Genomic DNA, 72,089 nt, shown 5'->3' with positions numbered 1-72,089 from the left:
ATCATGCTCAGTATGATACATGTACCTGACCTCAACTCTCAAATGCAATATGGTATCATTCATATTGTCAAAAATAAGCTTTGGCCATTTTTGTCATTTCGAGGGTCAAATTGGGCTTGGAAGTCACAATCTCTGCACTTGAATAATTGGGCTACGAATTTGGGCTTTGCTTTATGTAATTAGTTAAATTAGGTAGATTAGATGACCCTGATCAAAGCACATCCATTCCTTTTGAGTAGTAATTGTATATATTAGTGGAAGTTATATTTCATTCTGTACCAAAAACAAATTTAGTTACTTGGTGTGCGAGCTTTAGGAAAAACTTTTTTTCTCTCAACTGTTCTTCATTTTTCTCCCTCTTTTCACTTCTGTTCTTCCTTTTTCTTGTATAAATTTCATGGCTTTTCCACTGGTGATGATCATGGAAGGCTAAACACTTAATCAATCCAAGGATCCACTCTAAGATAGGATGAATTTGAGTTCTAGTTTAGTATATCTAATCTGTGTGAATGCTCATCTTTTTCTTCAATCCTATTTTTGATTTTCATTATTATGAATATGCTTAGGATTGAAAACCAATTAGTTTAGGGATTTCTTCCCTAATTTCAACTTTAATCACAGATTGCTTGGATGATATTCTAACCTAATTTTGAAACAACTCTAATGACATTGATTGAACTCTCACAAAATGATTATTCTCTGCAGAACTGTGATAATTCGTTTGCATAGGTTTGGTGAATTAGATTGATGATTTCAAATTTATTTTACAACCTGTTTGTGCAATTCTGTTTGTGTTCTGCAACTAAACTCTATTTCAATTTAGATTTCGCATTTATGTTCTGTGTTTTCGCATTTCTTTCCAATGTCTACCAACTATTCATTGAAATTCCCCTTGTTGTTTATAAGTGAATTAAAGTAGGAATCAAATTGAATTGTATCTCTGAGTCAACCTAGGTTAATTCTGTACTGCATAATTTCTTAGTTTTATTTGTTTTGAATCAATTCGACATCTGTTATCACATGTCACTCAGTTTCGAACTCCCTTGTGACTCAGGCTGATCACCATGAGGGGAGGGAGTTGCATGTGCACGATAAGGTGACATCGACATTTTCTGTCTAGTTTTCCTAAGTAAGAGTGTCGTGTGGACACGCTTAGGCTATTTTTTTATGAATGGTACCATATTACATTTGAGAGTTGAGGTCTAGTACATGCATCATACTAAGCATGATTGATTTGAATTGTGTTAAAGTTGATGACTAGTTGTTAAGTGTATGTTGAATTGATGGATTATTGAGTACGATTATGATTATTGACATAGTTTCCTTGCTAATTATTGTCATCTTATGCTTGTTGATTTGTTTTATAATAAACTCATCCTTGCAATTTTGTACCGTGTGGTTGGTACCTGTGATGATCACGAACCTTTGTTCTTGGGAGCAAATGAACAACAGTAAGTGATGTAAAGGGAGATTTCTTTGTGGGAGCTGCCAAGCCGACGTGATGACGTTGGGATTATTTTGGGAGGGAGTTGTGTTTTGTTATCAGCTCCTCAGTAGTTGGTTCCTTGATTCTATTTTAAATTGGACATGTAAATAACAAGCTTAGATCCATGTATAAATTAAATTACTTTTTGTTATCTGGATGATGTATGATGGTTATTATATACATACACACACACACACACACAGAAACACACAGGCACACACAGACACAGACACACACACAGAAACAAACACACACACACACACACATAGAAACAAACACACACACACACACAAAAACACACACACAGACACACACACACTCACACACAGAAACACACACACACGCAGCTACACACACAAAAACACACACACACATAGCCACACACACACACACACACACACACACACACATGTATGTATGTATGTATGTACTTATTTAAGTATTTTGTACGTTGTTTGGTGAATGTATATCGTGAAAAATTTACTCTCATTTTCATAATCAAATTAATGGACTTTTCATTTATAATTGAAATTACGTATTTTAGAGTAGTGATATCATAGCGATGAAGCGGGTCATTACACAAGTTGTGAGACACATATAGAAAATAGTGTCACACACTAATTTTTATATTTATAAATGTCATGTATTTTTATTTACCAATGTTAGTTTCATGGTTAAAGTTGTGCTTCATAAACCATGTTGATTACTTGCGAAACACATTTAATGCAATTTATAATTTGTTTGACCCATTCATCAGTGCACATAATGTAAGACAAGTGTATTATGTGTCATATCCAACAACAAGAAAGGACAAGCGTGGTTGGTGTGTTGCAATTACAACGAAGCCAAAGGGTTACATAGAATCCGATAATGGACAAGATTATGTGCCTTACCAAGTAGAGGAAATGTCACATGTCAACGAAGTCGTTGAAGTTTAAAGTATTTATGGATTGTAAGATTTAAGAGGTGGTGTTGAAGAAGTAGACCATGCTAATTTGTTGACAAACAAAGAACAATCAAATAATTTGAATGGAGAATCAAATAATATTGAATAAGACAATGAAAGGGAATTAGAAGATGACTTTGAAGTTTACAATTCTGAAGAGGATTAGACATTGATGTTTGTTAGTTAGTTATAATGTTTGTTATTAGTGGCATCTTTGTTTTGTTGTAATACTTGAACACTTTATTAGAGTATTTTATATTTGGTGTGAAATGGAATTTTGTTAGTTATATAATTTTAATTCATCCCAATATTTTATAATTTATTATTTGTAATATTATTATTTTATATATAGATATGTCATCAAGTGGTGTTGACCCTCCTCAACCCCCGTCACATGACTCTAGTGGAAAAGGGACAAGTGGGAAGAAAAAATGATGTGGTTAAACTACTGCCACCTAAAGATAGTCTACCATCATCTACCCCATCCCCGTCTACTGTATATGTGCCAGTCAAATCTTCCGATATTGCACCTACACCATCTCCGCCTCCGACTGAAGTTAGACCATCTCCATCTCCGATTAATGCACGTGGATCATCCTTGATACCTACATCTATACTATCCTCATCCTCGATTGATGCGCGTGGACTGTCCCCGATACCTACATCGACACGATCCTCATCCCCAATTGTAGCAAACATGCCTACTGATGAAGACATTCCAAATTTGGCCATGGAAGACTCCCCCCCCCCCCCCCCAATGATCGTCCTATGATTACACTTATTAATGGAGCGTAAGTATTACAAAATTTATATAGTTATCATTATATATGATACATCATTTGATCTTTTACTTTTTCACAAATTATTTTTTCTATTTAGGTTTCATCCATCTAAGGTTGCGGCAAAGGCCATCACATTGTCCATTAGGCAACAATTTGCTCACCCATGGCCTACATGGGGAGCAATTCCAAAAGATCATCAGGAACTTTTTTTTCCAGTGTTTTAAGGTAACTTATTCATGTCTTAATGAATTAGTTCAATGGTTGAAATGGATAGTAATGTTGATTTTGTTTTATTTGATATGAAATTGTAAAATTGGTATTTTGCTAATTGTGTAACATTTCATAACTTTGTCATACTTTAGAGAAAATTGGTCTAGAGACCTGAGGAGGAGAATGAAATTAAGAAAGCTTTTAACTCGAAAGCCTCTCATAGACTTTCTAAGATGTTTAGGGATGCCCGAAATGAAAATAAAAGGTCATATTGGATTGGAGATCATGTATGGAACATTCTATTATTACATTGGAATGCACCTGGGTATCGTTCTAAGTGTGCATAGACAAAAAAAAAAAAAAAGCATCTAAAAAGGGTGGGTATGCACACGGGTGGTTCTATTAGTTTGCAAGAGCACACCATTCACTTGGTATGTACAAAAGTTGTGGATCCAAAAAAAATTATTGTGAGGAAAAAATAGTTCATAATATTTTTATAATGTTAATTTATTATTTTCCCTTTTATCTCTTGTAACTTTTTGTATTTAATTATTGACAATCTTTCAGTTGTCAATTTAATAAAAAATTATGATTAATATAACTTTTAAAATAATTATTGACAATTTATTTATTATCAATCAATTAAAGATTATTATTGATTAGTTTTTAAAATAGTTATTAATAATATATAATTAGATGATAATATAAAAAAATTATACTATGAATACATTCTAATTAACTCTTTTTTTTTATCAAAGTGCACAAAATGTCTAAAACTTTTTTACCCAAATCCTAAAACTTTTTACATAGTTAAACAATAAGATAACGCCCTTACTATCACTTTTAAAATAATTGTCACTAAATAATTTTTAATGATATGATAAATTAAGATTAATTAAGTATTTAAAAAAACTTTTGCACCATCTAACTTTTTCTAATTAAATTTTAAATTTAATTTTTTTGTATTGAGCCATCCTCCGGATACATCGACATGAAGTCACTAGAGGATTCAAGTCGATAGATGGCCAAAACAAAGAGACACGCAAAAGGTAACCAAATAAAAATTGAACAAACCATCAATTTGATCCATGAAATATTATCATCTTTCCTAAATAGTCCTTAAACTAATGAAATCATAATTTTTTTTTATATTAAAAATCATGCTACATACTCCTAAGTATTGAATTTTTCTTTTCAAATTTATCCCTCAATTTATCTCTAGAGGCTAAATTAATAGATATTTAAAAATTTATGAACTATATATATAATTTTATTAGTTTAAAGACTATTAGGAGAAAGGGTGCTACAGCATGGGTTTATCCAATAAAACAAAGCATTAGCCAATCGAGTATGAATTAGCAAGAGAGTCTAACTCAATTGGTTGAACCGTATGTATTGTAAACCCACTGATACGTGTTGTAAATTCCCTGGTATGTGTTCAATTCTTACGGATAAAAAAAAACATGAATTGATATGATAGCCACAACACAGCCTGAACATTCAACAGATTTTCAAACGAGCATATCATCTTTATGAAGCACTGAGATAAACTATACAAGAATAAAAAAATTGGAAATTGAACTAGAACAAAACGAATAAAACATAATTGCAAACTCCTGCTTTTTCCTAAAACTGTTCTCTCAACTAAGTCATTCATAATTATCATTTTGGAGACCTCACATTACCAAATTATAGACACTAGAAACTCTCATCCTCACCATTAAAGTGTTTCTATGACAGAAACAAAATTTAAAACCTCATGGTTCTCATGTTTATCTCCCTTCAAAAGCTGTAACAGCATCAAAGTAACAAAGTGAGTATACAATGTGATGCATAGCATAAACAGTTAAACCTATTCAGCTAAGCTTTTGGACAGGTGAATGAAAATAACGCCCACATGTACACAAAGAACTTGCAGCTACATGCTATGGCAACATTCATCCCATCGACACACATTACACGGTACTAAGATACTTCAATGAGATATAAAGAAAATAAGGGGGAGAAGGGGGCAGTTTATAATGCTTAAGGAAACAGTTAGTACAGGAAAAACAACGGGTCTGAGAACCAGACCCATGTTAGCATGAAAATGATCCATGGTTCAACCATATAATGCACGCCATGGTTCCTTGCTTTCCCCTGATGCCTTTTTTGGATTCCAGACCACTCTGTCTTCTGAAAACTGCAGATCTGTAGTGCTAGCCAAAATCTCACCTATTGCATGAAGTATCTGGCACAATCCATAATAAATTAGCTCTTAAAGACGCACTCATTTATAGAAGGGAAAAAAAGGAAGCCAAGGAAATCTCTTTAGGTTGTTGAACAACGAAAATAGTAGAATTAAGCCAACAGTCCCCTGACACCAACCATTCTCAAAATAATAGACATTTTTTTATAGAAATCAAATTAGATCATATTCTTTAAAAGTGATAAGGAAAATTAATACCTCCTGCTGCTTGGTGGATTTATTGTCCAAATATTGACTAGCTTGTCCAATTAGAAAAAAGGTTGGTAACTGCATTACACGAACAAAGTGAAGAAAACATGCAAAAGTTTCATGTTGAATCCGCAAAGAAGATGGTGGCTCCTGGATTTTGTTAAGTAATGCCTGCATTATGTCTGTATTTTGACCAATCTTTATACCAAATATTAAAGGTTTGATTTCATCTGATCTTAGGGATTTACTGTGCCCTTTAACCTTGGATGATTCCACCAAAAATGGTACCAAAAGTGTAGGTACAAAGGAAGATTTATCTGCAGTTATTTTATTAAGAACCTCATTAAGAGCACAAGATAGTACCGGTGGCTCATAATGCTCCATAGCCACAATTGTCACCTGGATATGAAGAGTTTATCAAAATCAGATGTATTTCTAGAAGGAAGAATAAAGCACTTGAAAAACAAATTAGCACAGAAGATAATTTGTAAGGTTTAAGTTTACCATTAATATATTTAAATCTAATTGCTCAGAGTATGAACTCCAATTTTACAGAATCAATGATCAGCTGGTAAATATTTGCAGAAAGCTAACCCCAGTAAAGAAATTTATCCAATTAAAAGAAAATACTAGAGTTCATAGTTGTCTAAGTTGAAGCATCAAATGTAATCATAGAAACACCTTGAACAAAGATCTAAAAAATCATATGCTCAAGTAAGAGTGTGAGATATAACCCCAAGATTTTAGACAGGTGAATAAATCAGTTATAAGTGATAAATTCTATCTCCAGAAAGGAAAAAAACAAAGCTGCTGCTCAAGAGAATCCGCTCAATATCCCATTTATAAGCATTGGAATCTATTCGGAATCAGAGCGATCTACTCCAGCCATCATATAACTATTATAACAGCCAACGACCTCTATTTATACCCAAATTTCAGATGCAATCCAACATTTGAAGATGAATCAAACGGTGTTCGGAGCCCCATCTGATTGAAAAGTGATTATACATGGTAGACTAATGCAATTTCTCACAGTGCATATCAAATAAAAACCTACCCTTTTTGTAAGAAGCACAAATTTTTAATAGCCAGAAGAATACTCACCAGGACTCAATACTCAAATGGAAGTTTCATTCAATCTCTTTAATCCTAATACTGACATAGTGAGATTCTACAATTGAAGAAAAATTGAATGTGTATCTCGCAACCACTCGTTATCATTTCACTATTTCAGCCAAAAGGGTATCGTATTTTTGTGCTCATATGAACTAATCACTATCATATAACAATAATATGAGAAAATTAGGGAAAAAGGGTGGTTGAGGAGGTTGACCTTGTAAGCGCCGTGATCATCAACGAAGTGAGAAACGCTCCCAGATGCTTTGAGGTGTTTGATTCCATAAGCCTCCAAGGAGAGCTCAAAGGAGTCCTCTCTGCAACGCAAAAAGGCATCAATGAATAATGAAGAAGAACGTTAAGTTGAGTGAAAGAAAAGAAAAAAAAAGAGAGATTGAGAAGAAAACGTTACTGGCGCGTGAAGGAGGAGGAAGGCTTGGGGCGAAAAGCTTGTGAGATGGTGGAGGCGAAACCCTCTGTATCTCTGAACAAGAACACCACGATGGGAGCTACCTTCATTTCAACCTCTATTCTTTCTCTTACTACTAAGGTGGAAAATAGACTTGTGTTAATATAAGGCGTGTCATTTCGATTATTTAAGTTGTGATTGAAATGATAAATAATTAAATACATTTTATTTCATCTCACTTTATTATCTAAAAATATACTTTTGTTTTGTTTTCAATTACGGAATTCTAATGTATATTATTTTTATTTTTTCCCGTTATAATTTTATTATTTTGATTTCAATTCTCTTACACATTTACCGGCATGTTCATTCAAGTAGAGTTAGTCTCATATCCCTTAAATAATGTCTCATATTTGATCCGTAAGACATCTTGAATGAAAATTTTTTAAGCAACTCATGTTAAATTTCTTAAACACATAAAAAGTGGTTTTTGGTGATCTCAGGTCATTCCTAAAAAATTCATACATGTACCGTTTTGCTCCAATAATAAGAAACTTTAAGAAATTTTAAGAAACTTACACTTTCATATTTTTATTATTTTGACTTAATTACGGTTCAAATAAAATTATTAATTCAATTTTTGAATTATTATGTATAATGTTGTTAAATATTAAAAAATGATGTAAATTCTTTTATTCAATTTTTTATATAATAAGTTAAAAATAATGAGAAATTCATAATACATAACAATATTTAATTAAAAACAATGACAATTGTATTACATTGAAAGAAATACATAAGGATGTAATACATAATAATATATAATTAAAAACAATGACATTGAAAAGAAATACATAAGATGGAAAATACATAATATTACATAAAATTAATTTTCATTATTTTATTTTTTGAAACATTCCCAAATATGTCCAATTAGATCTGCCTGAAATTGGTAGGGCTTTCGATTGTCATGAACATCTACTCTTCTTTGGAGGTATTTTGATATGAAACTAGGGTGAGCACATGAAGATACTTCAAATGTCGACATGTCATTACCTACATTATCGTAATCAATATTATTTTGATATGTGTGTCGTTTGTCCTCAACAATTATATTATGTAATATAATACATGCATAAATTATATTCTTCATTGTATGAGCATCCCAAAAATGTGTTGGATCACGTATAATTTGTGAATGTATATGTATGAAGGTTTTTGATGATGCCAAAGACAGCAGCAACACAAGTTTACTTCAAGTCCAAATCAAGATCAAGTAAACAAAAGATCAAGAGAAAAGATACGTCTTAGTCTATTTTTGTTAAAATAAATCTCTTAATAATTGAAAAGGTTTGGCCTCAAAACATAATTTTTAAATTAATTATAAAAAGCTTTAAAATATTTTAACATTTCTGAAAAAGGCATTTTTCCTGTGGTAATCGATTACCAGGAGCTGTAATTGATTACTAGAAGCAAAATTGTTTTAAAAGGCTTTTCAGGAAGTTTGAAATTTGAATTTTGAAAATTGTAATGGATTACCATTTGTATGTAATCGATTACCAGTAACGGAACTCTTGAAATTCAAATGAAAAGTCATGACCCCTTATTATATAACTATGTAATCGATTACCAAAGATTTGTAATCGATTACCGGTGAGAAAATTTTGAAAATTGCTTTGAAAAATCACATCCCTTCATGAGTTTTTAAAAAGCCACCAAGGGCCTATAAATATGTAACTTGTCTATGAAAATCTTTAGAGTTTTTCAGAACCTCATTGTCTTATTCTCTCAAAAACAAACCTTTGGCAAAACACTTGCAAATCAATTAAGGATTCTTCTAAGATCTTCAACCTGTATCATTCTTCTCTAAAAGAGAGAAAAACTTCTATACTTCTAAAAGAAAATTGTTGTGATCAAGAGGCTGTGTGTCTCTTGATTTGTGAGTATCCTGAACACAAGGGAAAGGGATCCCTAGGTGGTTTAGAAGTTGTAAAAGAATTTTACAAGGATAGTGGAAATCTCAAGTGGGTTGCTTGAGGACTAAACATAAGTACGGGAAGTGACCGAACCAGTATAAATCGAGTTTGCAATTCTCTCTTCCCTTATCTCATTTATATTATTACAATTAATTTTGTTTTGCATATTTAAAGAACACCGATTAAATTGTTTATTGTTCCTTCTTCTGCATATTAAATCTGTCATATATCATTTAAAGAGGGGATTAAAGTTTGTTAGTGAAAAAATTTTACAACTTAATTCACCCCCCCTCTTAAGTTATTGAGGTCACTTGGAAAACATAATTGTGAATTGAGATTGGAGCACTTTGAATGCATTATCAACATCCTTTCTTGATGATTCTTGTCGTTATGCAAATATTTTTCTCTTTTCTCCTTATGACATTGAGATGGTCTTCACAAGTGTAGCAAAGTTTGGATAAATGTCATCCACTATATAATACCTCATTATATTAGGTTTTATTCACTATGTATTGCACCACGGAAGTGCATCTTGACAAAACCTCATTCGACACATTAGAAACATTTAGCACAGTAATGTCATTATTTGAACCTGTAATGCCAAAACATGCATGTCAAATCCACACGTCTTGTGATGTCATGGCTTTAAGAATGATTATTGGGTTGTGATGTTCACCTCAACGAAATTTTCCTTTTCATGCAATTTGACAATTTTTTCATTCTCAGTGCATACAATCAATGAAACCTAACATACCTGTAAAGCCACATGGCACTCTCATTTGTAGTAGTCGTTCAATATCTTCATTATTAGGGCTCCTTAGGTACTCATCCCCAAATATTTTGCAGACGGCTAATACAAATATTTGTAAGCATTTAATTATAGTGCTTTCGACAATCCAAATATACTCGTCCACACTGTCAGCGAATGACCCAGAAGTGAATATATGAGGAGCAATAGTGCATTTTTGCAACAAGGGTAGGCCCTTTCTACGTGTTGCATCTACCTTCATTTGGAAGTACTCATAATGATTGATGAGGGCTTCTACAACTTGAAGGAACACATTCCTTCACATTCATAATTGAGTCTTTGTGTATACAACATTTTCAGAGAAAATATTCATCCAACAATTAATCATGTCCTTTCTTCAAAATTGAGTCTTTGTGTATACAACATTTTTAGAGAAATAGTCATTGAATAATCGATCATGTCCTTCCTTATGATCTCGAGTTACCACTCCTCTTCTTTGTCTACATCTAGTGGTGTTGTCAATGTAGCACCCTGAAAATTAAAACTCAAATTATAGAAATTTTGTGTTCATGTGATTTTTTAAAATATAATTGATGTTAAAATTAATTATAATGAAAATTTATTTCAAGTAGTTAATTAAAATATCAATTATAGGCATGTTATTTTATGTGATAAGTTTAGTAGATATTTGGATTTCATTAGAACATTATATCTACATTGTGAAAGATTAGACAATGTAAATTCACATTGTGCAAGATTAGACAATGTAAATTCACATTGTGTAAATTTACTCTAAGTTTGATTAATTTGAATTACACAATGATCTAGGTAATTAACACCATTACTTATGTTAATTAGCTCAAATTTATTTCATTTGGTAAAAACAAAATTTCCATTTATGCTTAAGCATACTTTAGCCAATTATAGGCATTATTTTTAAAAGCAAATTAACCATTAAAAAGGCCTTTACTTGGACGTCCAACTAAAGCTAGTATTTGCCAACAATTTCAATCAAATTTTACCGTTTAATATCCTATCAATTAAAAAGGAACCTTGGACTAATGGGATGACTCCACTCAACATGCATGTGGCTTTTGGCTGTCAATAAATTCAAATGAAAAAAAAAGTGAGAAGCTTCATTCTCCTTGTCTGGCCATGAGACTTTTAGAGAGAGGAAGGAGGAAAAAAATTGTTTCTCCAAGCCTTGTTCTTGGTATTGAACCCTTAGATAAATGAACTCCAATCCCATTTTCATCTATATATTCCTCTCTAGAATTTCAAAAATCTGCCTTCCTATGGTTTAAAATTTTTATTTTGATGGCTAGGAAAAAATTTAGACACCACAAGTGTCTAGTTCATGACTTACTTGGAAGTTTGGTGCTCAAATCTTGAGGCATGGGGAGTTTCTATCACAACCTCATGAATCATTGTGTTTGGGGGCTGTCCATGGGTTGTGTGGGTGTTCAGGAAGAATAAATAGTCATTGGAATGAATGTTTTGATGCATAAATTGTAAAATTGCTTGCTATTGATTTTTTAGGTTATGTGCACAAATTTGAATTAATTTTTGGGACATGATTCCTATGATGTAAGACATGTTCTATGGTTTTTTATGTCTATGGAGTTTGGGATAATTTTTGTCTTTCGTTTTGAGCACTACTATTTAATTTTTAGTTTCATTTGAAATTGCTCAAATCTGTTAGGTTTCATTTTTTATTTTTAATTATTTTTGTATATTTTTTTTTGGTGAAACTATTTTAAACTAAGTTTCATATGGACTCAATTTCCTTAAGCAAGGTCTTGGTTTATAGTCTTCAGGATGGAAAAAATGTGATTGAGAGGAGAGAATCTTACTAAAGGTGATTGAGAGGAGAGAATCTTACTAAAGGTGATTGGTGAGTCAGGTGGATACTCCATGCAAATAATATGATTACAAAAAAATGAAGTGTCGCATGACCATGAAAAATGTATAAAATAATCGGCTAAGCTAACAAAAATAAGAAATTATTTGTTTGAAATCGAAAGTCCAAAATAAGTCATTGCTGGAAAAGGTTCCTAAATATAGATAATTATATTTTGGTGGGATTATCAAGTGGTGAATTTTTATGTTGTTTCCTAGACCATTTAGAGTGTGTAGTATTTTTATAGATTTTTAGAAAAATCATTTATTATTTTCTACATTTAAACAACAAAATTTGTATTTTTGGATAGTTGTGAAACATATTTGTTGGGGAAAAAGAAATGCATGTTTTTTAGCTTTGTGAAAAATATATGTGATGTCCAACATATTGAGGATGATATCTGCAAATTTTGAATAAAAACTAAGTTGATATTCTATTTAAAATAAATAGAAAACAATGACTTTTTGTGTATTGGCAGAGATAAAAATTAAAAAATTAAATAGTGGAAATATGGTGTGCTGAATATTTTATGTTGCAACATGTCATATGTGGAGTTTTATTGCCAAGTTTCGTAAAATTTGGAGTTGATTTAAAAAATTGGAAACTGTTATTTTCGCATACTTGAAATTGAGTTGTTAATTGAAATAATTGTGCTAGTTATGTAATATGATGCTTTTGAGCTTGAAAAATGATATTCAGCCTCTAAAGGTGAATATTCATTAATGTATTATGTGTAGATTAATTATCTATGTTTGGATTCATTCTGCATGCTATTGTTTGACCCTCGGACAATGATTAATGGGGATGGTGATACTTGTGGGTGCAAATGGACTCCGTGAGGAAGACATTGGTGTGATTTGATAATGACTAAGTGATAAAATTCATTATGGAAACCACTAATAAAAAGAGTTTGAGCAATTAATTAAGAATTTGGATTTATAATGGAGTTTTTTATGGATGATACATGGACTTAGAGATTAATTAGTACCAATGTAAGGATTTGGCGAACCTTTACATAATTAAGCATAAAATGTTGAGTGTGGTAAAGGAAATCATAAAACTTAATAAAATGGAAAATATCATGAATATGGATTTGTGATGAGATATGTGCATGAGGCATGTGTGTTGTAGTGTGTGATTCATTGGGTGATTCCCTTGGAGAGAATAGGGGGAACGGGAAACCTTTCTGTTTAGGGTCAAGTATGACATGTGCAAAGTATGTGAATGCTTAGTGGATGGCATGTCGATCGAGGATTGTGACATGTGGTCACTTTAGAGAATGTTGGGGATCGTGAGGAGGTTCCAGCCGTGAGAGACATTATGTTGTAATGAAGACCATGTGGGGCTATTGTGCCCGTGATGTGGGGCCATTAGGCTTGTGAGGGAGAAGAAGTATCCATTATGAACTCATAAAGATTGTGAATTGCCTTCTAGTACCAATTGTCAAAGGAACTCATACTGATCCATAGAAACAATCCCAATGGGGGAGCATCATTGGGGAGTTAGTCCTCAGAGATTGGATGACCACACGAGTTGTACCTGGGAAATGATTGCATGGCATGACCATCCTTGAGGGTATGGCGTTAGGTTGTGGCTTTGGGTCACATACCGACTTGGCGACCCTAATTGAATGTGAGACATTGTATTGTTGGTGAGAGCTCACCATTGTATCATGGTGAGGGTGTACTCCCAGCAGTCATCAAACTTAAAATAATGTAAGTCCACTAAGTTTCAAGAGTTCCAACGACAATGAACTCATAAATGAAAAAGAGTTAAGTGTTGACTAGAGATTTTGGGTGATGAGTGAGACCATGAAAGTGTCTTGATATATGTGTAGTCATGTGCGATTGTTTGGACCTTTAGGTCATTTGCTTGTTGGTTTATGCGAAGGATAGAGACTCACCCATATGCCTAACATTTTAGATATGGACTCGAAGATGGATTCGATTATTGAGGATGGGACGAATTGGCTACGTCAAGCATTATCAGTGTAGATGGACTTGTTTGTGGAAAAAAGACCATCTAAGGATACCTCATAAGCTCAAGTAGGTATTTGAGGGGTTATGTTTTGTGGGTCACTGCTCTAAGCCTTAGTCTTTTCTTATATACGAAGGAAGGTAAACTAGGCTTTCATTTTGTGGTGAGTCAATCTCTGGTATGTGACCCAAACATATTGTGTAATTGAATTTTAGATATGTAAACCAATATTTGTTTTGGGAATAAAATTGTTTAATCATATAATTGAGGATGTTCAACTGAGAATTGTCATAACTATAATGGTTTTGGAAATTATGCATTTTACAAACATCATCGAGTAAATTAAGGAGGATTTTAAGGACATGTGTGTGTGTGTTGCTAACATTCTCTCACCTTTTTCTTAGTTAGAGTATGTTAGCAACTAAAGGTGGAAGTAGGTCGGGTCGTCTGTCAGGAGCCCATGGCTCGACTTATTTAAGGCCTGACTTGGCCCAACTCATTTAGGAAAAATGTTAAGTTAAAGTTTTTGAAAGCCTGTTTAGTTAAATAAGCTAGACCATAGGTCTTAAGAAAAACCTATTAACAATTAAAATGTGTTTTCGTTTTTGATTTTGTATGCGAAAAAACATTTTTGTTGAATATTTTGTACGCACCCCCTGTACTAAAACAAAAGCATGATTTCGTTGTTATATCTAGGGCAAAAAAAAAAAAAAATACACAACGAAATCATGATTTTGTTGTAATAAAAGGGGTACAAAAACCGTATAGCAACGATTTTATGATTTTGTTGTGCATTATATTGAATGGAATCATGATTCTGTGGGAATGGTAATTTTGGAATAAAAAAATTCTTAGTCCCTTAGTAGGGGCCAAGAGTAATTTGCATGGAGTCAATAGTAACTCCCTAGTGTTAAACATAGGTCTTTTTTGGCCTTTATCAGTCATACACTCATAGTGTTATACTTGGGCCTTAATGAGATTTATTGGGCCTTATTTGACCTTTGTCAATTATTAGTGTTATACTTAAGCCTTATTAGGCCTTATTTGACATTGGTTGGTCATTAGTGTTATACTTAGGCCTTATTTGGCCTTGATCAATCATTGGTGTTATACTGATTAGTCATTAGTGGTATATTTGAGCCTTGGTCAACCATTAGTGGTATGCTTGGGCCTTAATGGTCCATTGCCAATCTTTGGGATTACACTTGGACCTTGATCAATCATAAGTGCTACACTTAGGCCTTGGGCCTTGATTAGTCACGGGGTTACATTTTAGCCTTAATGAGCCTTGGTCAATCATTAGTGTTATACTTAGGCCTTAGCCTTATTGGACCTTGGTTAGTCATCAATGTTATACTTGGGTCTTGACCAATTATCAAGGGTTACACTTGGGCCTTGATCAATCATCAATGCTACACTTGAGTTTTTATTCGTCATTAGTGATATACTTGGGCCTTAATGGGCCTTGGTCAGTCATTAGTGTTAGACTTGAGTTTTATTGGGCCTTAGTTAGTCATTAGTATTATACTTGGGCCTTTTAGAGTCTTGGTTAGTCATTAATGTTATATTTGGATCTTAATGGGCCTTGATCAATTATTAATGTTACACTTGGGCCTTATTGGTCGCTAAGTAACAAAAATGTTTTGTTAACCAATGACCGAAACAAATTTAGTCGTTATTCCTAAGTATTAGCAACTGAAATCAAGTTACTCATTAAGCCAATTAATGAAACGGTTGCCAAACCAATTGCCAATTTTTCCAAATTACATTTTAAAAAAGTTTAAACCATATTGTGATCAAATTAGCGACTACCTGGATTGTTACTGAAACTTTTGTCTCCAAAACAATAATTGATATGAGTAAATGACACATGATATTTTTAGTCGCTACTGTCATCAACTTTTGTTGGTTGTTGATTTTGGTCATTATTCAACATTTTTCTAGTAGTGATAACACAACTGGCAGTGTTCAAACTTTGCAACCAACCAACAATGTGTCCCTCACCAACGACTAGTTGTTGAAAATCTTCTTTAAGAAGCCTAAAGCTGTATTTTTTTTAAAAGCAACCTGATTGAATCAAGAACATATCATCAAAACCTCCTTTATGAGAGAAATCTGCTTCTTCCTTTCTCATCAAGAGAAACCCACTTCCAACTATATTTTATTGTATATCTATGAGAAGTGTGAGAGTGGAATCCCCCTAGTTTAGGAAGAATCTATTTTTGTGTAGTAACTTCACAAAAAACCCACTTTAATAAATATGAGAAAAGTCTCCAATCCAAGACCAAGTATTGGTGTTGTGTAGAGGGAGCAACTTTGTGTATCTTAAGTCAGTGGGATTGTCACTGATTAAAGCTTGAGCTGCTGTTTTCAAAATTTGTGTGAAGTTATGGGTTGTTGATACCTTGAGTTAAGGTGTTGTGGTGTTGTAACTGAAGTTGTGTTAGTGAAATCTCACTAGTTTGAGTGAGGATTGAATGTGGCCTTGTGATTTTGGGTGAACTGACATAATTCTATTGTTTTTTCCTCTTTATACTCATTACGTCTTACTTTACAGTGATTTAAGGAGAAATGATTTGAAAAAAGAAAACACTACAAAAGATTTTAGAAAGGTTTTGTGTTTAAAACCAAAAGCTTTGAAGTGTCTCTCTAAGCACATTATTTTCAGAAATTGATAAAGTTCCCTTCTGACCTTAGAAAGGATTTTCATTCTGAACAAATAAATCACCAAGGTTTTAAAACTTTTAAACTACACAATCCAGTCTCCCTTCTTGTGTTATTTTGTTTACTTCAATACCAGTTATGGTAAGGCAAAATTTAATATACTATGCTTGATTATATAAATTTCTTTTATTTTGATATTAATTTATGAAAAGATTTGAGAGTGGAAACAATAAAAATAAGAAGGAAAAAAGGAAAATTGGTTTTAAAACTGGTTGGGATTAAAAAACTTATTCAAAACCGCTTTGTCTAACCAGTTCAATTCAGAATCGATTTGATAAAGTGGATCAACTATATGGATTAAAATTTGAACCATTTAAACTGATTCGGTTAAATTTTAAAATATTGATCCATGCACATACCTATATACAACATGTACTGTCCAGGGTCCATAAAATACACGTGTCAAGCTACATGGCACTCTGAGACACATGTCAACCCTCCTTGTCAGCCATGGCACAAGAGCACAAATGTTACGCCCTTAACAGTCAAGCTCTTAACTGACAAGTTATCTCTAATAGTTATATTATTTGAATATATTGCATTCTCTTTATCTCATGGCAGGTACTCAATTATCTATAAGGTAAATATTATCTATAAGCCATATATTATCTACTAGCTATTTTCTATAAGCTAGCCATTACTTGCAAGGGCTTTTACACCACTGTAACAGCCCCTACAAACAAGGATTCACATTAACAAATGGTGAATGTGCACCGACTACTCTGATCTAAATAGAGCGTGTCTTAAGATGCATACCCTTTGCCCAGAATTGACAGGCTAGTCAATAGAGCGACCAGGTTCCAAGTACTAAGCTTCTTGGATGCTTATTGAAGATACAATCAGATACGAATACACGCTCTAGACGAAGAGAAAACAACATTCATTACTGAAGATGTCAACTTCTGTTATAGGGTTATGCCCTTTGGCATGAAAAATACAGGCGCTACATATCAGAGATTGATGGACCAGATTTTCAAATAGCAGATTGGACGAAATGTCAAGGTCCACATCGACAACATGGTCATCAAATTCCATAGCATAGCCCAACACATGGCATACCTTGAAGAAGTGTTTGAAGAAATCTACAAACACGATGTGCTCCTTAACCTGGAAAAATGTACTTTCAGGGTCGGCAAAGGCAAGTTCTTGGGCTTTATGATCACACATCGGGGAATAGAAGCCAACCCCAAAAAAGGCATACCCATACTGGAGATGGATAGTCCTACCAGCATCCAAAAAGTCCAAAAGTTGAATGGTAAACTAGCATCCTTGTCCAGGTTCCTCCCAAAGCTCGTTGAAAAAGCGAAGCCATTCTACAAGCTGCTCAAGAAATTTGAGCCATTCCTATGGGACGAGGCCTGTGAACAAGCCTTTTTGGCCTTCAAGAAGACCATTGTCACACCACTAGTCCTGAGTCGAATCAGGCTAGGAGTACCCCTACTCCTATATCTCTCGGTAATTGACGAAGTTGTTAGCTTAGCCCTTGTATAAGAGGAAGGGAAGCACCAACTTCTCATCTACTTCACCAGTCGCATACTCCATGACGCTGATAAACGCTACCAAATGATAGAGAAGGTGGCACTAGCACTCATTATCTTAGCCCGATGTCTCAGGCATACTTTCAGAGTCACCAAGTGGTAGTCAAAACGAACTATCCCATCAAACAAGTTTTGTGAAAGCCTAAACTAACAGGGAGGATGGTGGCATGGCTCGTAGAACTTTTAGAGTTCGATATCCAGTATGAACCCTATGGCCCCACGAAGACACAGTTGATGACAGACTTTTTGGCAAAATTTGTGGGAAATGACCAAACCACCTTATACTGGTGGAGCCTTCACATTGACGGTGCATCCAACATAAAGGGAACTTGAGTCGAAATCATCCTTGAAGGTCCTGACAATGTCACTCTAGAGCAAGCCCTCAAGCTCAAGTTCAAAGCCTCAAACAATCAAGCTGAGTATGAGACATTTATTGCAGGTCCAAAACTAGCAAAAGAAGTTAGAGCCAATAAGTTATGATGCTACACTGACTCGCAGCTTGTCTAGGGGCAAGTTGCCAACAGATACCAGACTAAGGAAACAATGCTACTTAAGAACTACCACATTGCCAAAACTTTCATTGACAACTTCAAATGCTTTGAGATTTACTACATACCCAGGGAGAGCAACACCAGAGCAGACTTTCTCTCTAAGCAGGCCAACACCTAAAAGACTAGGCACCTTAAGACTATCATGCAGAAGACGCTTCAAACTCCAACCATAGACACTGAGGAAGTTATGGCTGGAGAAAAGGAGGAACCAGACTAGATGACCCTCTACAAGAATTTCCTAATTTAGGGGGTGTTTCCACTAACGAAAACGAAGTCAGACGCCTGAAATGGAAGGTTAGCTACTATTCCATCCTCAATGGTGAGCTATTCAGAAGAGGGTTGATAGAACCTTTGCTTAAACTTTTGAAAAATCAACAAACAGACTATGTCATGAGAGAACTTCATAAAGGGATCTATAGTCTCCATACTGGGGGACGCTCCTTTGCAACCAAAGTGGTGCATGCTAGCTACTACTAACCGACACTAAGGGCATACACCCTCGACTTCACAAAGAGGTGCAAAGAATGCCAGTAAATCGCTGACATTTTGCACACCCCTCCTAACAATCTCCACAGCCTGAGCTCCCATTGGCACTTTGCCATGTGGAGAATGGATATACTGGGACAATTGCCAAAGGCCCTAGGAGTAGTGAAATATTTACTAGTCGTTATCGACTACTTCACCAAGTGGATTGAGGAAAAACCATTGCGAGAAATCACAACTAGCGAGGTGGAGAAATTCATCTAGAAACACCTCATATGCATGTATGGCCTCTCTTATGCCATTGTCACCAACAAAGACACCCAATTCAAAGCTCAAGTTTACGAAGACTTCTTGACGAGGCTAGGTGTCAAGCACCTCATAACCTTTGCCAAACATCCCCAGACTAATGGTTAGGCAGAGGCAGCCAATAGAGTTATCCTCAAGGCCCTGCGCACTAGACTCGGCAAGTCTAAGGGTATATGGAAGGAGGAACTCTCCAGTATAGTCTGGGCCTATCATTGTTCACCCCAAACAACGACCAATGAAACTCCTTTCCAACTCACATATGGCACAAACACCATGATCCCCATCGAAGTCGGGGAACCGTTGACAAGGAGAATGCTATTCTAGCAACAACAAAATGAAGAAAACATAAGGGTAGAACTCAAGACAACGGATGAAGTCCAAGAGATGGCCAGAATCAAAGAAGAAGCTACCGAGCTCCGAGCATCAAGAAGTTCTAATACAAAAGTTCAACCACGAGCCTTTTAACCCGATGACCTTGTATGGCGAGTCTGAGACGAAGCTAGAAAAGATCCCCGAGCAGGAAAGCTTGGACCTAACTGTGAAGGACCATTTAGGGTCATATCAAGCGTAGACAACAAAGCATATAGACTACATGAACTTGATGGTAAAACAATTCTAAGAACATGGAACGTTACCCATCTAAAGTCTTACTTCAGTTGAACCATTGCAAGACCGAGTGTTGTACTCTTTTTCCTACTCAAGTCTTTTGTCCCAAAAGAGAAAAATCAGGGTTTTGGCTTTACAGGCTTTAACGAGGCACATCCGTGGTAATGAAAGGAATTTGTATTTAGTTCACTACATTGAATAAAATTCTACCTCCATTCACCTTTACAATTTTCTTGTGTCAACTCAGTAGAGGCTTGTTAAATCCAAGTTCTATCCTTGGTAAGTCTTGACAAAATCCAGGATAGGGGCATCCTTAATCGCAGTTCCCAAGGCTCGTGATAACGGCTAATTATAAGTATATTTTGGGGTTAAATTATATAAGAATTTGTATTTTTTTCTCTCCTATTTCTTCCTTTTTTTTATTCAAATAATTTTTATTTTATCATTTAAGTTTTTGTGCAGAAAATATTAAAAGTTGATGAATTTATGATGCTTAGTGAGTAAAACAAAGCCCAAAAGAGCAAATTAGAAATTTGAAGAAGCGTGCTTAGCGTGTCCCAGGCGCTCAATGCGAGGCATAGGCTTAGTAGGAACAACACGCTTAGCACCAGTAGGATAATTCAGGAAAGAAGGCTAATTCAAGAAAGAGTCCCGCTTAGCTCAAGTTATGTGCTAAGCGCGAGGCGTACTGCCATACTTGCTAAGCACAACAAGCGTGCTCAGCGCAAAGGTTGCGTGAAAACTAAGCTGATCTGCACCTATAAAAGAGGGAGAGAGATGAAGGAAAAAACACAAAAAATTCAAGAGAGTACAATTCCTTATAGAAGGCAAAGGCTAGAAGAAGGAGAAACAATCATTAAGATCCATTCCTTCCCTTCATTCCCTTTCTTATCTATTCCCCCTTTACTAAATATTCTCTTCTTGTAATTGTAAAGCTTCCTATGACAATGAGAGGCTAAACCCCCTTTGTTGGGAACTTGGCAACCAACTACTTTTGATGTAATTTCTCTTCCTATCTATTTAATAATATTACTTTTGCATTATCCTTTCTTGTGCTTAATATTATTGCTTATGGCTTCATCACCCATTTGCATGGTAAGTTTTAGGGGTAGCATTGGAAAACGTTAATTTCTAATAGAACTGGGAAATGATATTTAAATAAAGTCATCACTAGGGATATGTTGGTTTTGTTTAGCATGTTATACATCTCTACTCTTAATGTCATTTAACTATTGGCTCTCTGCAAAGGGATTTGGGAGAAAAGATAAATAAATTAGGCTCTTTCACTTGAGGGATCTTGGTTAGAGTATATTAGTATATGCAGGTGTAAATTAGAATAATTATAAATAGAAAAAAAATCATCATTAACATTACATCAAGAGTAGCTCTGGTAGGCTAAGTTCCCAACATTCTCATCTTCTGAATTTAACTTATATAATATTGGCTTTTTTCTCTTTTCTATTTTTAATTAATTAATTTAAATTCTTGTTTAATTCCTTTCCTTGTTTGTTTTAATTTAAATTCCTACCACTTTAATTTAACATTTTTCTACAATCTTTTCCAAATCTTTTTCTTAATTAAATAGTCATATACCTAAGTACAAACAAAGTTCCTGTGGATTTGACATTCGGACTTCTATTTTAACTTTACTACTTAGGACTAATTGGTGCACTTGTCAACCATTTAACAACTCGTCAAACCCAAGGTTTTTCCTTAGTGAGTCTCGCTTCTCTAAAGGCTCGAATAACCCAATGTCTGCCCTTGGTGAGTCTCGCTTCTCCAAAGGCTCGTCAAATCCAAGTTCTTTCCTTGGTGAGTCTCGCATCTCCAAAGGCTCGCAAAACCTAAGGTCCATCCTTGGTGAGTCTCGCATCTCCAAAGACTTATCAAACCCAAGGTTTGTCCTTGGTGAGACTAACTTCTCCAAAGGCTCGTCAAACCCAAGGTCGGCCCTTGGTGAGCCCTTCTGCCGCCAAACTCCATCTCCATAGGAACTCAAGGTACGTAAGGTCTACCCTTGAATCCTTGATAATCTTTTCTATTCCTAACTTTTATCTGTATAGGAATACAAGTTTGTAGGGACCTCAAAAACCCAAGGTCCGCCCTTGGTACAAAAACCCAAGGTCTACCCTTGGTACACACTCCTACTAAAACCTTGGGCTCACCCTTGGTAAGCTCATTCTTTTGGAACTACGACGAGCATAGCCAATGGTCTAAGTTCCACAACTCAAAACAAGCTACCACCCGACTGGTCAGCAAGACATTCAACAGGTGCAAATCAAACTAAGTCCTCACAAGCATCAGGGAAGAAGCTATGGAAAGCAAAATGAAGCATTACTAGATGAGTGACAAGACCTTTAACCAGGTTGAAATTAAACTTGAGATGATCTCATGACATCTACTTCTCTATTTCACACAAGGCCACCAAGATCTTGCGCCCTACACCACCAGGGTCTTCCTTCCTACACCGCCAAAATATCTCACTTATCAAGACACCTTATTCATACTACCACAAGTAACGAAGCTTTGCATAGACAAATGGCAACATACAAGACATACATATTGGACAAAAATTCGTCAACAAAGGAAAGCTAATTCATTGTCAAAATAAGAATTGTCATAATTACATAGCCATTATGGCCAAAATCCAAGTAAAGGAAAAAAATAAAAATAAAAGGCAGCCTAAACATTGGCATAATCATCTTGCTCCTCAACATCCTACTCCTCGTTGATCTCCTCCTCAGCAATTATCTCTTCCTCATCAAGCAGAACACTGTCCTTCACGTACTTGAATGGGTCAAAAAGACCCAAGTCAAGGTCCTTGGCGAAGAACTCGGCCTTCCTTACGGCCTAATGAAAGCCCTTTTCATGTTGCTCCACGGCCTCCTTCTTGTACATCAGTAGCTCCTCTTCAAGTTTTTTGTTGGCCTTCCTCTCCTTGGACGCCCACAACTCGGACTCCTATGACCTAGAATCCGATACATTCAGCCAGGCCTCAAGGTCCACCACCATCTTGGTAAGGTCATCCTTCTCTGTCACAATGTTTTTCACCTTTTTCAGCCAATTCATTTTTCTCCTTCTATAAGCCCTTGTAGTGCTCAAATAGCTCATCACCATCTAACCTGATGCACAACAACTTGGCAAAAATACCCCCAATCTTGAAGGACAGTTGATGATTTGACTTCACGACCTCAACGAAGGTGACAGTGGCATTGGCCACCTTAGGGAACTCCACTCTCCAAACTATACGAGTAGTGACCCTCCATTTGGCAACCTCAGCCTCTAAGGATGCCACCTTACTTAGGGCCTCTTGGTGCCTTTGGCCATTCTCTTCCATGATCACCAAACTTCGCTAGAGGAAAACCTTGGCAGAATCAATAACCTTCTGGACCCCAACTGACTGGATAAGATTTTTTTATCAAAGGTTGACACAAAGCCAACTGGAGTCTTCTGCTTAGGCTTGTAACCTACACCCCATAGCAAATCAACATCTCAAGAGGTGTAGATGTGATCTAAAGAAACATGGGGGGTGAGAGGAGGTGGAAGGCGATGGCGATGCCAACACAGCTGAAAGGGGAACTGGCAGAGCTAAAGAAGGAGGAGGTGAAATCTTGGGAGCACTTGCGGTCATCACACTGGCACTCAGCAAGGATGCAACGACAGTGGATGAAGGAGCCACAACAGGACCAACCAAAGCGATTGGTGCACTAACTTCAGCAGTAGGAGCGACCTCCTGAACAAACACAACAGAAGGAGGTGGAGAAGTAGAAGCAACAACAATAGTAGCAGCATTAGGAGTAGAAGCCTGGATGGCCGATGAAGTTGGAGGTAGATCTTGCAAACTTGAGGGGTGACCTGAACCAGTTGTCAACCATACAGCCTACCTCAGTGCACGAAGGCTAAAAGGGGCTCTCAATTTCTTATAGCTTGACACCCCAATGTTGTCATCTTGCTTCCTCTTAGCCATAACAGAGGAAGGAACGCTAGGGGAGACCTCAACAACTTCAGTAGTAGGGCCAACCTCAACAGCAAGTTAACTCCCTTCTCTAGTAGTAGGAACGACAACAGGCAATGGTGTAGTCCCACTAGCAAGTCCAACCTTCTTCACTAAGGGCCTCCAAGAGAAGTCACCCATAATACTTGCAAAACAAACAACAATAACACAACAAGTGTTAGGCTAGGTCGACACCTACCTTAGACACAAAAGAAGACAAGGTAAGGCACGTTACCATCCAAGGAAGCGAAATGATCATTCGTTCACCGAAGGAAGAGACAAAATTGCCCACGCATCCAGTGAGACCGACAATTGCTCCAATATAGCCTTGTCAACCTTCTTTACAAGGGTTAACAAATCCTTGTTAAATGACTTAAACCTGGTGGGATTAGACTGCCAGTAGAACGGGAAGCGGGGCTCCCCATCCTCGTTGAACATTAATGGTAAGCCATCAGCCATGATGTCAGTAGCCTGGACCTTGAAGAAATTTTCCTTGAAACAGTGAAACACGTTCGAGTCACACTCGAATAGCTTCTTGGACATATTGTTCAAGGAGACCCAACCAATCTTGCTTGTCAACTTCATCTGGAAAAAGTAAAAAAACACTGGTACATTGGGCCAAATGTTGAAGAAGGGACACAAAATCTCAAAGGTCCTCACCGTTCAAGTGCTCAAGCAGAGCACACTAGAATATGGTGAAAGGAAGAACCAGACCTAAGACCTCGAAGATACAATGGTGACGATAAGAAATCAAACATCCACTCCATTTAAAGTGGAGGCAGACTTTTCGGTAATTGGCAAAAGGTAAAATGGTGCCATAAAATTTCACACCACGACACAACTCCACTCACCCACAATCCGCGTCTCTAGTTCGTGCCCACTCCACGAGTGACATATATGCAAGAGCAACACGCGTGCATTGCATTCGCCTACAGCAAAAGGATAAGTGAAACGTTTGTCTTCAATGCATTCCCTAATGGTCAAAAAAGAGAAAATTTGTCAAATACAGAGACCTCACTCACCTAACATGTCAGACCTCACCTGCAAAAGTATATCCACCCTAGGCAAACTTGACAGAAGTAGCCTGGACAACACTTGTCTAGGCTGGGGGCTTGACAAACCTCACATACCTACAACTCTTGCACTTGTCAAGGTTACCACTCTCGACACCAGACGAATCTTGTCCATGCTTAAGGGCTTGACAAACTCGTAACCCTTCTACTTGTCAAGGCTACTATGCCAAATAATCTCCCTTGACACAAGACAATCTCCTTTGACATTGGGTAACCTCGTTCGCCCGTAAGCCGACTCAGAGCTTGGGGGGCTTATGTACTATCTAGGGGCCACAAAATACACATGTCAAGTTACATAGCACTCTGAAACACACATCAACCCTCCATGTTAGTCCTGGCAAAGGAGCACGAATGTTACGCTCTTAGCAGTTGGGCTCTCAACTGACATGTTATCTTTAACCGTTATATTATTTTAATATATTGCAATCTCTTTATCTCGTGATAGGTACTTATCTATAAGGTAAATATTATCTATAAGCCATAAATCATCTATTAGCTATTATCTATAAGCTGACCATTATTTGCGAGGGCTGTTAGACCACCGTAACAGCCCTTACAAACAAGGACCCGTAGCTTCCACTCCATTCTATAAGTATCAAGTTTCATCTCACTATTTTCATACTCTCCTAACTCATGTACTTACTTGAGCGTTAAAGCCCTTTGTTTTGTAGATCTCCTCTCTTGTCCTCTTAACAAAGGAACTATCAGTCTGATGTGCGAGATCTAGGAGTTCACCTTGTCCATATCGACCTTGACATAGGACAACTTTTGAATTTTGATAAGTGCACAACACATAAAAGATCTTAATGGGGGAGGCCCCTGCTTAGGGATTCAATTCTAGTGACAATAAGTCAAAAGGAGGCCAAACTTTATCTATAAAAATCTCAACGTTTTTGGCCTTTCAAATGAGCTAGCATATCACTGCAATGATATCTTGATTAAAGAAGCTATGCATGTAAATAATGAAGAAGCTATGCATGTAATGCAATGACATCTTGATTAAAGAAATCCTACATATTATAAGTCATCAAACAACATTAATCAGATTCTTCTCGCCTTTATACAGTCATGAACAACATGAAGGGACATCTCTTGAGTGATTCCAAACCTATTACAAGAAAAAATTGAAGAAAAATGACGGTTAAAGTCTTAAAGAAGAGAATGTTGATTGGGATACTCCCACGTGACAAAATCTTTATTTACTAATTTTAAAATGAAATTTACTTTCATCTTAGACTTGCCTTTTTATTTACAAATAAAAAAAGTCAATTTTAAAACTGCTTCTTAATTGTAGGCAATTGTGTAATATAAATAATCAGTTGGAGATTTAATTAATTATTATATTTTAAAAGATATATGTAAATAATAAAAATAAAAATTAAATTTATATTTACTTAATATTTATATACTTATCTTAATATGAATACATTGTAATTTTGAATCAAAATATATTAATGTTATTAGTTAATCCAAATTAAAATATGCATTACTTCAAAATATGCAAGGTTAAAATTTAAAATATTTTTTACTTACTGAATTATCATTACTTGGGATTTACGATCCAGGAAGATGAGTTAAGGAAGACAAGGTTTGGGCCTAGGGGTTCGATTTAGGTGAGTTTAAAGAAACTTTTTAATTTTAATTAAAATCTTATTAAATTAAATGGTTAAAATTCTTTATTTAATACTTAACACCTCATATTTAACAGCTAAACCAAAGTCCTCAATTTTAAGAAATAAGAGACCAAATCACTACTACAAAAGCAGAATTCAACGTCGGTTAAAATGGGTATACTACGTTGGTTGAAGACCGTCGTTGTCTGCGACGACGTAATAAATTCGATGGCTTTCAAAGACGGTTATAGAAAAACGTCGTAGATATTACAGAATTCTAAGACGAGCTGTCGGTCAGCCCTATCTTTAGAACTTACTAGAGACTACGACGGCCATAAGGACAGCACCGTCGTAGACATAATCTTGTTCTACGACGGTTGTTTCCAAAGGACCGTCGTAGAAAGGTCCACAATTCAAACACGGCTGTCAACAGCCTCGTCGTAGAAGTAACAACAGACTACGACGGGCATGGGGACACCACCGTCGTAGAAGTAACAACAAACTACGACGGTTGTCTACCCAGAACCGTCGTAGAAGGGTCCTATCACTACAACGGTGTTTTGTTGTGGATGACCGTCGTAAGAGACGGTGTTAATACTACTACGGTCACGTAACAACACCGTCGTTGAGATAAACGTGTTCTATGACGGTTGTACGGCATGGACCGTCGTAGACTTGTATTCATACTACTACGGTCTTCTGTTGCCGACGACCGTCGTAAAATAGGGAATTAATACTACTATGGTTTGCTTTGTAGGTCCGTCTTAGAAACATCACGTTTCTACGATGGTCGTTTCCTTAGAACCGTCGTGGAATGTTTTTTTTTTAACAGCAAATTGTGCAGTAATAATGTGCTGGTTCCACGGTTTTATTTTTAACCCAAGCCTTGTGGATGGCTGTTCAGGTTATAGTACGTGCACAATTGTCCTATAATTTGAACCTGATCATAATAATCGGGAGAAATATACATTTAATTAGTCAAATTTAATCATAAGAGCACATAATTAAGGAATAAAAAGATGATATAAGCACTTTGAAAATCCTAAAAGCAGATGAAAATGCTTCTTAGAAGGATACATGCATGATATATAATATCTGTTGATTTTAAAGTCATTAAATTAAGACACAGAGCTTAATTAAGGATCCCTAGTGGCTCAACCATTTGTTCATTGAAGTGATTACCTTGTAATAAGATCTGTTGAAGGTCACAGCTTGGTTGATGTGTCCCCCTGTAGCAACAACAAGAACAAACAAACCCAATAGATCATAGACTTAAATATGGTAATTTAGAGGAACAACAAAGTGACCACCACCCTGATAGTAATTTCAGGTCACCTATAGGTTTAAACAAAGGAGGTGGGGGTACCTCCTTGTAGTCCTTGTTAGCACCACCCTGAGCATAAGTTACCTAGCTGGGTTTAAAGTCAGCAATTGTAGCAGTAAAAGTTAATGACACGACAACATTATGATAGACAATTAAGTACAAGCAAAAAAGTTAGTTATCAAATGTTAAGTGAAACAAAAAGCAGAGAGAAAATTAAATTCAGTATACAACTCAAGCATTAACTAAAACAATATACTGTTCAAGCACACGGCCACATTGAAGGGCTGGATAGGAAATTGTTCAAGCTGAGAGAAAATTAAATTCAATATACAACTCAAGTTATCTAAACAATGTACTGTTCTCAGCAGACAAATAAAATTCTGGCCTACACGAAAACTGTTCCTAAGTTATCAAATTTTATCTTGGTTCGCATTTCTTCATTTGGATAAAATAGGCCGCCCATTTATGCCGGAGTGTGGTCATGGTCTCTTCTGTTAGTGGTGATCGATCAGAAAACCACTGCACATGTATATATGAATTTATTAGTAAATCACATAGCATCAGGTAAAAAGTAATGACGTCTAATTACATTAACAAGTAAATCAATAATCAGAAACATACGTGAATCCAGTCATCCTTCAATCCACCACTTACGATGCACCATATCCATTGCATAACATAGTATCCACACTTGTAATTTCCTGTTTGAACATGACTCCACACGACATACGCACACACATTACGTTGTGAATTCAGTCAACGCAAACAGAAATGACATCCATATGGCATTTGGAATTTAAATAAACATGTACCTTTGCTTCAATCCACTGAGGCCCATGCTGAGGTGGCTTTCCCTCTGCAGTTTTGGTGACTGATTTCATTGCACTATTTTCAAAATAGAAACAAAGCATTACGATCATTGGTGGTTTGCTGTAGGAGTATTGAGGCACGGTAGAGGCAGCACTAACCTGTTTACTGCACCCTTGATGGCAGCATCCGGCTTCTTCTTCAAAGAACAAAACCAAACCACTACATTGTCGCCTGGGCACAATACAACGAGCTGCCAATGGGCCTTGAACAGGTAAAGATACTTCATTAAGTCAATATGTTAAACATTACCGTACTCGACCAACATTATTTGCTCAACTTACTGGTTTAAATAAGGTGCTATGTAAATTTGTTTTCCTGCTTCCTTCAACCACCTTCCAATGTAATTTTCACACTCTTGACGTCTACTGCTTGCATTGTGGATACACTGAGGTTCAAGGAACCCATACAATGGTCCATAACCAATGCTCGCACTCCAATCATGAATAAACCTATGTAAAATTCATGGTGTCATAAAATACAGTTAATAGGTTATTTAAGGTAGCTAACTCAATTCTACAGTGTACAAATGTTTGAGCTAATATGGGTATACACTTACATAAGCCATAGCTGTAGAATGGAGATGTTTAAACACTTGTCTCCTAATATTATCTCGATCACATCAGCGTGTGTGATGAAGAAGCCATCTTTGACATTATTGATCCCAAATTTAGCACCATCCCATGACACCTCAACAGGCCTTTGGTAAATATCGAACAAGTTCTTCACCAACACTCCCAATGGATCAATAACCTCAGCTGCCTTTTCCTCCTCAACAGTCTTCAATGGTGAGCTCACATCCTTCTCTGCTTCCTACAGGAGTACAAAACATTTAAAAAAGACTTACGTAAGTAACCATTTTAAATTATAGGAATTAATGTTATTACGTACCTCAGGCAAGATGGGTTTGACCAAATGTGTTGGCCATGGAACAAAACTACCTAAAGCTTCTTTGACAAACTTTATTTCTGATGTAGGGATTGGAACCTCCGCATCACCGAAAATAACTTCCACCACACTCACGCGAACAACATCATCAGCATAGGGCACGTTGTGGATGGTGCCAAAACTGTCTGAATTTTTTAATGGAACAAAATTACGGATTAAGTGAAATAGGAGGATTAAAATTACAGTTTAGTAAAAAAAATTGGCATTGAATAAATGAGAGGAGAAACTGAATACAAAATTAAAACCAAAAGAAATGAAATAAAAAAATAAAAATAAATATCCAGATTGGATTATCTTGGAAGATGCATTCCTTTTCCTTTGTCATTTTTTCTTTTCTTGACCATTTTTGCCTTCATCTTCAATGTCAAGATTTTGAACATCCATTCTTGACTCCACTAAGAAAAAAACTACATAAACAAACAAACGAAAAGGGAACATTAAACATAAAAGTGAAAAAAGTAGAAGCCTCTCAGAAAAGTAAATTTGTCGATCGATCCCACCATAGACTTGGAGAAGATAAAAACAACCGAAGGAATCAACACAATGTGGTGACTTATCAAAACATGTAAAAAAAAAAACATATTGGCATTGAAGAAATGAGAGGAGAAATAGAATACAAAATTCAATCCAAAAGAAATGAAAGAAAACAAATACAAAAAAAAAAAAAAAACTAGATTGAATTATCTTTGAAAATGTCTCCCTTTGTCATTTTTTTCTTTCCCGTCTTTTATTCTCTAATTTTGTTTGAATTAAAAATAAAAATATTAGATGTTAATAATATTTGGTATAAGAATGATTGTGAAATTTTGACCAATCAAAAGATATTATAAAAATTAACTTTTTTTAATTGTTTTAATTGTCTTAAAATTATTTTTATTCAAATGATTATGTGTGTAATTAGTTTTTTTTATTACTTGCATATGTTAATAAACAATTAGTTTATCAATAATATTAATATTAATAATAAGTATAATATGTATGCAATAAATTTTTTTATAATACATGTATAATTATTATTAATAATTGTTAATCATTATATTATTATAATTACTATTATAAAAAATTCTGATGATTGGAATCAATTATGATAATTACATTATAATTATTAATATAGCTTTTGTGTTTTTTAATTTTAAATGATTATTTTCCAAAATATTTTTAAATAAATTTATTATTTAGAACTCTGAAAGATATCATATGTGTTGAAAAATATTTTCATATGTATATAGTATAAATAGAATTGAAGAAGGCAGAGAGACATAGCATTATCTTTGTTTATTCTAGTCCTTGGGTCAAAAGTGAAAAGTGCAAGTCTGCATGCAACGTCCTAGTTAAAACTTAAAACCCAAGTTAGTGGTTTGGAAAGTGCATGCTTTTAGGGTGCGAGAGATAACACTGCGAGATCAATCCATGAGCGAGTGTTACAGAACAATGAATTTGGTAGCAGGTACATACGATAAATCCACCAAGGCCTTCACCCTCGATCTCCAATCCCTAACCCTAACCCCTCCCTTTTCCTCTTCCCACAGCTCACCCATTAAATCTGTCGCCGTTTGCGGCTCCTTCGCTGCCTCCGACGACTCCACCGACAAAATTCACCTCTACGACTTCACCACCCGCTCCACCATCTCTCTCCACCACTACTCTGCCACCGCCCTCTCCTTCTATGCCCCTCCCCTCCTCGTCTCCGCCAACGTCGCTGGCTCCCTCTCCTGTTAAGCTCTGAACAAATTGTAACTCACAAATACGGGAAAACCACTCTATTCATTGATAACAAAGTCTTGGCTTATATAAGTCTTACAATAGCTGATAACAGAGAAAAATAAACTGCTCACGTTTTACCCAACCTAGAAACATGGTACCGTGGCTAGGAAATAGTCAAATGTGAAACTACTTAATCCCAAATAATTGGGATTGTTATTAACTGAATAAACATCAAAACAAATTCTAAACAACCCAACAAATTCCTCCCCTTAACTGATTGCACTACATTCAGTTTACCTCTGGTACAAAGCATACACCTAGTAACTTACGCAACTTAAAAAAAAAACATCCAACTTAAGTGGTTTTGTCATAATATATGCAATTTGTTCCTGTGTGCTACAATACTTCAGTTCAATTATTCCATCTTTAGTTAAATCACGTAAGAAATGGAACCTCATATCAATATGCTTGCTACGTCCATGCAAAACTGGATTCTTGGATAACTTAATAGTAGAACCATTGTCAGAAAACATTGTGGTTCCCTTGCCTTGAGAATGACCAAGTTTATCCAATACTTTCCTCATCCACACCCCTTGACACGCATAAGAAGTAGCTGTCACAAATTCTGCTTCGGTGGTAGATTAAGTTACCACAGGTTGTTTTTTAGAGGACCATGACATAGTCCCTTCACTGAGTAAAAACACATAACCAGAAGTGCTTTTTTGATCATCCAAATCTCCAGCATAATCACTGTCTGTGTATACCTTCAATTCACCATCACCCTTCTTGCAATAAATAACTCCCAAATCAATAGTACCTTAACACCTTTTTCGCAACTTGCAAATGCAACTTAGTTGGAGTAGACATGAACTTACTAAGAAGACATACCACATACATTAGATCAAGCCTTGTTGCAGTCATATACATAAGGCTTCCAATCAATTGCTTATACATGGTAGCATCCACCTTGACTCCTTCCTCATCTCTCACTAATTTCACACCAGGAGCAATGGGATTCTTTACAGTATTACTCTTCTCCATCTTAAACTTCTCCAAAACCTCTTTTGCATACTTCTTTTGACTAATATAAATACCTTCAAAATTTTGGAGAATCTCCACACCAAGAAAATACTTCATCATTCCCAAATTAGTCATGTCAAATTCAAGTTTCATAGAATTTTTGAACTTAACAAGCATGCATGCCTTCATCATTACCAGTAAAAATCAGATCATCAACATATAGATTAACAATCAAAATTTTACCTCCATCTCCCTTTTTGATAAACAAAGTGTGTTCACAGCTACACTTCTCAAATCCTTATTTGGTAAAATATGCTTCAATTCGATTGTACCATGCATGAGGGGCTTGCTCGAGGCCATACAATGCCTTCTTCAGTTTGTATACCTTGTGCTCATCACCTTCCTCACATAGCCTCGTGGTTGCTTAACAAATGCAACTTCATTTAATTCTCCATTCAGGAAAGCACTTTTGACATCTAGCTAGTATATATTCCAACCATTTTGAGCTGCTATAGCAATGACCATTCAAATTGTATCCCATCTAGGCACAGGTGCAAACACCTCAGTATAGTCTATGCTATATTGTTGAGCATACCCTTTTGCCACCAGTCAAGCCTTGCACTTATCAACCTCAAAATTTTCTTTAAGTTTAGTTTTGAAAACCCATTTCACGCCAATTTTTTTTGGCTTCCTTAGGAAGGTCTGTTAGCTCCCAAGTCTTATTTCTTTCAATTGCTTCTATTTCCAAATCCATCACAACTCTCCATTTGGGATTTTTAACAACTTCTTCATAAGTGTTTGGATTTGAATTTGAAGTAAACAAAACCAGATTGTGCTCATTTTCTTCTTTTGACAATCCCTCTCCAGTTACATAATCTTTCATCCAAAGTGGTTCGCTTCGATTCCTCCCCTGAGCACCTAATTGTGTGTTATTTTCTCTTACTTTTGTGCTTTCTTCTACCCTTTCCTTCTCGGCTCCTTCTTCAGCTTCTTCCCCCTCATGCTCGACTCCTTCTTCAACTTATTCTCCACTTTCATCAATGTTGATTTTTTCCCACTTAAGAAAATCAATTTTTGCTTCTTTAATGCTGATCCCCCAATTCCAACCCTCATTTTCTTCAAAAACAACACCTCTGCTTACCACCACTTTGTTGGATACTGGATCATAAAGTTTGTATGCTTTAGATTCTTCACTTCTCCCCCAACAACACACATTTAAAGCTTTTATCATCCAACTTTGTTCTCTTGCTGTCTGGTACATGAACATGGCCAATGCATCCAAAGACGCGAAAATAATCAACATTTGGTTTAACTCCACTCCATGCTTCCTTAGGGGTCCTATCTTTTATTGCCAAAGTAGGACTTCTATTAAGCACATACACTATCCAATTCGCAACTTCAGGCCAGAATCTCTTTGGTATTTGCTTCTTTAATAGCATGCTTTTGACCATATTCATGATGGTTCTATTTATGTGTTCCGCTACTCCATTTTGTTGGGGAGTGAAGGCTGTAGTGAGTTGTCTGATAATACCATTAACTCCGCAAATATCTTTGAACTCAAGAGACATGCATTCTCCACCTCTATTTGTACGTAGACAACGAATAAAAGCACCCGTCTCTTTTTCAACAAGATTTTTTGTAATTCTTAAAGGTAATAAAAGCTTCAAACTTTTCAACAAGGAAGTATATCCATATCTTACAACTGTAATCATCAGTGAAGCTTACGAAATACCTTTTCTTACTGTTGGAGACTGGTTTGATTGGTCCGCAAATGTCAGAATGTTCCAACTGCAACCTTTGTGATGCTTTCCATAAACTTTTCTTAGAGATTGCATCCCTATGTTGTTTTCCCACCATACAATCAGTGCATACTTTAGATGACGCATTCAAATGAGGTAGCCCTCTCGCCATCTCCTTATACTGCAAGGTTCTCAAACCTTTGTAGCTTAGATGCTCGTACCTACGATGCCAAAGGTGAGTGTTGTCCTCAAGGGTTGCTTGAAAACAAGTCAAAGCCTTTGGTAAAAATCTTGCAGGCAACTTGAACATCCTGTTTGTTGACATTGCTATTTTTGTAATAAGTCCTTTCTCAGGATGATAGACTTTACATACTCCTTGTTGTATAAAAAAGGCTACCCCTTCTCTTGCAACTAGCCAATACTCAATAAATTATTTCTTAACTCAGGTACATAGAAAACATCAATGATTATCTGAGTAACTCCAACAATTTGCAATTTGATATTAACTTTCCCCAACACATCCAACGCCGAGTTATTTCCAAGTTTCACAGATTGTCAAAACTCCTCATCAAGATTAGAGAACCACTGCTTATCTGAACACATGTGATTGTTGCCCCTGAGTCAAGAAACCATACCTTTTCCTTCACTTCTTTGTCATACTGATTAGGCTCCACAAATGACATTAACAATATCTCCCCTTCCTCCTCAAGTTCTACATAGTTAGCTTTCTCCTCCCACCTAGGACATTCGTATTGAAAATGATCCAATTGCTTACATTTCCAACACTCAATTATGGCTTTGTTAAAGGTTTGTCTTCCTCTTCCTCGAGTAGTTCCATGACCACTACCAAGACCAGTTCCACGACCTTTTCCACTAGTTGATCTGTCATCAGTGGGTCACCTTCAGGGCTTGTTCATCCCCTCCATGCCTTTTCATCCTCTGCTCATGCACTAACATACTACTCTGCAATTCATCAATGGTTAAAGTGTCTAAGTCATTAGACTCTTCAATTGAACACACAACATAGTGGAACTTAGATGTCTATGATCTTATGATCTTTTCAACAATTAACAATTGCCCCATGCTTTCTCCATGAATTTTCATCTTATTTGTTATGGCAAGTGTACGGGCAAAATATTCATCAACACTTTCTCCCTCTTTCATGTGGAGGACCTCAAACTCTTTTCGAAGGGCTTGGAGTTGCGATCTTTTGACCCTTATTGAACCTTGATAGTGCTACTTCATAGAGTCCCATATATTTTTGGCAATATCCTTATTAAGGATGGTCTCCAAAATGGTCCGATCAATAGCTTGGAACAAATAATTCTTAACTTTCAAGTCTTTCAGTTGCTGCTCAGCAATTGACTTTCTTTGGGCTTTAGTAAACTCCTCTCCCTCTACTGCAACAGGGATTCCATTCTCCACCAGACTCCAATATTCCTTTGAACAAAGGAAATTTTCCATAAGCATGGCCCAATGATCATAATGACCATTAAACTTAGGAATTGCAGGTTGAACGAAAGTGCTTTCAGAAGTCATACTTCAAACACTCTTCTCTCAAGAAAACTGCGGTTTCTTTTCTCTCGAAACAGGCCCCGTGAAGGAGCTCTGATACCAGAGTTTGTTAAGCTCTGAACAAATTGTAACTCACAAATACGGGAAAACCACTCTATTCATTGATAATAAAGTCTTGGCTTATATAAGCCTTACAACAGCACATAACAAAGAAAAATAAACTGCCTACGTTTTACCCAACCTAGAAACGTGGTACCGTGACTAGGAAATAGTCAAATGTGAAACTACTTAATCCCAAATAATCGGGATTGTTATTAACTGAATAAATATCAAAACAAATTCTAAATAACCCAGCAAATTCCTCCCCTAAACTGATTGCACTACATTCAGTTTACCTCTGGTACAAAGCATACACCTAGTAACTTGCGCAACTTAAGGGAAACATTGTTATTGAAATTGCTGACTGACGTTATGTGATTTATTATGATCAGAGTTATGTTACCAGTTGTTTAGGTAAATTTAGAGGTCTACATGTGTTAGGTAACAGAGGCCGGAATACAATGAACTGTAATCAAACGCTTGTCACATGTTTTAGTGATGAGTTAATGAGCTGGATATCTCAGATCGTCTATTTTCAAAATTTGTTAGGAAGTATATGACGTGTCTTGTAAATGGGACATGGTTTTTCCACTGGTACACTAGTGGAGTGAACTATCTTTGGCAATTGGCATAGATGATCATTGTATGTGTATGCAATTCTGCATAATTAAACTATTTACTGAAATATGTTTATTTATGGAAGTCAGGGCTAAGAGTGGGAACATTTTTAATTCTACAACTAAATAGGGGACTGTAATGTGTGTTATTATCCAGAAATAATCACGGATTTTTGTTTCTGTTTTTGACATTCACAATTGATTCTATGTGGCACAATGGACTTGTCTACACTGGTGGTGAGGACTGAAACATCACAGCATGGGACATTAAGAGTGGAAAAGTTGCATATTTCTTGGAAGAAGCACATAGTACCCGTGTGAGAGGTATCGTTGTGCCCACAGATAGTAATGATGATGATGACCCTTACCTAATGGCATCATACGTTTCTGGGATGTTCGAATGGCTGCTACGGAGAAGCCACTATCTGAGTATAATACAGGGTCAAGACTGACGTGCCTTGCTGGATCATATCTTAAATGTAAGTTGTAATTACTAAATCCTCGAACATGGTTTTTTGGTCTAAACCACAAACAATGCTGTTGGAGCCGGAACATGCTTTTTAAATAGAGAACAAACTTCTTTTATGACTTATGTCTTCTTTATTTACAGTTTCTCATCAAAGTGCACTGAACTGCATTTTCATTTACACAAGTCCCAGCATGAGCATACCCTTAATGAGTTTGTTCATGAGTGTGTGTGTGTGTATCATCATCTCAAAAGAACTTGAGTATTACAGTTTCCTCTGATAACAAGTCTCTATATTATAATATTGACAGTGTTGCCTCCTTATTGCATCAGCAAATATGAAGCAGGGGAATGAAATACCGAGGAAGGTTAGAAACTTAATATTGGAGCCAAACGAAACCTATAGCATGAAATCACAAAAAGAGTGTGAGATAGAAACAGAGCAAGCAACTGGACAGCCATGGAAATTGAGAAAGAGAAAAGGACGTGATCGAGAGCCAATCTCACATCGAAGACGAAGAGCGAAAAAAGGTGAAATAAAAAGGTGTATGCCAGATGTTTTTTGTGCAACCATGTCTCTTTCTAAGTAATTGAAAGGAAAAATATACTTTCACATTCTAAATGTTATTCAATGCTAGTGTGAGAGAAAACAAATATATGTATAATATGTTATATATGATGTGATAAAAAGAAAGATGAAGAGAAATAAAAAGTGTTGATGTGTAGAAATATCAATTTGAAATTTGTTTTACTTTTTTTTATCAACATGAAATTTGTTTCATGGATTTTTATCAACATGAAATATCAATTTTTTTTATCAATATTTATGATGCTCTAGTTGTGTCTTTTTTAGCTGAAGTCTATCTCTAAGCTATGCCTAAACGTGTTAGGGCTGCAAAAAAAAAAATATTAGTTAAACATATAAGAAAAATGTTAACAACACATTCCTTAATACACTCTTTTTGAAAACTTCCTTTTCTATTGGTTGGAACTTTTTGAAAATTACAAAAATTATAGATCCTACATCTTATTTAATGACCCTCTCTCATAATTTTGTATTTTTTAATAAATTTTAATTAATAATAAAATGTATTAGGAGAGTGTATTAGAAAGTGTGTTGGTAACACTCCTCAATATATAATTTAGTCCATATATATGTTGTGAATTGTAAATTTGGTTCCTAAATGTAAAAGAACTATTAAATTGGTCTTTATACGTGTAAAACATTATTAATTTGGATCCTATCACTCTTAACTTCTTATACATTCTTAATTTGATTTCTATAACACATTCTTAATTTTATCCATATGTTTGTAGCGCATTCTTAATTTGGTACTTACACGATTAAAATCAAATTAAGAATGCAGTGCAAGATAAAGTTTGAGTGAAGCAGTAGATATTTTAGAGGTTTTGTGTCAATATATCAGCTGGCCTTTCGCCTATTTAAAAAAAAAAAAAGGAGAATTAAACAAATTACTTGTTAATGGTTACAATAAATCAATAATTGGCAAAATGAGCACAGAGAAATTATCTTATCTCTTCATATATGATAATAAATACCACCTAAAAAAGTATCCTTTGAAACCATAAAAACAAAGCCAAATAAGTGAAGAGGCACAACCAATTCATAATTATGATATATGATAACCAATAGGAGAAAGTTGGCAATTTATAATTTTCAACTCCCAGGTAAAAATGGAGGTTACATGACAATTACAGTTTCCAGTGAATTTAGTTCGTATCAGGTTTTAAAGTTGGTTGAGTTGATTCATGTGCAATTCACATCCCTTAACAACAGAAGGGTCAAAGAGTTCAAGATCATCCTCCATATCCCCTGCTTCCAACTCCAGCACTTTTAATATTGAATATATATCCTCCCATCTTGGATGAGATTGATCTGCAACCCGAAACTCATGAACTTGTCCATTTAACTCAAGCCAGCTACAACCTGGTGTTTTCTTCAGTCCTCTATCTCTAAGAAAACTCCTCAATTTAGCAACTTTGTCCCACTTTCCTGCTGCAGCATTATATTAGAGAGCAATACATAGTTTCCAGAATTTTTAGGTTCCATATTTATGAGCCTCTGAGCAGCAAGTTCTGCTAAACGGGTATCTGAGTGAATCTTACAGGCACTCAACAAGGGGCCATAAACCCTGGCATCTGACTCCAATGGAACAATTTTTATTATTTCATTGGCCTCATCAATTTGGCCAGCGCATTCTAGTAGATAAACCATACAAACATGGTGTTCCTGACTAGGTTGGTAACCATATATTTCCACCATTTCCTTGAAAATCTCCTTGCCTTTACTAACTAGGCCCGAGTTAACACAAGCTGTGAGCAGCCCCAGAAATGTTACTTGGTCCGGGTTAATGTTTGATATTTTCATTTGACTGTACGTGTACAACTGAAAACATATAAACCACTCGCCATGTTTAGAGTATGCATTAATCATAGAGTTCCAAGCAATTATATCTCTATGGATACTTTTCTCTTCATCAAAAAGCTTTCTGGCCATTTCTATGCAACCACACTTAGCATAGCTAGTAAGAAAAGATGTCTTAAGGGATTTGAGTGAATCAAGGCTGGTTTTCAACGAGTAACCATGCAAGTAACTAGCATATGTTAGGAATAATTCAAAGATTGAAAGTTAGTTAAATAACAATATTTAGATAGTTACCTACTAAGGGAGTTAGTTGAGTTAGTTACTCCTAACCAATGTTTGTTACCTACTATATAAGCAAGGTTCATAATATTGTATATAGAGTATTATTAAGTTTGCTATCAATACAGTTTTTTCATTCATTCAATTGTGTGCTTTACTTTTGAATGCATTTGAGTAAGTTTAACATGGTATCAAGAGCTGTGAGATCCTACACCTGTGAGGAATGTTAGTTAGAGAGTTGTGATTGTTTGACATCAACAAAATGTGTCTTCTTCCTGAGAGATTCTTTCTATTTTCTTGCAAGTTTTGTGTATAAAGTCTTCTTCTCCACCATTTTTTCGTGAGGTGCGGTGGCTGAGTGAGAGTTCTTGGTTAGAAGAACAACTGAAGAAGAACCAATCATGTACTCACATTGTGATTGAAGAAAGGAGTAAGGTGCAGATATGACAAGCCCCAATAGTATTGTTCAAGGGTCTCTTCTAGTCTTTGATGGCAAGTTATTTGATAACTGGAAAATCAAAATGTAGGCAATTTTTGGCTTCCAAGAAGTGGTTGAAGAAGTGACAATTGGTTTTACAGAATCGAACAAGAATGCCATTGAGGAGCAAAAAATGACCTTTACACAACAACAAAAACTTGATAGCAAGGCACGGTTTCTCATCTACCAATGTGTGAATTCAAAGATAATCAATAAAATCTCCAAAGCTTCCACATCAAAGGAAGCATGGGATATTCTAGAAAAAACATATGGAGATGGAGAGAAGAATAAGATTAAGCTGCAGAGACTAAGAAGCCAATATGAACTTCTCACCATGGAGGACAAAGAATCCATAGCAAATTACTTTGACAGAATTCAACAAGTGGTACACAAAATATTGAGAACTTTGCACCACAATTTAATCATGTAGATATTGCAATTGAGGAGTCAAAGGACTTAGACACAATGTAGATTAAAGAATTGCAACACTCTCTTGAGGAACATGAGATAAGGATCAATGAGAGAAGATCCCATAAAAATAGGCACTTCATGCACGATCCAATTACAAAGGGAAGGGGAAAGCACCATGGAAGGGAAACAAATCAAACACCACCACAAAGAACCGAGAACAAGTGACAGCTGAAGGCAATGAATCCTCCAAAGGAAAACAGCATGGCAAACTTCTCAAAAATTAAACTCCAACAACAACAAGGAGTGGAAGTTCAACAAAAGAAAGGTGAAATGCTACAAATTTCAGAAACTAGGTCATTATGCAAAAGAATTTTGGCAAGGAGAAGGTGCCAAGAACAAACCCAGTAATCATGTAAATCTAGCTCAAGATGAAGGCTCAAATTCTATACTTGTATTGCTTATGGCTACCACTAGCTATGAATCATCAAGAGGCTCCTCATGGTATTTCAATTTTGGTTGCTCCACTCATATGACAAGGAAGAAGGATTGGTTCATCAATCTGAATGAATCATCCAAGAGCAGAGTTCACTTTGCAGATAATAGTATATTGACTGCTGAAGGTATTAGAAGAGTAGCATTCAAGAGGAAGGATGGAAAAGACATTGTCGTTGAGGAGGTGTTGTTTGTACCTGGCATGAAGACTAATTTGTTAAGCCTAGGCCAACTACTTGAAAAAAGGTTTTTCATGAGGATGGACAACAATTGTCTCAAAGTGTTTGATAAATACTAGAAACTTGTGATTAAGGAAAACATGTCTCAGAACAAGACCTTTAGAATTGGGATGAATATTCTGAAGCATGAGTGTCTTGCAACCTCAGAAAACAAGATGGAGTGGTTATGGCATCACAGATTTAGTCATCTCAACTTCAAGGACCTATACCTTCCTACCAAGCAAAAAATGGTTGAAGGACTACCTTAGGTGCAAGGAGTGCATTGAATGCGAGCAAGCCAGAAGCAGCTTCAACAAGTATCTTCCCACAAAAGCAATTGAGAAATTTAACATCATACACTTTGATGTTTGTGGCCTTATGCAAGTGGAGACTCCTGGAGACAATAGGTACTTTATCTCTTTCATTGATGATTTAACTATAAAAGTTTGGGTCTACATGGTTAAGGGGAAGCATGAAGTACTAGAAGTCTTTAGAAGATTTAAATGTCTAGTAGAGAAGCAAAGTGGGAAAGTGATCAAGATCTTAAGGACAAATGGTGGGGTGAACATGTGTCAAATGATTTCAAATAGTTTCCTGAAAGTGAAAGGCTACTTCATGAAGTAACACCACCTTACACACCTTAGCACAATGGTACAACTGAGAGAAAGAACATAACAATAATGAATATGGTGAGGTGTATGCTAAAAAGTAAAAACCTACCAAGCTACTTATGGGGAGAAGTTGTATCAATAATAGCTTATATTCTGAATTAATCTCCTACTAAGAGACTTGAAGGTATGTCACCAGAAGAAGCCTAGACTGAATTAAAACTAGATGTGACTCACTTGAGAGTATTTGGTTCAATTTGCTACAAACATGTTCCTGATCAGCTAAGAAGAAAGCTAAATGATAAAGGCACTTAACATATTTTGTTGGGCTATCACTTAATTGGTGGCTACAAATTGTATGATCCAGAGAATGGTCAAGTTACTGTAAGCAGGGATGCAATATGTGAGGAGAGTAAAAGTTAGAATTGGGAAACAACCTCTAAAGAGGGTCAATCTAGGATACTTCTAGAAGAAGAAACCTCAGTTGCACCAACTGTTAGTAGAGATCAAACTATGAGAAGATCAACAAGGATAAGTCAATTGTCATCTCATTTGAGAAACTATGAGTTATTTCAAGACTTAGTAATCAACTAGAAGGTGAACTAGCGCACTTTGCACTTATAGCAGAAGCTGAACCTATTGAATTTGAAAAGGCAGTGGCAAATAAAAAATGGTTAAAAGCTATGAAGGAGGAGATCAATTCTATTGAGAGGAATCAGACATAGGAACTAGTAGATCCTCCTCATCACAAGAAGCCAATAGCACTGAAATGGGTCTACCAGGTGAAGGTTAATCCTAAGGGAGAAGTGGTGAAGTATAAGGTCAAATTGGTAGCAAAGGGTTTCTTGCAGAAGGCGTGAATCAATTATGGTGAAGTCTATGCACCAGTGGCAAGGATTAAAACCGTTAGATTGGTAGTAGCCATTGCAACCAATGCTAACTGGTCCATGCATCAACTTGATGTGAAGTTTGCTTTCCTGAATGGTCCCCTAGAAGAAGAAGTTTATATGCATCAACCACAAGGATTTGAGGTCAGAGGGAAAGAGAGCAAGGTGTACAAGCTCAAGAAGGAATTCTATGGGCTTAAACAAGCTCCAAGAGCTTGGAATAGGAGAATTGATAGCTTCTTGTCTCAAATTAGTTTTGAGAAATGCACCTTAGAACATGGAGTCTATGTGAAATGTTGGAAAGGCAGTGAAAAAGCAGAGAAATTGATAGTGTCTATATGTTGATGATTTCCTAATTACAGGCAGCAGTGAGAATGTAATTAACATTTGTCAAAGGTCGGATGATGAATGAATTTGAGATGAGTGACCTTGGACTCCTTACTTACTTTCTGGGAATTGGGTTCAAAGTGACTCAATATGGTACAGTGATGTATTAATCTAAATAGGAAAAAGATCTATTGAAAAGGTTCAACATGCAACAAAGCAATCCAGCAGGAACACCAACTAAAGCTGGACTTGTCTTAAAGAATGATACAGATGAAGATCTAGTTTATCCTACTTATTATAGAAAGACAGTTAGATGCTTGAGATATTTGTGAAATACAAGACCTAATCTAAGCTTTAGTGTTGGGTTAATAAGTAGATTCATGCAAGAGCCAAAGCAGTCTCACTTGTTAGCTGCAAAGAGGATACTGAGATATGTGCAAAGGACAGTGGACTTTGGAATCCTATTTCCAAAAGGAGAGTCTGGTGTAAAACTAGAATTGGTTGGATATTCTGCTTCAGATTGGTGTGGAGACAAGTGTGACAGAAAAAACACAACAAACTATATCTTCTTCTTTGGACGAACACCAATCTCTTGGTCCTCCATAAAGGAACCTATTGTAGCACTCTCTTCTTGTGAAGCAGAGAACATTGCAGCCTCAAAAACTGCATGTCAAGAAATATGGCTAGATGCCTTGATGAAAGAATTTCAAGTGAAGAGTAAAAGAAATGTGAAGCTGCTGGTGGACAACCAATCTGGCATTGATTTGGAAAAGACATCCAACATCTCATGGAAGGAGCAAACATATAGAAACATGGTTTCATTTTTTAAGAGACCAAGTCAGCAATGAGAGGTTGAAACTAGAGCACTGTAGAACTAAAATTCAGTTTGCGGATATTTTTACTAAAGCTTTGAAGTTAGAAAGGTTTAGAGAGTTAAGAGATTCAATTGGAATTGTATGTGTAAATGCAACTTTGAATTAAGGAGGAGTGTTAGGAATAATTCAAAGATTGAAAGTTAGTTAAATAACAATATTCAGTTAATTACCTATTAAGGGAGTTAGTTACTCTTAACCAATGTTTGTTACCTACTATATAAGCAAGGTTCATAATATTGTATATAGAGTATTATTAAGTTTGCTATCAATATAGTTTTTTCATTCATTCAATTATGTGCTTTACTTTTGAATGCATTCGAGTGAGTTTAACAACATAATGTAATGCCCCTATCTTTGCAAAGGTTGGCAAGATGTTAATGACTATAATGAAGTCAACTCTAGTATCGCTCAACTTCAATTTGAAGAATAGAGATAGAGCCTCAAGAGGCTAGTCATGCATTACACATCCTTTGATCATTGCGCTCCATGAAATCATGGTCTTGGCCATTATCAAGCCAAAAATCTTTTGTGCCAAATTCAAGTCATCGCATGCAGAATACATGTCAATAAGAGAATTGTGAATGGATACCTGATAATCTAAACCATTTCTTTTCACATTACCATGCATTTGCTTCCCCAATTCTTATACTTCAGTTGTGTGACTAAACAAATTACAAGGATTGCAGTGAACAAGTCAGGTCTAAAACCTGATCTAACCATACAATATACAAGTTCTAAGGATTCCTTGGGGCACCCATTCCCCGCATATGTTGAAATCATTATGTTCCAGACTACAAGTTCCTCATCAGACATTTTCTCAAACAACATCCTTGCATCCTCTAGACTACCCAACTTTGCATACATTGACAATAATGTAGTATTCACAATTAGTTCTTCACACAAGTTGCTTAGAATAATAACAACGTGGAGTGATGAGAATCCTAAAACTGTCCAAATACAAGGACCTATGACCAGGAGTAGGACCAAACAGTCAGTGAATACCCTCCAACAAATGATATCAGCCATACTTAACAAGGCCCAAGTGGAGAATGATGAAGGCCTAGAGGCACTACCAAGAATCTTAATTGTTGATGAAGGCCCAAACTAATTTGAAGGCCCATGTCAAATATGTTCTTTTTATATTTCTAATTTTTTCATTGTCATTTTGGCCCAAATTGATTTGAAGGCCCATGTGTATTTCTATTTTTTTTTTGTTCAGATACACTATATGTATGGATTTCGTTTTAAATAGAAGGACTTTTGGCATTTGATAAAATTTTGTGAGAACTTCTCTCTGGGTTCTTCGCTGAACCAATCTCAGACTTATTAAGGTAATCTTTGTGGCGTCTACCCTGACTTATCTTCCCTCTTTGCAAGTGATGTCATCCAAAACTCTGTAACTTGTATCAAGCGATCCGCTCCTAGTAAGGATCATATCATGGAGGGCTTGTCTTATCTTAAATGAGTTCAAGCAACAGTTAATCTTAACATGTTAATCACAGTAATCGAATTAGGTTGGATGCTCTCTTTTCTCATCCTACAAAAGAGTTGAAATCTTTCCTCCATTTTCCCACTTTCACATGCCTCAAAAATCAAGGTGTTCCAATAACTCAATTCCATCAGAAAATTTCCTTTAACTGGTTCATGCCCATTCAACAAACTATCCATGTCATACAACTCTATCAAAGGTTTTCCCACCAAGTCAAATGCATCTAAACCCATTTTCACCATCTACCCATAAACCATCTTCCCTTATTCATGATACAGAGAAAAGCAAGATCTCAAGACAAAATTGCAACTTTCTTCATCTGGGTACATGGATTTCCTAGCCATCTCCTTATACAACAAAAGGGTCTTCTCATATTCACCAAACTGATGCAAGTTTCTTAAGATTGCATTATAGATAATAGAATCTAGGTATTCAGTGAAGTGGAAGACTTTTTGGGATATGTTCAGGAGTCCAAACTTGGCATAGGAACCCATGAGTTTGGAGGAAAGACATGAGTTTTGGTGGAGGCCATGGAGGAAGAATCTCGCATGGAGTTCTTGAAGAATCAATGGTTTGGTGCAGAGATCCAATATAGAAGAGGAAGTGGTGAAAATTTTTGTTTGGAATTGGAAGAGTGGTGATGTTGGAGATTTTGGGAATGTTAAAGAGATGAAACAAATGGTGGTGAATGTGCAACATGTCTGGTTGAACCTAACAACATCCTACATTGGTTTCTTGATAGTAGACCTAGAGAATTTGAGGAAGGAATATTGTACTGTCAAATGAAATGATCTAAGAAAAAAAAATTCTACGTTAGTTAAAAGGAGTTTCTACCAATAATTATTATAGTTTTTATATATTTAAGGACTAAATTATAATATTTATTATTTTAGTGATTAAATTATTACTAGTTTACACATTTGGAAACCAAAATGATCATTTGTCCTTTTTTAATTAACACATTTCGACCTCATTTTAAAAAAAATAATTTCTAGAAACAATTACATAATTGAATTTGACACAGTACCTTAAATCAAAACCTTAAAACTCAGGTTTATGGATTGTAATTTCACTTATATGATGTTCAATATTTCCATTCCTATCCGATGTGTAACTTCACCGTACACTTCTATTCCAACAAAGATGATCGTTGTTGATTGGTAAATCGAGTCTAATCTTAAAAATAGAACTCGTCCAAATCAATTTCAGATTGGATTGAATTTGTGAACTAAAGTGGATCATGCTCATCCCTAGATATAACAGCTCTGGATATATATTTAGTTGAATACAAACATTCATATTTATATATATATATATATATATATATATATATATATATATATATATATATAAATCTAAATATTTATATACACATCTGTATATTTTGGTAAAATTAAAATTAATAATTTAGAAATATAGTAAAATATATAAAATTTATTTAATATAACCTTAACAAATCAGGTATTATGTAAATTATTTATTTTTAACAAATCGTTAATTTTCAAATTTGATTTGTATTTCAATTTAAATTATATTTTCTTAACGAGTTTTAAATATGAAGATTTATTTCTAAATCAAATCAAATTAATCCAAATGAAAATTAATTTTATTTCCCATAGTTCTAAATATAATATCTCTGAATTGATTTTATTCTTATAAAAACATTAAGTTTTTAGGTGCATAGCTCTAGAAGTTTGACAAATGTAAATTTAATAAAAAAACAAATTAATTAATTATAAAAAAATATATCTGTCCACTTTGAAGAATGAAAACAACGGGTCACATCTCTGTATCTCGTGAATCATACATCAACTGAGTTGGCAGATTCCAGGCCTCTCAAGTATTTTCCTTAAATCACTCGTTCACCCAAATGAATTTAAATAAAAAAATAACAACAAAACAAAAAGAAAATTTATAAACAAAAAAAGAAAACAATGCCTGGTCCATTCTTCACATCCCAGTAACCCATTCATTCCCGAATAGATTCCATTTTGAATCATGCAATGCAACACAATCTCAAAACCTCATTCTCAACCTTGAAACAATTGCTGCCCTACTTACCTCGCCTCTCAAAAACCAAAGGACATGGAAATTGAAATCCCTCCCTTCTTAACTCCTAAATCTCAATATTAATAATAAAAGTATAAAACGTAACTACTCTAAACTTAACTCTTTTTTTTTTCTTTTGCATGTAATTTTTTTTAGACAGTCACATTTGTGGGATGATTAGAAATCAAATATAGACACTTTTTCAACAAAAATCGAACCTCTAAAGTAACTCCATTGCATTTTTAATCTTATGGTTAAATTGTATGTATTTTTTATTTTTCATTTTTAAATTATTAAATTTATATTTTTAAAATTAAATAAATATGCTCTATTTTTCAAATTTTCACTTAATTTTTATTTAAAATATTCATAAAATTGTATAAAAAATATAAGACTTTTACTAAATTTTTTATTTCTAACTTTTTAAAATTATTTCATATAATTAAATATTCATATTTCAATAGATAAAAGCTGATAAAACTAAATTTACTCGATTTAAGAAGAACTTATTAATTAAAAAACTGAAAAATTAAAATTACTCGAAATTCAAACTTTTTTTGGGCAGAATTCGTAATTCAAACTTAAAATTAATAATAATAATAATAATAATAATAATAATAATAATTTATTATATATCATTAATGTAAATTTTACATGGTCAACAATTCAGAATTTGTTATAAATATAAGTTTAAAAATAATTATTATAATAATCAACCACCTTACCTTAAATAGTTATGCATAATTAAATCACATTTTTTATATAATTTTTGCATTCTAATTCAATCAATAATAACAGTAATTTAATATTACCTTCTCTTACACCATAGTATACACTGTACCGTCTGCATTTGTGTTGTGCGTCACAGAATCCAAGTGTCAACAGTGAGTGAAGGATATATCCCTTCTCACTGACCCCATCATTAGCAATTTTCAAACACAAGATCTCTCTCTCCATCTTCCCCATCATCTCTTCTACCTACTTCTTCTCCTTTTGTGCAACTTGGCCTCTGCTCAATAACACAGATTCTATATCCTTTGTGTTGTGTTGTGTTGCTCACTCTAAAAAAGTAAGAGAGAGAGAGAGAGGGGGGACAACATCCCACCATTTGTGGCTGCCCTCTATTTTAGTCCCTAGCCTCAATCAATCATGCCATCAGGTGCTAAGAAGAGGAAAGCTGCCAAGAAAAAGAAGGAAAAGGAAACTGAAATTAACACCAACCCTTCAACAACCAACCCTCAAGGTACTGACTTTCACTGTGCACTACTCAACTTTATGCATGCAAAGCTTTAACCCTTTTCAATTTTTTTTTTTTTTTTAATTTTTGGGTCTTTTTGGGCAGATGGGTATCTTTTAATTGTTCTCTTCTTGCATTCAGGGGGGAATATACAGCTTGCAAATCTTTTTCATTCAATAAAGATTAGATTTTACTGTGTAACTGTGAATGATTTAATGATTGATTGTGTTTTGGGGGGTAATTGGAGGGGTGGGGGGTAATTCAGTTGGTTTATTGATTGATTGATAATGGTAGTGAAACTGATTGATTCAATGATAAATGTTAGGGAATGATGAGGTGAAGTCACAGTCTCAGGACGAGAAAGGAAGTGATGGTGGTGAGGGTGGTTCACCAGCACATGGTGAACATGATCCTGCATTCAATGAAGAGGAGGAGGAGAGGGACCCTTCAGCTGCTCAACCATCTCATGCTGCTTCTTCTTCTAAGGACTTGGAGGAAGCCCCTGGTGATGCTAAGATCGATGAAACTGAAGGACGAAAAGAAGGTATTGTTGTGATACAGTGGGATATGAAATCTGAGGGTTCTGAGAGCAAAGATGTGATTGTTGGACATGTTGAGTCTGCCAAGGAATCTGATCATGGGAACGGGAATAGGAACTACAGCAGTTCAAGTTCAAGCGATGAAACCGGAACCTTAAAGAACTCAAAGAATGAGTCCCATAATTCAGTAAATGAGACAGTTGGATTTGATGAGTTGGTTAAAACCATGGACTCTTTGCATGCCAAAATGACGTCGATTACTCAAAATGTGCTGGTTGAGGAGACTGGTGATTCGGTTGTGGAATCTTCTGCTGATATAGCTAAAGTAGTGGCTGCTGTACCTGAGGTACAAACCATTGATAATAATAATGCTTTATTGGAGAAATCTACAGGATCTCAAGTAGAGGCAACTTATCTTGCGGTGGAGAAAAATGAGGATAAAGAACATTCCTCCTCTGATGAAAATGTAAGAACAATAAGTTTGGAGGAACCTAAGCCAAGGGAATTTGACAGTGAAGTATCAGCATCAGTGTCTCAGAGTCCTATCCCTGAATCTACTATTGATGCAGAACATGTTAAAGATTCTGATACTCCAGAATGCTCTGATAATCAGGTTCTTACATTTTTCTTATGCATGTATTATATATATAAGTTTAACTAGACACTTTTGGCAATGATTTTATTTTTGACAATTACTTTAAATCTTTTTCTTTGCTGAATCAATCGTTATGCAGCCACTTGTAGCATCAGTTCCACCTGTGGTGCAAAAGACTTCCTGGTTGAGTTGCTGTGGACTGTTTGATGTTCTGTCAGGTTCCAACAGATAAGTTCAGGTCGGGAATTATTGTCTTCAAAAATCATATTTGTTTGAAACTTGAATACTCAGCCTTCATGTATGATATGTATGCTGGTTTTTATGGTTGTGTTTTATCCATTAATGGGATATGCAATGGAAAAATTAAGAGATAACATACCTGTGCCCACTGAAAATCAATATTAGAATATTAGAGTAAATCATACTGTATTCAGGAAACAGGGATAAATGATTTTAAGTTTAAATTAATTTGTGGCTGTTGGTTTGGAAAGGACAGTACATTTTGAAACCCGCAAATATTTTTACTCGGTCATAATATTACTGGTAATATTGATGCTTTGTGGTCAAAGAAGTGAAAATAGCTGTTTAAAGATTTGGTTGACCTGAAATTTTAAGTTGTTATATATAAGCTCTAGGATAGATATTGTTATTCACTCTCTGACAAGTGCTATTGAGCTTGAAGTTGCAATAAAATATTGTCTTAAATTAAAGTTACCTCAAGGCTCTTGGTATTTGCTCAAGGCTCGAGACAAACTTGTAATAAAATTCAATTTCAAGTGTGGGGTTGGTGAAGATCAAATTTTAGGCCACCTGGTCAATGATATTTTGGCATAGTCCAAGAACTGTTTGACCTTAGACTCTAGGATTAATTGACAATGACTTTTTTTGACCTGTCCCTAGAGGCTTTATTTATGCCTTGGGAAGATATTTATTGCTTGTCAAATTCAATTAGCTAGAAGATTGAAATTGCAATTTATCAGAATGTTATCACTCTGTTAAATTGTGTTTGATGAAATGAAATCAATACTTAGTGTTAGGAATTCTTTTGCAATTTGTCTTGATTGCCGAATACAGAAATATACATAGTTGTTGCCTTGGTGGTTTCTATTATTCAGTCTTTAGTCTTGTGCTCTCGTGCTTTTAACCTGAAGATTTTGGTGTGGACTGTGAGCACTAGCTTTTGCAGTCTTAAAATATGATTTTTAATTTTTTGTTGTCTGAATTGTGCTTTAATTCCTGCTGCAGATAAATTTAAGAAATAGAAAAGTCTATTATAAGGCATTTGTTTTCTCTACATGCTATCTTTATGAATCAACAATCTCAAAAGTTTAAGCTACTACAGTTGGTGGCTAGAGTCCTAGCGCAGAAGACTCAACCCTTGGATTAGTTCTATATTTTGAAATCCTAAAGTCCTTAAACCAATATGTTAATGCATTTTTTTGTTATCAAGTTTGATGGGATGAGTTTACATACATAAATTTTGGAAATAATAATAATTGATGAAACTCTTTCTCTATGTTAGATATCCAAATAGGATAGGCTTGTTTGAGTTGTTTCTGTATTGGGCTTGGTTCTGTTGGTTGGAAGTTAGTTACCATGTGCTGAAGATAAGAAGGAATTGGCTACTTTTTTTACATACACTTTTAAATGGGAAATAAGTTAGCAGCCTTTGCTTTAGTGTTTATGGAATTGAAAAGCTCTCTGGTTTGCTGTAGTTTAGCATTTTGATTGCCTGCGTAATATAAGGAGGTACAAAAGAAAACTATCACAGTTGTGTAACTCCAGTACCAGTTTCTGTTGTAAATGTATTTTAAAATTAAATTCCATTTTTCATATTGCTGTCGGATGCACACAGCATGATACTTGTGATTCCTGCAAAAATAATACTTGAGGTTCTTGATTTTACATAGCATGATACTTGAGATTCCTGCAAAAATAATACTTGAGATTCTTGATTTTACCAGGATTAATTTTGCTAAACTTTTTATAGGCATTAAAAATCAGGAGTTGCTTTGACTGCTGTATAAATACTACTTTAGCATCTATGTATGTTGCCAGTTGCCATATTATAATGGACTCAATCTTAATTAACTGTAGCTAACTATAGCACTCGTACAATTCCTCTGCTTTGTACTACAAAGTTAATACAGAAATCATCCTTTTTGTCATCTTGTCCCAAAATGACCAACAAATGACAATTTGTTGTCAATATATTTAACAAAATTAGGATTCTACTTAAAAATGAGTCCTAGTTACCATTGGAAAATGAGCCTAATTAGTACCAATAGGATGTATCACTGGGAGGGCTTGATGTATGATTCTGAATCCAGAATCTTTGTTGTCATTTGGATTACTATATGAATGTGGCACTAGGAGGGCATGACTATTCCGGAATTAATAAAGTGTCTACTTATTATTCTGCAGCCTGAATCTTGGTAATGGTTTCAACTGAGGTGAGGGAGTATTCTTATTTGTGGGCCGCAAAAAAATTGTTAGTGCATTTTCTCTTGATTCTATATGTGAAAATGATATATATCTATCCTTTTTTTTCTGTCTTGGCTAGTGATTCTTGTAACACAAGTATGGATAGATATCCATAACTATTTCCATTTCCCTTTTTCTAATGTATAAGTGTGTTGTAGAACGAGTATATGATTCTGGTTCTTTGACTTCTTTCACCAGCTACGGCTAATTTTTCTGATTGAAATTTTATTAGTAGGATATTTTGGTCAATTCATAGATTCATTCTTTGCTGATGTTGTAGATATTTTGTTTGGTCTTGATAGTTCTTTAGTGGCATGATGCCAGTGGTTTGTTCACGTATTTTGATAAAAGAATCAATTTTTTCACAGAATTTATTTATGGAATTTCTCCAACAAATTTTTGTGCTAATTCAGTCCTAACTTTCATTTATTTATTTTGAGCAACTGTTCTTTCTTTTCTATTCTTCCGGGTAGAGTGCATTTTAGAATTGAGAGAGCAGATTTTATAGGTTTCAAGGGTTAGGACAGCCTCTCCGCTTGTTTGTATATTCTATATATCCATCAATTTATGAGTTGCTTTTACTCATTCTATAATTCTGATTTTGGGGGATTATTAGGGTAGTATCAGCATAGATTTTAAAATCTATATTTTGTTGACAACATTGGCCATTTGCTTCTCTTGCAGTAATACTAGCACGATCGAGGATATCATCTGATGGATCAAACTTATATAAACATAGGAGTACTTCGTCGAGAAATTTTTTTGATATTTTAATGTAGATTTCTTGTTAAGATTTTCCAAAGAATAATGGGCAGAGACCCAACTACATAATTCATGAGGTTTATCAAAGGTTTGTTGTAGTATTTGTGTTAGCAACAGTTTCAGCTAAATATACCTTAGTCTTTAAAACTGTTCAAATTACATCTTTGTTAGTCTACAATTATTGTCATTCTCTTAGTTCTGCTTATCTTCCTCTTTTTCACAATGTAACCTTGAAATTTCTTTAGGAAGATTTAGTGTTGATAATCTTGTGAGCTTATGAAACCAGTTTAATTTGATCATGGAATCAACTTCGGATAAAAGTAATGTATAATTGGCATCCCTAGCCGAGTCTGTTGGGGTTTCAATGACCCTTTTATCGTCCCCAAAAGTGTGTTTAGATTCGCATTAGATGATTCAGGATCATGTTGAAATGTCAATTAATGTTGATTTTAGGTATCTGCTCACGATTTGATTTCACGTTGAAATAACTTAATTTTTGTGTTAAATAAAAAAAGTTATATTAAATTTTGGTGTCATGATAGTTGGCACCTAATTTTTTCAAACAAACATCATTTTTCTGTGTCTCTCCCTTCCTATCACTTGTAATACTTATTTTTTTTTCTTTTATTTTTCTCTCACTTGATGTCAATAAGCATCTTCAGTGTTCAAGTATTATTTTCCTAAATTTTGTTACTGAGTTGCTTTTAGAATCAGAATATCTAAGAACATCTAACCAATTGTTGATATCCTGATGGATTTGGGTTCACATCCTTTAAGTAAGATTTTGATCTTGTTAATAGAAATAATTTGGTAGGAATGAAAGATCATACTAAAATATTTTTTTAGTGGAGGTTAGTTATTAATAGAGTCAGAGAATATTTTGTATTAATTACATGATTACTCAAAATGAATAAAAACATTTAAATATAAATCATATCATTTCAATTTAAAAGAGAAATTAACAAAATTACAAAATTAATTTCATTAAAAATCAATTTTGTAAATATTCATTGAAACACACTTGTGTTGGGTTGTGCGTGTCCCAGTGCTTAGGGTGTTTTTCCATTCTTGATTAATTCGAGATGTTTTCTTTAGCGTAGCGACAACTTTTTTCTTTTTTTTTTTCATTTTTTCACTTGTCTTAGGTCGCATGATACTGTGGTGTCATGTGAGTTGTTTAAACTCTTTTCTAAATTTCCTGACACTCATGTGACACAACAAAGTTGTGCTCGTCTTTTTTATTTGTTTTAAAAAACTTGTCCAATTTGCCACGTTTCAAATCAACATGAAATATGCACCATGCGCTCATACTTGGGTAAATGATTTATTTAACAGAAAAGTCCTGTTTTCGAAAACCTTATGCTCCTATAATTACTTTACTTTACTACGAGGAAGATTAATCTTTAATCTGATGGATTAGAAATACTTGTGATAGAACAAAAAAATGCATGAATTATGTGTCTATATCTCGTGCAACTTGTTATTTTTTTTTCTCATAAGAGTTGTTGACAAGTGTTTCAAGAATATTAATTGATAAATTAATAAATAGAATGTTTTCAGTAAAAATTATAGAGAGATTACAGGGATAAGAATGTGTTATTAATATTTGAATTTACTTCATATGCCACTTTGTTGAATTATTCAAGTTAATGTCCAAAATCTTAAAATCCCAAAGTCTACAAAACTATCTTAACTGGGAGAGACAAGAAAATTAGCAGTGAAGAATTGAAAAATCTGAAAATGACGATGAGGAATGATTTCAAATAGTAGAGTTTGATGAGAATGGAAAAGGGAGAGAGTCAATGACAAAATTAACGATGCTGGTGGGATTTTGAATTTATTACACATGCAGCATCATATTTTGTAAATGGCCATTGCTGTACATGAATTCATGAAATCTTTTTCTCAAGATGATCATTACGCTCAAAAGTTAACTCGATGTACTCTTGTGTATGTTTCACTTTCACCTTTGGCTTTTGTTTGCATACTACATTTCGTTCAGAAATGCTGATAAAGGATAAGAGGTATGTAGTCAGGAAGAGTTTTACTGCAGCTCTACAGTGGACCTAAATGTTCCAACTTAGGCCTACCAAAAAAAAAAGCGAGCTTTAGGCAGGGATTAGTCTCAAAACTCAATACTGTCTACTCATTGTTCTGTTTGTACGTCTTTTTCCATTGTGGACGGGTCTACATATAAGAGGTTTGTTTTAGTTTAACCAAGATAAGTTGGATTCTTACATATACATTCTCATTTAATATTTGAAAGAAAAATTTTGTTGCTTATAGTGATTATACTCGTTGTGAACATTATTGTCTCTAATGAAAGACATATATGATTTATAGCAGAAAAAACAAGGGGTTAATTGGCAATGTCATTTCTTCACTGAGACATTTAATTGATAAGAATTTAGGCTCGATGTGTGACCAACAAGTCATGAGTTTGTGGCATGATTGAAGTTTGAGAACTCGATACTTGAAAGTTGTGTGTGTTAATATTTAAATTTTAAAAGTTCATGATAACCATGCAGTTTAAATTATATGAATTGTTCTCATATTTTTACTTGATCATTTCAGAAAATCAATTATAACTTATCAATTAATATTTGTTATAATGGTCACCTACCAAAATGTTGATATAACTAAACTAACTACATTTTTAAGTGGTTATTGTGTAATTGCTCCTTATGTGGATATATACCACATTTCGCAAACTATGCTCAATAATTTGTTGTGTGCCCAATTACTGGTTTGCCGGGAGATCTCTGTCTTAAAATTGCCAAATCTTGTTGAGTGATCGTACACTAGCTAGGTGGCATGTAAGATTTGTGTCTCTCATTTCCATCTCTCAGAATCTAATTATCATCTATAGAAGTGCCTAATTTGGATAAATGCAATTTGGGCAATTCCTAAAAATCTAGCTTGCCTCAATTATGAAACGATCTATGGAGAAATGTAACACCCTTATGGGCAATTCCATATATGTCCTGACAACGTGGGTAGGCAATTTTTTTTTTTTTTTAGTGAATCAGAATCTTTCTCGAGCGAAATCCAAGAATTAATTTCTAAGATTTTGAGATTTATTTAAAAGATTGACCTTTTTTAATATATATTTTTTTATATGCACGGATTAGAGATCAAACTCATAATTATATGTATTGATGGATAGGCATTTTTTTGTTGACATGTTCATCACGATTAAAAAAAAAGTTCTACCACTTCACATGGTGACACATGAGATGCGATATGAAACTGCAGAATACAAAAGCATCTTAAAGGGTGAATACGGTTAGAGTTACTTAACTCTTTTTTTATGATCATATAATGTCATTATTTTTTATGAATTTTAGCAATTTTCACTTTAATAGTTTGTCTCTTTAAAAATTTAAAATTAGTTTCACAAATTATTCCCACATATTTGTTTTTATAATGTAAAATGCAGGTTCTTGTAAAAAAACTGTTCTTATGAATTTCACTTCATGTGATTCTAATGATAAAATTGTTAAAGAAGATTCTTAAGCTTAAGAATTACGCAAGCAATTCTCAATGGATATGTTGATAGTAAAAAGTAAATAAAGAGATGTTCTGTTATATACTAACTAAAATCTACCCCTAATTGAAAAAAAAAAAGTAATTTTATCTACTTAAACTTGAAACAATAACAATTGAGTTCCTAATTAATAACAAATCACTAACATAATAACTACTAAGTAATAGAAAATAAAACAACTAATCCTAAAAACTTGGTCAAATAATTAATAGAAAATAACAAACTAACAGGCAACTACTCATATACGCTCAACACTTCGTCTTGTATCAGTGGTCGATAAGTCCAAGTTTCTCTCTCAGTAGCTCAAGATTTAATGTAGTTGTATTCATGTCTATCTAAATGCTCTCTTTTTCAACACACATTGACTTTGCTTCAATAGTTATTCGTGCAACTTCCTTGAAATTTCTTGCAGCAATGACAACTTTCTTTTCTGCTTCTAGTTCTAGGACTCTTTTGTCTATGAAAATAATCCTCTGCTTGAAGGATGTTATACCTTGTTGGATGCTTGACTGCATCTCTTTAAATCCAAAGACAATTTTATTTATCTTATATTCTACAACTTCTAATTTAGAGTCATTGTATGCTATCTCCATTTCTTTTTTGTTTAATTAAAGCAATGAGTTGTTCCAATTCATCCATTAACACATCCTTTCTTTTACAAAGGATCTCTTTTTCTTTTTTGTCATTCTAGATTGAATGCTCAATGATATTATTCAATTCTAAACGAGCTTCATTCATAAATTATGATTCAATCTCCAACTCCATCTTTTTAACCTTCAAGGCGTCAGAGGATGAAAGCCATTGGTCCATTTCTTTTGAATACAGTGACGATGCTCTCTTCATGGCAGAATTCGCATTATTTAAAGCATTTGTTGCATAATGATCGAATGAGATTGTGCATTGTTCCTTAACAACTGCATGATGAAAATGACCTAATCTTTTGTGCCAGATTTCTGTATTGTTTACAGTAACTGGATAGGCTGTTTGCTCCTCCTCCAATATATGGATCAAATGAGAAACTTTTGTCTCTCTCATTTTAATATTGAAAATTTCCTTGTCATTGACATCTTTAATCAAACAATGCTTATTTTCAACTATGACTTTAAACCCCTTCTCAATTGATTGTCCCACACTTGCCAAGTTTTGATAAATCTCAGGTACATACAAAATATCATAAATTAATTTTCTACCTGCATAACTTTCAATGGCTATAGTTCCCTTTCCTTCAACAGTGATAAAATCACCATTGCCAATTCTAACTTTTGATACCTGTGATTTGTCCAATTTTCTAAAAACCTCTTGATCGTGGGTCATGTGGTTGGTACAACCACTATCCACTAGCCAACATTCACTTGAGTTGTTGCTTGTAGAACTTGTTGCTACAAAAAATTGTTTTTCTTCTTGTTGATTTGCAACTTGAACAACATTCTTTTGTTGAAAATTACTTTTGCAAATTCTAACTTGATGCCCCCAACTTGTTGCACTTTTCACACTTAACATCAAGCTTCTCCAACATTTGAAAGAAGGATGACCCATTCTGCCATAGTGCTTGCAAAGAGGAAATTCTTTGTTGTCTCTATTATTGTTGCTAGTGTTAGCTGCTGCTTCTTGGGTGTTGAAATTTTTCTTCTTGTATTTCTTCCACTTTCTTTTCTCTCCTTGGTTAGTTTGCAATTTAGCTTGCAATGCTCCTTCCATAAAACCCCCAACCCTTATTTTTCTTCTTTGCTCCTGGGCTTGTAAAGCATTTACAAGTTTTGCCAAGGTAAGTTTTGACAGATCTTTAGTATTCTCCAAGGATGTAATAGTAGCCTCAAATCTTTCAGGGACAGTCACCAGTATTTTCTCAACTATTCTTGAGTCGGAAAAATTAGAACCAATCAATCTTACTTTGTTAGCAGTGTTAAGAAGCCTGTTAGCATACTCTTTAATTGTTTCAGACTCCTTCATTTTCTACATCTCAAATTCTCTAACCAGATTTAGGTCTTGCATTCCTTTAATTCTTTCATCTCCTTCGTATTCATTCTAGAGGAAACTCCAGATTTCATTTGTTGATTTGATCATCATGATTCTAGTGAAAATTTCTTTTGAGACAACAACAAACAAAGTAGCTTTTGCCTTTGACTTTCTCGCTTTTATTTCTTTTTTATTTTTTATCTGAGCCATTGTTGGATTAGTTGGTAAGGAAAGAACTTCATAGTCTTCCTCAATAGCTTCCCAGAGATCATTTGCCTCCAGATGTGCCTCCATTCTCGCTGCCCAAATTTAATAATTGTCACCATCAAACATAGGTGGTGCTAGTGCTGTGTATGGTGTTTTAGAATTCATCCATCAGATGAATTGAAGCAATGTGTTTAGGCTCTTTTTGTGATGGATATTATTCAGTTCACTCACATGTCCTTCTTAAGAAGAAGGCTCTAGATACCAATCTGTTGTAAAATAAGCATAACTCACAAAATTAAGGGAGATGAACACACACATTCTTATTGAATGACCATTTGTTTAAATACAGATTTATTGTAACAAAAAGAAGCAATAATAATTGACTTCCTAAATAATAACAAAACACTAACATACCAACTACTAAGTAATTGAAAATAAAACAATTAATCCCAAAAACTTGGTCAAACAATTAATAGAAAATAACAAACTAACATGAATCTACTGATACACATTCAACATATTCATCCATCGGATCCAAACCGTTTTATGAACTCTATATAGCAATTACCTTCGACAATTAGTAAAACTATGGTAAAATATTTTGCCGCATTTGATGAAGGAAATGTCTAAATCTATTCATTTGTGTTTCACTTAATCTTATCATTATTATTGTTCAAATAAATGTTTGACAAATTTGCTCTCATTCTCTTCTGCTCATATTGAGAGTCTTGGGTTGGAATGTGGGTAGAATTCTATTTGGTTGCACTGATAAAAAATTGTTTGTAACTAGGGTTGGCCGAATAACAAGTGAGCCAAAAAGTAAATATTAAGAAAATTATTTGTATTTTAAATGAGAGAATTATATATTGGATTTTTTATTAATATATATGATTATTTTTAAAGAAAATGTGATCTTTTTATTTTATAAAAATTAAAGACATATTTTTTTATTGATAAACTTAAGAAGTTTTTAATTAGTTTATCTTTAGGCTTGCTTGTAACAATCATATGCATGGATTGCATCCAGGAAACATGTTACAGCTTTATTACCTGAGTGAGGGTCAAAGGAGTAAGGACCCTTAAAAAGGTATCTAAATTCTAAAGGCAATTAACTTAATTTTACTCTGAGAAAAAGAATATTTGTATTCTAGTTTGCAAGTGTTTTTAAAAGACCAGTAAATTTCTGTTTGAATAATCTTTTCAATGAAAAAGAAGAAGAAAAAAGGGATAGTGAATTTAACTTGTTACGCTTTGTGATACAGCGTGCCTCTTATGTTATTATGTCTATAGTGGCTGCGGGACCTTGAAGAAATTAAAACGGAGAGCAATTAAAAAAATAAGAAAATAAATTTAAAATAATTATCTTAATGGTGATTTGTAATTAAATGTTACTGTAAAAGATGCTTCAGAAGATATTATTTGTTAATATTTTTGTATACAACTTATTCTTAATCAATACAAATCCAACCATGTAATAAATCACACCTGTTTGTAAATGGGAAGACTATATTGGACCAAAAAAAAAAAAGAATAAATCATAGGTAAGAAAAGACGAGAAAAAAAAATTAGGACAATCACAGCATCACATCTCTCAACCATCAATTTCATCTCCTATATGCAGCAGCACCATGAATAGCAGCTATGTAGAAAAGCTGTGTAGCTGAAAGGATAATCATAAAAGCTTCCATTGTTTTCTGCAAAAATTGGACATCATTCCAAATTAAGCTCTTTTAAAAGGGACTTTATGGCTGATTAAAATCTATAAACTACCACAAACATAAGATATGATACTAAATACAATTTTCATATCTTACCAGGCGAGCATTTCTGCCGGTAAGCTGAATCTCTTTGCAGGCAAAGCTGCACAAATTATGTTAGTCATATCAGTAACTTTGATACAACAAAAGCTGTTTTATCAATGCAAAACATTTTTTTTTTAATTTCTTTCTTTCTGTGGTGGTTTGTATCACTAAAAAAAATATCATATCTTCAAAGACAAAAATTGATCTTTAAGCTTGCTTCTATTAATTGTTATAAATTTTTTTTTATCAGAAATTTATTTAATTTGTTAGAATAAACATCATGACTTTATACTAGTAGTACAATACTTCATGCTATATATCACTTTATCATAGACTCATAATATTAATACTAATAAACAAGTTTTTGTTAGATAAAATTTATATTAACTGGAAAATCCGAATGATTAATATTTTTTGTTTCTTAGGAAATGACCTTTTTTTTCAGTGTACGGAGTTGGAGGAAGAGATTACCCCATGGCAAGAACAGTAAGAGCCCACGCAATGGAAGCAACTGAAGCCGCAGATGGCAAGCTCTCTGAAGTCCATGAACGGACATGATTGACTCCTGAAATGATTGATCCAACACCAGCAACTCCAGCAATCAAAGCAAATGTCACAAAGAATCCAGTGGCAGCATTTCCCATAGGAAAGTATATGGGTGAAAAATGAGCAGGAAGATCAAATCCTGGACCTGCACGTATATAGTTCCTCACAATATTATTACACTTAACAAGTATTAAGAAAATGTTTCTTTAGTTCACACACCATTAAAAAAAATGTTAGTTTATTTTTAGTGTATTTCTTTGTATAGGACAAATTATTTATAAAAGTATAATAGTTTAATTTTTATGTACTATCAGTGTAAAAAATTTATGTTGCCAACTAATCAAAAATCATAATAAATATAACATAAAATAATTATTATAAAAATTAATAAATATTTATTTTACATCATAATTTATAATTGGATGAACGGATATATTATTTACTCAAAATAGAAAACAATTTTTCAGTGTTAAAATTACAAAGAATGGAGGGGACAAGGAAAAGATGGGGACACTTTACCTATAACAAAGCCATGATCTATGGCTCTGTTCATGGCCCATCCACCAATGCCTAACACTATGACATACATGCAGAAGTTGAGCCCCAAAAGAAGGGTGGCAATGGGCTTCATTTGGTCGGTCGCCATCTATGTACTATGGTTTCTAAGACAAGGGGAAAAAAAGCTGCTAGGAACAAGCAGAAAGAGGTAGGGGAATTATTTCAGAACCCTAAAAAGTTGTGTAATTCAGGACATGGGTATGTTTTATGTGCAAGTGAGGGCTCTTATATATATATATGAGAAGTTTATTAGATGAAAGGTTTTGTTCTTTACTTGCTAAGGCTGCTTAAAAAGGCCAATGCACGGTTGTAAAGATAATAATTCTCCATGCTTCAAATTCAAGGCAAGAGGAAAAATGCTTGATCCTGATTCTTACTTGCCTCAAATTTTCAGTTTACTTTGTTTATTATTTTTAGTATTAGTACCTTGTTGAAGGGCCTAGTTGTCCGTTTTCCTAGGCAAGTGATATTCTTTGCCTTCTGTGGACTCTTGCAAATTGCAGTAATTATGTGTTACCTGAACTCTTCCAAAAATTTACACTAATTGATATGTAAATATTTTTTTTGTCTTGATCGTTTAAATTATCAGGAAAAAAAGACCCTGACTAATTTGAGTTTGACCGAGAGATAAATAAAGTCTGATCAATAATTATTTCTGTTAAAAATCAAATTCAAATAATATTCAAACGATTTAACATTTAATTTTAATACATTAATCACTTATGTTGAATCACTTAGTTTACATACAAACATTTGTTACTTAGTTAGGTTTATTTATTTGATTTTCTTTTATAGAAACTCCTTTTACTTTTGGATCCACCAAGACACCAACTAATTAGTTTTCAAGACGGAATTTCTATATGATACACCGGCACTTTATATTTTCTTTCCGACGTATAATTACAATTGCATTATCAATGTGGACACCTTTGGCTAAGTTAGTAACATTTAAAAGCACTAAGAAAACTAATGAGAGAAACCATATATCTTCATTTTCTGTGATGCCCACGCTTGTTCGATGTCATTCCATAATTCTAATTCTAATATAATAATTAAGCTAAACATAGCTGAATGCATACACAATATCTAAATACATTAGTAACAAAATATGCTTTGAACATTATGATCAACTATCCGCAACTTGATTTTTGTTGATGAAATTGTACACATTCCATTACTTTTTCAAAGCCTTATGAGTTAGTTTATGTAGAGTATTTACACATATTCATTAAAATTTGGAAACATTTATCGTACGTTTGGAAGGCAACGAGTATCGTGCACGAACTTTTTTCATAGGAATATATTGGTTATAGGATTTTTGAATGTTCCCCAAAAATTAGATCAAAAGTCAGAAAGATTTTTGCTTCTTTACATATGTGGCATCTTTGACACGAGATGTTTTACGATTACAAAGGGTTGTAATAGACAATTCACTGAAGGGAAAAATACTTATTAGCTAGTATAATTTTCCCAAGTACTTGATACTGTGAGTGGATAAAATGTTTTATTAGACAAATGTATTTTCTTATGAAAATTTTAATCATTTTATCATAAAAAAATCGTCCTTCAATAATTTTAACAATAAAATACTTTTAAAAAATCTAAGATATATATTTTTTTTTATCTGAAGTGAACTATTTGAAACTTTTTTAAAATTCCAAAGTCAAAATGTTTAGGAACATTATTATCAGTAGTAAGAAAACGCTGCTAACCAATATTTTCAAAACTAAATTATAAAACTAATAAAGATAGTAATTTATGATTCATTAATTCAACTGGTTCGAGGTTGAACCAGTAATAATAAAATATATATTTTAATACTACTACTATATATATTTAGTAACAAATTAATATAAAATTAGAAGAAAATAGCTTAGGTTAATTTTAGATAAATATAAAACAATCATATTACATGTCTTCAAAAACATACCTTTTATTTGTGTTGTCTAGTACATTAGTAGTGGCCACAATGGAATTATGAGATTTATCACCTCAAAATCATGTTGGGGCACCAAAGGTGGGAGGCAACATTGTATGACATATTGAAAAATAAGTCCTTAGTCCCCTTTGTTGTGTGCTATGAAATCATTTTCGTGAGAGAATGATTATTGTTTGTTGAATCATATTTAGTTGATTCTCTAAGGAGATCACTAGTATGGTGTTTGTTGAGGGTTGAGTACAATTATCCCCTGAGGATAATAATAGTAGCTGATGAGTATGCTTGTGTGATCTCACTATGATCCCCCTAATCAGTTTGCGTTGAAAGAGACTCATAGCAAGGTTGTCACAGTTCTTCATGGGAGAACTCTCGAGTTTGGGATGTATCGATCAGATGGTTTGTGATAGATGAAGACTTGAGTGAGGCCGAGACTCCCTGAATTGAGAACTTATCTAAGATAAAATATGTTGAGGCTAGTACCCTTCAAGCTATAGTGAGATTTCCTTTTTATATAACTTGTGAAGCTTTTATAAGTTTTTCATTGTTATTTCTTTTTGTTTTCTACAATGTTTTAAATGTTTGATGTGGTTTGAAGTTGTTTTTTTTTTTTAAATGAAGATGGTGTTTTACGGTTTTGGCCAAAGTGGTTTTACAAAGGTTTTGGATTTATAAGTCTCATTTTCTATATATGTTGTTGTGTCTCCTCTTGTAAACATGTTTTAACTTGTTTGATGTTGTTTAAAGTGGTTTCTTCTTTAAGAATGAAGATGTTTTTTTTAACCTTATTTACTCAAATTGTGTTGTAAAAGTTTTGGTGTTTAAACTTGTTGTCTATTTATGTTGTTGTGTTTTCTCTCAAAGGTATCTTTTTGTTTTCAAAGTCGGTTAGTTTTAGTGTTTCAACTACAATGTATTCCACTTGGTTTTTCTTATCCCTTTTATGGAAATCAAATTGTCTCTCTTGATACATGCTTATGTTTTATAACCCTATATGTTCTAAAATTGTTTAGTGAAGTTGTTACCTTATGGTTCCTCTGTTCTCTTTACCTTATCCTTAACCGCTCGTTGATCTAAAAGTTAGTTGTGATGCACGTAGTGTTTTTCTATAAAATCTTTTAGAACTAAATTCTAAAGGTGGAGAAGCATTTTAGTGATTTCTTTATTTCTGGTAGGAAGTTTTACTACTTCCTCATTGGAGGAAATCAGTTTTGAAAGGTTTAATCCTTTGCATACGTTTCTTCTATTTTGGGATTTTGTTTTCTCAAATATGAAATTGATTTAAAAGTTGTTCTTAAAAGACAAAAGTTTGTCCCTTTGGTCTTGTTTTCCCAGAAGTAGTAATGTCTTTCTTAGATCTTTACCCTTGATCAAATGTGTTTTGTTGTCTCTTCTTTGGTTATAACATGAATGCTGAAAGGTTTGATAAAGTTTCATGGTTGTATTTTAAATTCATCATCCTTGTTTTTGCATAAGCTTCATTTCAATAAACCTTTACATGCTTTCATTCCTCAATTGTATCTTCTCGTTTTCGTCTGATAAAGTTTTATGCATGATCCTTCTTTGTTGTTTTTCTACTAACCCTTACCTTAGGGGATCCATCTATTAGTATATTTGTAGGATATGGTTATTTTGATTAGGGAGTATTCTTGTCAAGAACACAGTTGTGAGATGATGTCAAGTACTTGTTTCAACTAAGCCGAGTTAGAAACTTGTAGGACTTTGATTCTTAACCTCTAGTACTAAATTTTGAAGTCAACCATGAGATTATTCCATTAGTGGACCAGTATTGAGAGTAAGCATGTTGACCTTCCCTAGTAGCTAGTGGTAAGAGGAGTCAGAGCTTTGAGTGATGACTAGAGCTCGATAGTTTCTTAAGCTAAGATCTTGTACCTTAGTAAGAGTTGGTATATCAGTTTGATGTGAGGATGTATACTTTAGTAGAGATTGTGATCAGAAGAGTGAGAATAGTGTAGAAACAAATAACACAAGAAAGGGGATTGAATTGTGTTTTTAGAAAAATATAAAAATTTCTCAAGACTTTAAAACACGTTTATCGTCTGATGAATATAAAAGATCAGACGATTAGAAAAAAAATCTTTAAAAGATCTAAAAATAAATTCAAAGCCCTTTGCCAGTTAAACAAGAAAACACACAAAGAATTTTATACTAATTCGTCTCAATCACAAGACTACGTCTAGTTCTTGACAACCACCAAGTTTCCACTAACTTATCAAAGTTAAAAATATTGTTCACTGCCACTTCTGGCTTTTACAGTTGCGTACTTTACCCCAAGCTTAAAACCAATATTCTTTGTTCTATCAAACCACTACTAGCTCTAAACAAATCAACAAGATTTTTTGTAAGATTGCCCACTGACTAAATTATGATCGTCTAACAGAAGAATATATCACTTAACACTTTTAGTCTTTTCTCTTAAGGGATACAAGGAGTTTTGAGAGCTTTGTATCATTACAAGAATTTACAAGAAAGAATGAAAGAATGGTTCGTGTAGATGATTCATGTCTAGTTTCTTTAAAGCTTCTTCTATATATAGCCTTCATCTTAAAATATATGTTATCTTTCAACAGTTGGATTCTTCACTCTGTTCTTTGTCTGAGGTCTTGAGTCTGTTGAAGTGTTTAATGCAAGCACTAAATGCATGTCCCTTCTTGATGCAAAGTCCATGCTAATAGGATAGAGTGTCTTGTACTTTAATAGGGAAGTCATTTCTTTTATCATAGTGGGTTTGCAACAACAAAGCGCGCCATTCGATGAGAATCAACATCTTCCAGATTGAGGGCTTCTTTTATTCTTATAGGACCTTGACAGATCCAAGGAGAATGTTTAAAGGATGAAAGAATCTCAAAAGTAGAGTATTAAATGAAGGTCTTAAATACACTACTTAAATGTTATATCTGATCATCATGTGACTGAAAACTTCAGACACATGGACAGATCATGATCTGATAGCATATCAGATGCAACTTTTATCATTTGTATTTATTTGCATCTAATCAAAATAATCATGAGTCTTGATTCATCTTTAAGACATAAGTGTCTTTTGACTTAACAGTCTCCTTGTGTTTTTATGAGTAGCAAAGGCAAACATGGTTTTTATAGCTTTAAGTCTAGCAATAGGAGCAAATGTTTTGGTGAGATTAATACCTTCTTGTTGGTTATAGCCTTGAGCTACTAACCTAGCTTTGTTTCTTACCCCATTTCCTTGTTCATCTAGTTTATTTGTAAATACCCATCTTGTTCCAATGATGCTCTCGGTTTTACGTTTGGGGACAAGAGTCTAGACATTGTTTTTCGTAAACTGATGACGCTCTTCTTCCATGGCAATGATCCAGTCATCATTTGTCAGAGCTTCTTTTATGGTCTTTGGCTCTATTTTAGACACAAGAACGCATGAAGTAAGATCTTTGAATAAACATCTAGTCTTCACTCCTTCAGTCTGATCTCTAATGATATGATCTTGTGGATGATGATGAAGAAACTTCTAGTCCTTCGTTTGAGGCTTATGATCTGAAGATACTTCAGTCTGAGGAAGAATTTCTTTAGACTGTTTGATCTTCTTCTCTTTAGGAGGTACAAATGATCTTCCCTACATATCTACAAAACCATCCTCAAGATTTGATAGTCTCTAATTAGACGTTAGTCCATCATTAAATTTAACATGAATAGATTCTTCCACAACTAAAGTTCTAGTGTCAAAAACCCTATATGCTTTAGACGTATCAAAAAATCCAAGAAAAACCTTTCTATCCACTTTAGAATCAAACTTAGCAAGTTGATCTTTATTGTTCAGGATAAAACACCCATATCCAAATGGATGAAAGTATGAAATGTTAGGTTTTCTTCCTCTTCATAATTCGTAGGGAGTCTTTTTCATCAACGGTCTGATCAATATTCTATTATGAACATAGCATGTTGTATTAATTGCTTGTATCCAAAATTGTTTAGAACTGAGTTTTCATAGAGCATGGTTCTAGCCATCTCTTGCAGAGTTCTATTTTTCCTTTCAACTACCCCATTTTGTTGAGGTGTTCTCTGTGAAGAAAAGTTGTGGAAAATACCATTCTTTTCATAGAATGATCTAAACTCAACATTTTCAAACTTAGTTCCATGGTCACTCCTAATACAAGAAATGAAAAACCCTTTTTCATTTTGAACTCTTTTACAAAATATTTCAAAGACCTTGAAAGACTCGTGCTTATTAGCAAGGAAGTATACACAGGTATATCTTGAATAGTCATCAACTATGACATAACCATACTTCTTTCTTCCCAAACTCAATGTTCTAGTTGGTCCAAATAGATCCATGTGCAATAGTTGTAACAGTCTAGAAGTGGAAACAACATCATTAGATTTAAAAGAGGTTTTGATTTGTTTCCCTTGCTGACATGCTTCAAAAAGATGAGTTTTCCAAAAAATCTTGCACAATCCTTTAAAGAAATCCTTTTTTGTTAGTTTTGAAATATGTTTTAAGTTGACATGCCAAAGTCACCTTTCATCTTCTCTAGATAACAAGCATGTTAAATTCTGTTGACTAAGATCTATTAGATCAATCTCATATAAATTATTGTGCCATTTGGTAGTAAAGAAAGACTTGTCATCTTCTGTCTTGACTATACACCTATCTTTGTTAAAGGAAACAATATAACCATTATCACAAATTTAGCTTATGTTAAGTAGGTCTTACTTCAGACCTTCAACATATAAGACATTGTTTATGGAAGTTGGAGAAGGAATACCTACTTTACGTATACCAGAGATCTTTCCCTTACCTATGCCTTTAAGACAACTGCTCCTCCTTCATGTGGCTTTAGGTCTAGGAACATAGACCTTTCCCCTGTCATGTGTCATAAGCATTCACTTTCCAGGTACCAGCTTAAACCTTGGCCTTTTCCTACCAAGGATATCTACAACAAGCACTATCTGAGATTTTGGTACCCATATCTTTTTGGGTCCAACATGGTTAGTACCCTTAGACATTTGTTTCTTCTTATGGATGCATCGAAACTAGGAGTGTCTAGAATTGCCACAAAAGCCACATTTGCCTGAAGTAGACTGTGACTTGGAGGAAGTTGTTCCCTTTTCAAATCCCAAACCAAACTTATCATAGGGATTTTGATGGAATTTCAAAAGAGTGGTAAATGTCTTTGAATTTTCTAGGAACTTCCCAAAGTCATTAGTAAGACATGCTACTTCTTCCCTTAGTTTTTCAACAATGGAAGTTTCACCAGTCTTACAAGCCAAGCTCACAATCTCTTCTAGAGTCTAGATCTTTTTTTTAGATCCCCATTTGATTTCCTTAATTCAGTGTTTTTAAAAGCAAAAACTTTGATTTTTCCTTTAAACTTTTTACACTAAAGAGAAATCATTTAACAATTCTGAAGAAGAACATCATAGGGCATATCCTCTTCATTGTTTGATAAAGCACAAGAAGAAGTATCAGTTTCATAACAGGTTTTACCTTGACCCTTCAAACCCTAATTCTGTTAGGACCCCACCCCCAAAAAAAGAGAAGAAAAGAAGAAAGAAAAGGGAACAAAATAAGAAAAGAAAAAAAGAAAAATAAAAGAAATGGAAAAAAATAAGAAAAGAAAAAAACAAAAAAAAAAGAAACAGAAAAAAAGAAAAAATAGAATGAAGACAAACAAAAAAACAAAAAGAAAAAGGAACAGTAAAAAAAAGGAGAAACGAAAAACATAAAACAAACAAACAAAAAAAAAGAACAGTAAAAAAACAAAGAAAAACTATTTGACCTATTAGGCTCAAAAAGAGAGCCCATTTCCATTAGGTCAAGAGATGCACAATGCATAAAAGCGTAAAACAAGAAGGTCTCTGAACTAATTGAAAAGATATCGGCATAGATCCCAAAAAGAAAAACAGACCAATCCGACAATGCCATTTGGCAAACTCTGTTAGAGAAGGGAGAGGGGTCCCAAGGTAATCCCCTTATTCCCTCATTTTCTCTCATGTTCTTCCCTTTTCTCTCCCTTCCTCTCTTCTTCTTCTTCTCCTACAAAGCCTCGTTGTTCGTCTCGTCGCTGAGCTCCATGGTCACCAGCGAGATCTTTACATGTTGGTATCGTCATTTTTTTTCGCATTCCATAATCCTTTTCTTCTTTTCCTCTTTTTCTTCTTTTATTTCTGTTTTCAAGTGAAGTATCACGTGCCACTACTGCCACCGCTGCGTCCCTGTGGCGGCCTCGCGTTGCAGCGCCCTGTACCAATGGCGCGGGGTGGGGGGGGGGGGGCACATTACCCTTTGTGGAGGTTCCCCCTTTTGTCACGTTGTTTGGAGGCTAGGACATCTAGGGTTTCCCAACCTTGTTGTCTAATTGCGGGTTGAGTCAGATTGCCCTGAATTACTATTTGCACCCCGTTTCTAAGATATGCACCTTTTTATATTTTCATTTTGGGCCTAGCCCGTTTTTAAGGACTTGATTATATGAAAACCACTTTTTACACCTTTTTTTTACAAATGCATCTTCTTTCCTTTTGAGCCTAGCTCATTTTTGTGAAGTCTGAAATAAAATGAAAACCATTATTTGCACCCTTTTTTCAACACATGCACCTTCTTTCTTTTTGCGCTTAACCCATTTTTTTTGTGTAGCCCGATATAAAATTACTGATGGTTACACCCCCCACCCCCTCTCCTTTAAATATGCATCCCTAGCACTTAGGATGGTGACTAGCCCTGCCATGTCAGTACTCCGTCAGTGTTGGCTAAGTCAAATTTAACACTTTGACTTTAACAAAAATAATAATAATAATAATAATAATTATAAATATTAGTTGATAGCTCTTTATTTTATTTTATTTCTCTCTATCGTTTATTTTATTCTTCAATGTGATTTTTTTATTATTGTGTATTTAGTTAGTTTAATTAATAATGTATTGTAAATATTCCCTTATTTGTCTTATTTTTCTATGTTTCAATCTCACATCCTTAATTACTGAGTGCACTCCTCTCTTCTATTCTATCACTTTCTATCCTCATTCTATTTATTTGATTTCATAGCACTATGTCAATTATTTATTTAATTATTTTTGCAATTCTGCATTAGTATTCTTTAGTACACGCTTACGTTTTGTGCTCTCCATGTTGGGTTTCCGACTTGCTTGGTGGTGTTTCAATAACGTGTAAGTAAATTTTGTAAATGTAATGCTGGGTCTCGACTTGCTTGAGTTCACAAAATTTACCACAAAACTAAAGCCTTTTCCAAAAAGGTAAAATTCTCAAATAAATGATCACTTAATTCTTCTTTTTTCGCGTTCTGCACATTCCATGTTGGGTCTTTGACTTGCTTAGCAATGTTTCAATAAAGTGTGAGTAAATTTTGTGAATGCCATGTTGGGTCCAACTTGCTTGAATTCACAAAGTTTACCATAAAACCAAAATCTTTCAAAATAAATAAATAAATAAAATAAAATCAATACAACACACAAGCTCTTTTTCTACAAAGAACTACGTAAGTGATTCCCTTATTACACCTAAGGATACGTAGGGGTGAGGGCGAATCCCTTGTCGCCTAAAAAAATCCCTTTTTGTTTCTAAAAATAAAATTTTATTTCCTTTTCTAAATAAAGAAATATAACAAACATAACTCACGTTCTCAAGGGAAAATAAATAATTAAAAAGTCATTTTATTTTTAGCACACTCGATTAAAGGTTGTTGTCTTCATGACGGACGCGTTGGGTGCTAACACCTTCCCCATGCGTAAATGACTCCCAAATCCATTTTTCTTAGATCGTAGACCATTCATTATCTCTTTGGTTTTCCCGATGTTTTCTTTAAATAAGCATTGGTGGCGACTCCCCAAGTAGTTTTCCTTTTACAGGAGAACAATTTATTTAATTTTATTTTTTCGTCCCGTCATGGTCCAGATGGTGACTCCACTGGAGACCTGTTAGAGAGTTAAGCCATTTGATCGAGTGTGCAATTTTATCGTGACTTTTTGTTTATTTATTTTACCTTTCTCTTTTATCATTTCGTTGCCTTTCCATTCCGCTACCATTCTTTTTGTGGTTTTGCTTCGATCTCATTTCTTTTATTCTTTGTTTAGCTCATGCTTGTATATAACCTTTGCTACGTTGTTATTTCTTGGTGTGTATCCTTGTATCTATCACCTTCGTAGTTAGAAATAAGTTGTGTCATTGAATCCTAGGGTAGACGACATGTGCTATACTTGTTGTATCTACCAGGGAATTTTCTGGTTGTTTTGCAAGTG

The 72,089-nt window shown here is 34.4% G+C and overlaps 5 protein-coding genes and 1 pseudogene across 8 annotated transcripts; 1 reads left to right on the top strand and 5 right to left on the bottom strand.

The window, feature by feature from the left end:
- Positions 1 to 5,118: 5,118 nt before the first annotated feature.
- Positions 5,119 to 7,547, bottom strand: LOC114425021. 2 transcript variants are annotated; one of them, XM_028391743.1, is made up of 5 exons: positions 7,390 to 7,547; positions 7,195 to 7,294; positions 6,225 to 6,260; positions 5,871 to 5,939; positions 5,119 to 5,654 (listed from the first exon to the last, which is right to left on the bottom strand). In XM_028391743.1, the coding sequence occupies exons 1-5, from the start codon at positions 7,494 to 7,496 to the stop codon at positions 5,526 to 5,528; spliced, it is 441 nt and encodes a 146-aa protein (XP_028247544.1). In that variant the 5' UTR covers positions 7,497 to 7,547; the 3' UTR covers positions 5,119 to 5,525. The 2 variants fall into 2 exon arrangements, with proteins under 2 accessions (XP_028247544.1, XP_028247543.1); XM_028391742.1 differs by having other exon boundaries at positions 5,871 to 6,260.
- Positions 7,548 to 23,679: 16,132 nt separating this feature from the next.
- Positions 23,680 to 24,330, bottom strand: LOC114368158 (mucin-7-like). The gene is made up of 2 exons (XM_028325498.1): positions 24,234 to 24,330; positions 23,680 to 24,050 (listed from the first exon to the last, which is right to left on the bottom strand). The coding sequence occupies exons 1-2, from the start codon at positions 24,328 to 24,330 to the stop codon at positions 23,680 to 23,682; spliced, it is 468 nt and encodes a 155-aa protein (XP_028181299.1).
- Positions 24,331 to 28,937: 4,607 nt separating this feature from the next.
- LOC114425854 lies at positions 28,938 to 29,750 on the bottom strand. Its single transcript, XM_028392816.1, has 4 exons — positions 29,626 to 29,750; positions 29,351 to 29,518; positions 29,168 to 29,272; positions 28,938 to 29,084 (listed from the first exon to the last, which is right to left on the bottom strand). Coding segments are annotated over exons 1-4 (408 nt in total). The 5' UTR covers positions 29,628 to 29,750; the 3' UTR covers positions 28,938 to 28,951.
- Positions 29,751 to 38,922: 9,172 nt separating this feature from the next.
- Positions 38,923 to 48,639, bottom strand: LOC114368157 (annotated as a pseudogene).
- On the top strand, positions 48,524 to 53,495 carry LOC114367812. Of its 3 annotated transcripts, none has more exons than XR_003657271.1 (5): positions 48,524 to 48,916; positions 49,236 to 50,062; positions 50,184 to 50,282; positions 52,469 to 52,535; positions 53,213 to 53,495. XR_003657271.1 is itself a non-coding variant. In XM_028325014.1 (5 exons), exons 1-3 carry the CDS (start codon positions 48,823 to 48,825, stop codon positions 50,274 to 50,276), a joined length of 1,014 nt encoding a protein of 337 aa, XP_028180815.1. In that variant the 5' UTR covers positions 48,524 to 48,822; the 3' UTR covers positions 50,277 to 50,282; positions 52,469 to 52,497; positions 53,213 to 53,495. The 3 variants fall into 3 exon arrangements, 2 of the variants coding, with proteins under 2 accessions (XP_028180815.1, XP_028180814.1); XM_028325014.1 differs by having other exon boundaries at positions 52,469 to 52,497; XM_028325013.1 differs by lacking the exon at positions 52,469 to 52,535 and having other exon boundaries at positions 48,525 to 48,916.
- Positions 53,496 to 60,375: 6,880 nt separating this feature from the next.
- Positions 60,376 to 62,124, bottom strand: LOC114367310 (membrane protein PM19L-like). The gene is made up of 4 exons (XM_028324466.1): positions 61,868 to 62,124; positions 61,274 to 61,493; positions 60,815 to 60,860; positions 60,376 to 60,694 (listed from the first exon to the last, which is right to left on the bottom strand). Exons 1-4 carry the CDS (start codon positions 61,992 to 61,994, stop codon positions 60,605 to 60,607), a joined length of 483 nt encoding a protein of 160 aa, XP_028180267.1. The 5' UTR covers positions 61,995 to 62,124; the 3' UTR covers positions 60,376 to 60,604.
- Positions 62,125 to 72,089: the final 9,965 nt, after the last annotated feature.

Source organism: Glycine soja, chromosome 9, assembly GCF_004193775.1.
Source record: "Glycine soja cultivar W05 chromosome 9, ASM419377v2, whole genome shotgun sequence".
NCBI lineage: Eukaryota > Viridiplantae > Streptophyta > Magnoliopsida > Fabales > Fabaceae > Glycine > Glycine soja.
This window is presented reverse-complemented; position numbering and strand designations above follow the sequence as displayed.

Bases quoted from the DNA above. Each gene is read 5' to 3' on its own strand.
- LOC114368158 (XM_028325498.1), bottom strand. From the start codon at position 24,330: ATGGGTGACTTCTCTTGGAGGCCCTTAGTGAAGAAGGTTGGACTTGCT. The intron at 24,051-24,233 runs GTTAACTTGCTG...CAACTGGTTCAG, and splicing joins TCCTACTACTAGAGAAGGGA to GTCACCCCTCAAGTTTGCAA.
- LOC114425021 (XM_028391742.1), bottom strand. From the start codon at position 7,496: ATGAAGGTAGCTCCCATCGTGGTGTTCTTGTTCAGAGATACAGAGGGT. The intron at 7,295-7,389 runs GTAACGTTTTCT...TTTGCGTTGCAG, and splicing joins TCCTCCTCCTTCACGCGCCA to AGAGGACTCCTTTGAGCTCT. The intron at 5,655-5,870 runs GTATTAATTTTC...GGATTGTGCCAG, and splicing joins AATCCACCAAGCAGCAGGAG to ATACTTCATGCAATAGGTGA.
- LOC114367310 (XM_028324466.1), bottom strand. From the start codon at position 61,994: ATGGCGACCGACCAAATGAAGCCCATTGCCACCCTTCTTTTGGGGCTC. The intron at 61,494-61,867 runs GTAAAGTGTCCC...ATATACGTGCAG, and splicing joins AGATCATGGCTTTGTTATAG to GTCCAGGATTTGATCTTCCT. The intron at 60,695-60,814 runs GTAAGATATGAA...CAATTTTTGCAG, and splicing joins CCGGCAGAAATGCTCGCCTG to AAAACAATGGAAGCTTTTAT.
- LOC114425854 (XM_028392816.1), bottom strand. The intron at 29,273-29,350 runs GTAAGTTGAGCA...TTACCTGTTCAA, and splicing joins ATAGCACCTTATTTAAACCA to GGCCCATTGGCAGCTCGTTG. The intron at 29,085-29,167 runs GTTAGTGCTGCC...TTTTGAAAATAG, and splicing joins ATCAAGGGTGCAGTAAACAG to TGCAATGAAATCAGTCACCA.
- LOC114367812 (XM_028325014.1), top strand. From the start codon at position 48,823: ATGCCATCAGGTGCTAAGAAGAGGAAAGCTGCCAAGAAAAAGAAGGAA. The intron at 48,917-49,235 runs GTACTGACTTTC...GATAAATGTTAG, and splicing joins TTCAACAACCAACCCTCAAG to GGAATGATGAGGTGAAGTCA. The intron at 50,063-50,183 runs GTTCTTACATTT...ATCGTTATGCAG, and splicing joins CAGAATGCTCTGATAATCAG to CCACTTGTAGCATCAGTTCC.